The sequence below is a fragment of the Ursus americanus genome, chromosome 19 (assembly GCF_024610735.1).
Source record: "Ursus americanus isolate L20-20 chromosome 19, mUrsAme1.1.p, whole genome shotgun sequence".
Classification (NCBI taxonomy): Eukaryota; Metazoa; Chordata; class Mammalia; order Carnivora; family Ursidae; genus Ursus; species Ursus americanus.
Genome location: NC_142145.1, coordinates 52,595,640 through 52,667,728, shown reverse-complemented (window position 1 = coordinate 52,667,728; position 72,089 = coordinate 52,595,640). Strand labels below are relative to the sequence as shown.

Sequence of the window (72,089 nt, the reverse complement as noted above, 5' to 3'; positions counted from 1 at the left end):
TAAATAGCATATTTTTTGTTAAAAATAGCTCTATTTTCCCAAACTGAAATGTTTAATAACAACAGTGGCATTGTTTTACATTTTAAAAACTTACCTTAATGTCTAGATTAATGGAAAATAGGTGAATTTTTATATCTGCTTTTGTATTCAATCTGTTGCAATGTATTACTTCGGTTGAAGAACATGAAGAAAATCAAGTCTCATACAGATAGGTAGTTGGGAAGGGGAGAGTATTTTAGTGGTCCTTTTTACAAAAATTTGGACATTCTTAATGTGACACCCAAACTCCACAAGTGATTTATGTGGACTCTGAAGCCGTGTCATCATACTTACGTTCTTTTGCGTCATAGTGCATTGACTCGTAGCTTGCCTTATGACTTAATTTATGATCGTAGTATCATGCATTGGTCATTTGGAAAATATTGGTTCACTGGGTTATGCAGGTCTTTTAAGTGTTGACATATTTCATTATACAATACCAAAAACTCTCATTCATTAGTATAACCACTAATACTATAATACTCAAAATTTTTAAGAGTTACAGAGCTGAAAAGCTTACAGTGGCAAAGACAAGTTTTCTATTACTCTAATTTTAACTTGAAAGCTTGAATTTCCACCATTGGCAAAAATAATTTCAGTTAAAGTAGTTTTCTTTGAAGTGACCGGCGCTTTTCATTTATTTTTGAGAAAATGTCTGCCAAAACCCAAGTCTGAATAAGTGTGGTTTGTCTCTTGATCAGTCATATCCCAAAGCAAAAACCAGTTTGCTTTGTAATTCAAATGGCCACACAGGTGCTTTTCCTCAGGGCAACTGTCATACACTGGTAGGCAGCAAAAGTGCTTTTTACATACTTTCAATTTCACCATCAAAATACTAAAAGACATGGGGCACCTGGGTGGCTCAGTCTTAAGCGTCTGCCTTCAGCTCAGGTCATGATCTCAGGGTCCTGGGATCTGGCTCCCTGCTCAGTAGGAAGCCTGCTTCTCCCTCTCCCACTCCCCCTGCTTGTGTTCCCTCTCTCTCTCTGTCTGTCTCTGTCAAATAAATAAAATCTTTAAAAAAATACTAAAAGACATTAAGGTTGAGATCAAATAAAATTAGTAATTTTTACTGCTCTATCAAGTCGTTCTTTCTTTCCTCCTTCCTCCCTTCCTTTCTCCCCCTTCCCTCCCCTCCCCTCCCCTCCCCTCCCCTCCCCCACAAGTGCATTGCGTTGAAGAACACAGCTGCTAGGGCAGCTTTGTCCCACTACCTGAACTTCTTCTAAAAGGCCAGCAGTTTCGGATTGAGTACTTTCCACATGTTGTTAATTGAATATTATAATTACACTCCAGGAATTGGATTTTATTTATCCTTGTTTGGTAGATAAGAAAACTGAGACTCAGAAAATTTAGGTTAATCAGCATATAATCAGAAAGAACTACTGAGAAATAAATAATTAAAAGCAATAAGTTAAAAAAAATAAAAATAAAAAAATAAAAGGCCAGCAGTTTGAGCCACTATTGTTTTTGCACCTTCAGTGCAAAGGTCCACACTGTTAGGAGGGTAAATAACATCTCAGTATTATTAGGAAAATAGTTTGACTGAAAGCTCTTGGACACCTCCTGAAATCTGTGGGCCACACTATGAGAATCACTTCTGAAGAAATCACAGACTCATAGGTCACTAGATATGCAAAGGCTCTCCAAATAGAATCACAACTTTTGAAGAGGCATTGAGAGATCATGCTCTGAATTTTACGTTTGTCCCACATTTTCAAATAGTACAGAGTATGGAGTACAGTATTCTCCTTACTATAAAAATATAATACAGCTTCCATTTTATAATACTATAGATGAGTATTTTCAGTTAGCTATTTTTCATTCTTAATGCATAAACTTATATATAAATAAATATTAATATACACAACGTATATAAATAAAGTTCCTCATCCATAATTTTTTTAGAGGGATGGCGAGGGGAGAGGGAGAGAGAGAATCCCAAGCAAGCTCCATGCCCAAAGTGTAGCCCGACTTGGGGCTCGATCTCACAACCCTGAGATCATGACATGAGCCGAAATCAAGAGTTAGATGCTTAACTGACTGAGCTACCCAGGCACCCTCCTCATCTGTGAATTTAATCCTATCACCTCTTATTCTATTTTCAGTAGAGATGGAGGTTAGTTAGCCCACTTACTCTGCATAAGATTTCTATTTATTAAAGCATGTAAAGTCAATCCTCTCTGCTTTCTCCATGTATTTAATCATAATACAATCCTTATAGGTTTGCTTTTACAACCATTTGTGTCCTCTTTTTGACCCACCAGTCTTTCATATGACCCTTTTTCATGTATATCTATTCTTTACTACTCTGTCCCTTTCTCATTAACCTTGCTAACCTGAAATTCATCCTGCATCTTCCTCCGGCACCATACGTACAGGCTCGGCCTTAAGAGTAGCTAGCTTGCAAATGGCCTTCACCATGGAAAGCTTCTGAACAATGGCCAGCGCCATCGTCAGTGCACTGCTATGCACATAGAGGGTGTGTGGAGGCGTATAAGACCAGAATTATGACATGCAAGGCAAAGGAGATCGACTGCATACTGGACCAGCCTTGCCTGATGGAACTTTCTGCAGTGATGGAAATCTTTCACATCTGAGCTGTCGCATGGAGTAGCCACAAGCCACATGGGCCTTCAGATACTTGAAATGTGACTACGGTGACTGACTTAAATTGTATTTAGCTTTAATTAATTTGCATTTAAATAGCCCTATATGTGCCGTGGTTACCATATTACACAGCAAAGTAATAGACCCTGCCGTGGTAATGGGAATGTTCCAGACAGCGGGGTCCATGTGATTCTGAGCCCTGAACAACTGTGAAGCAGAGCCTCTCTCTCCATTACGACCCACATGGGACACATAACATGCGTAAGAAATAAACTTTGATATGTTAAGCCGTAAGAAATGTGGAATCCTCTCCCTGCTCCAGCCTTAGACCTTCCTGACTGAAATGAGTCCACATCACAATCTCCGGGGCAACCCTCCCGAGTTGGGACCTGGGCGCCTGCATTTTTGGTTCAAAACAGAAGACCTCTCCAGGTGTGTTGGATGCACGTTTGCCTGATGAAGAACAAGCATGAAAGCCCACACGGCTGTGACGGCAGATACTGCGGAAGAGACGCTTGGAAACACAAAGGGGGATTTTGCAAGGTCACTCGGCTACTAAGTGAGGGAAATGTGATCTGAACTTGCTCTTTCCCTACGCTCTGCTTCCTTTCCTCTTGTTGTAAGTGGGGAGAGCAGGAGAGAGCAGAGGCCTGGCTTCCAAGTTGATTTCGTTAATGCTTTTATCCTTATTCTCATACTTTTACAAGTAGCTTTTAATTCCACAGAAACCTCTTGAATCCAGAATATAGTTTTAAGAGTTGCATACACCATGGAACAGGCGAGGACTCTAACTTCTATTTATAAATATTGTCTAATCGGTCAACACAGGCCATGTCTGAGGAATAGATCTAAAATGGACTTTTTAAATTAAAAAAATCCATTTGTATTGAATAATTGGTTAGGGAAGTTAAAACAAGTGCTGCGTATTGCTTGATTACCAAAGAACGTGATTAGCAATAGCTACTCTAATCACCATATCGTATCATGTCCACCTTAAAGTGTCTTTATTCATATTTTGAAGTGATAAGCTTTGGATGTTGGTTCCTTCGTTTATTCAGCAAATACCTATGGTGTATCCACTCTGTACCAGGCACTGTGACACGCACTGTGGACAGTGGGTAAGAATATAAACAAGAGAGCTCACAGTGTAGCTTACACGGATCTTATAGTGTAATAATGAGAGATGGAAACACTAAGCAAATGCCCATTTAAATATATACAACTTGAATAATGAGAGGGGATTAGGGGCGCTGACCCCTGCACAGTCCAAGATCCATTTATAACTCTTGACTCCCTGAAAACTTAACTACTAATAGCCTACTATTGATCAGAAGCCTACTAATGATATAAACAATTAACATATATTTTGTATTTTATACGTACCATATACTATATTCTTACGATATAGTAAGCTAGAGAAAAGGATGTTATTAAGAAACTCACGAGAAGGAGAGCATGTAGTTACAGTACTGTATTTATAAAAAAAAAAAATCTGCGTGTAAGTGGATCCACCAGTACCCGCATTGTGCAAGGGTCCTAATTACAATTCGTGTCCATTTTCCCCAAATCAATACATAAATGTAATGCAATTCAATCTATAATGCCGACTATTCTTTTCATGAAGGAGAGAATCGCGTCCTATACTAATCATGTCTGCATGGAAGAAGCCAGCCAAGAGAAGGAGATGGGGTGCAGCTGGGCATAAGGAGAATCAGCCTTAGGTGTCAGTGTGAGTCTTTTGCAAAGCAGATGCTGAGCCAGTTAGGAGCACAAGAGGTTAATCTGGGGAAGGCGAGGACTGCCTGTAAAGGGGAGGAAGCTGTGTTGGGTGGGGAGGGAAGCCTGAGGCCTCAAATCAGATCTGACGCCATTGCCCTGCCGATGTGACAGAGGACCCACCGGCCCAGTGGAGAGGTCTAGAGCAAAAATGGTGCCATTGGTAGGGGCGCTCCCTGGGCAGAAAGGGCCAGGTCCCAGTGCTCCTGCTGCATCAGTCATGAGCTGCTGGACTCCAGCAGGGCCCTCCGTCCTCACTCAGCCCCTCGCAGCCGAATGGCAAGTTGTCCTGAGGGGTCCTGTGCAAGCACTAGCCCCACCACATGTAGTAAAGCCACTGCCACAAGAGCAAGAAAGATGATGTCTGGGCGCCTGGTGGCGCAGTCATGTAAGCGTCTGCTTTTGGCTCAGGTCATGATCCCAGGGTCCTGGGATCGAGTCCCGCATTGGGCTCCCTGCTCCACTGGGAGCCTGCTTCTTCCTCTCCCACTCCCCCTGTTTGTGTTCCCTCTCTCGCTGGCTGTCTCTCTCTCTGTCAAATAAATAAATAAAATCTTTAAAAAAGAGAGAGAGAGAGAGAAAGACGATATTAGTGCAAGCATGGAAAGGAGGTCAGTGAGATGGAACAAGGAGGAAAAATTGCTTCAGTAAATGAGAATTACTATGTGAAAGAAGTCTAATCCGGTGGGAGAAATAGGTTATTTAATAAACAGTACCGGCAGAAATGGCTGGAAAATAAAAGCGGCCTCCAACTAAGGCGCAGACAAAAATTTGTGCCAGATGCATGAAAGACATAACTGTAATTAATAAAATAATTAAAATATTACAAGAAAATCTATGAGACTCTATGCAATTCAACAAGGAAGAACTTCTTATTCAAGACTGGAAACCTAGAAGCTATTAAAAAAAAAAGACTGTGGAATATATAAAACCTTTGCTGAGAAAAGACCCCATAAACAAAGTCACGAGAGCAGTGATAGAACAGGAACATCATTTTCGACTCGAGAAGAGAACTGGCTTATTATATGCGGCAGCCGTAAGCAAAGAGGCTGATTTCTATAAGCCAAGAATGAAAATCAGTTATATATTTTGTGGCCAAATAATATACCAACTATTAACATTTTTAATGAGAGCTCAGTGAAGAAATACATACGTCGGGACAAATTCTTTGACCCGAAAGTCTTACGTGATGTCTAAGGGGAGCATGTTGACTTCTTCCAGTTCCTGATCCTTCTGAACCAATGAAAGTTGTGAGAAAATTGGACCCTCCTTGCAGGAGAAGGCACTCCCCACCATAGGCATACCTGGATGTGTGACTCTTTTACGTAAATGTAAATGTGGGATTTTTGTGTCATGTCCCTATAGACTATGACAGATACCCCTGCCTAGAAATGCTCCCTAGCCCTGTGGGGAAGTCCTAATCCACCCTAGAAGGTAAGGTCATTTCCTAGATCGGGGACACATGAAAGTGGTTGGTCTTCAGGAAACGAAGTCTAGAAAGGTAGGTCTCAAGGAAGTCAGAAAAAACCTCTTTTTCTTTTTTTGAGGTTCTCTACTCTTGGCTACAGAGTCCAGTGGTGTAGATACGCTTGAAGTGTCCTACTGGTAGATTGAGGTCCCTGGTAAAGAGGGACTCAGTTATCGGAACTGAGAGGGTCTCAAGTACCAAGCCAGCCACAGAAGATGCACGAAGCAGATTTACTGAGATTTACCAAGATAGTGAAGCACCAACGTTCTCTGCAGCTCCTTCCCGTTTGTTTCCCCAAGCGTTTGGGAAGCATCCCCGTCCTGTCCCTGCCGTGCAAAGCTCCTGGTGGGGCCACCGCATGAAAAGTCCCAGGAGAAGGTGACACCGCTGTAATCGCAGTGTTTACTTCCTTCGCCTCCTGGGACCAGGCGACCTGAAGTCTACTACCCCTAGGTAAGGCAGACGTACTGTTATTCGTCCTCAGTTTGTTTCTTCAAGCTTCAAAGGATATATCCTCTTATCCTAGGATGACAGTGTGTGTTGAATAATTCAAAGTTCTTCTCAATCTATATAAATTGTTTTTTTATGTACCAACTCCAAGACCATCAATATGCATTTGAACTAAATTTGTTTGGAAATATTCATGGGAATCAATCATCTTGGTATCACAACCACTGCACATCAATGTATAACAATAATTTCCATTAGATTTTTCTTCCTCTAAAATGTGAAAGAGAAATAAATCTTATCCATATCTGCGATGATTGCAATCACAATAGAAATGGTAATTTAATTACAATATTTACACAAACGCATGAATATTCCTGTATCATTCGCATGATTTATGAATAGTACATTCTGTTGAGACTAAAAGTATGTGAGGCCTAAAGGCACAATTACATTCTTAATTCTAATATCTTTCTAGGAGTTTTAATTTACATTACAGGGAACTGTCTGGTTTTAATTTGACATTGTATAAGTTGTCGTAAGGCAGTGTGGGAAGGTGGAAAGAAAACAAGATCCAGAATTTCTAAGCCCTGGGCAGTGTTGCAGAGTGCTGGGGCCCAAGGCTTTGAAGCCGGCTCTGATCTGAAGTCTGCCGTTAATGGACAATTCACTTTACTTGGGCCAATCACTTTACCTCTGTGCACCTTAAGCGTCCTTATTTGTAAAAGGAGCGCTGGGGTGAGGATTGAAGGAGTTCGTTGGGGCAAAGCACTTGCTCTGTGCATGGCCCACAGCAGGGTCTGTCCACAGCACTACTCGTCCTAGCTCAGCCCCTGGCTGCGTGATGTGGGGCTAGTCACCACCTATAAGGGCATCAGTTTCATTCTTCAGAGCTAACAGGTTAGAGAGAGAAACCTGTACCTTCCCTTTCAACACTGCGTTAGATACTCTTGTCTGTCTGTACTTTTTTCACCAGAGTCATCTTTTCTGCTAAGGCCTCCATGACCAACACCCACCGCCATCTGCACACGCCAAGAAGAGTACGTCCCTCCTCTCTGCGTCCCCAAGTATCTTGTACCCTGAAATTAAAATGTCTCAGAAGCAGAGATAGTTTCTTTCTCCTCTTTGCCTCCTTGGAAGTGCTGTATAGAGTGCCTAGTATACAGCAAGTGCTAAATAAATGTCGTTTGAATGAATAGGTTGATGAATGAATGGATGGGCGCAGGGCTAGATGGATAGATGGATAGTTTGTTTGTTTCCTAGCGCTGCCCTAACAAGAATCACAACCTGGGCTGCTTAAAACCCCAGAAACGTATTGTCTCACAGTCTGGAGTCCAGAAGTCTGACCTTAAGGTGTTGGCAGGACCATGGTCCTTCTGAAACTTAGAGCAGAGAATCTTTCATTGTCTCTTTAAGCTTCTGACGGTTTGCTGGCAATCCCTGGCATTCCTTGGCTAGTCTCTGCCTCATGGGGTGTTCTTCCCCTGCATGTCTGTGTGGGCACCTCTTTTCTTATAAGGACACCAGCCCACCTGAGTCTGGCATTACCCCATCTTAACGAATTACATCTGTATCAGCCCTATTTCCAAACAAGGTCCCATTCACGTGTCCTGGCACTTAGGATTTCAACATATCTTTTTTGAGGATATGATTTAATCCATAACAGATATTTATAGAGCAGAGAAGTGAATCCCCTTTAAAAAATACCTTTCTGCAGCCTAAGTAGAATCGAAGGTTCAAATGTATTTAAGGTCTTTCTTTTTAAGAATAAAAACTAAGTGAGAGAAAACAAAGTGGAATGAGGTAAGAAGCCACATTCCTCAATCTTAAAAGTAGAGTATAATTAGGGAAAAAGAAAGTAAAAAATCTAATTGTAAACTATCCCAGTGAAATGGATCTCTAGGAAAGTCTCCTGTGGAATGAGCTTCTAGCAAGAGTTGGAGGATCCAAATAAGCTTTCTCTCTGTCCCACCAATAGAACCCTCCAGTTACAGATCTTGGTTCTATTGCGTTTTGGAAAGTTCACCGCGCTCCCTCAGATGTCACTGAAGTTATTGGCAATGGGAATGGAGAGGAATGCATGGCCTCTAGCATTTCCTACTTCCTATGTAAGTACTATGCATACACATGAATATTATAAAATATAAAGTTGCCCTTGTTTTTAACTTGCTGCATCATTTTATACTCAATAGGAACTATGCTAGTAATTTTTTTCTTCTTGAATATCTTGCTCTTAAATTACACTCACACATACATAATTTTATTCACTTTATTCTTCTCTTGATCTTTATATCCATTCATAATCTCGGTCAACATACAATGGGAGAGTGTGTGATGCAAGAGAAAGACAAAGGCATAGACAGCTGGTGGTGGAAGTAAAACCCTCAAGGCACCTGCCCTACACTTACCTCTACCTTTTATAGAAATAGTTCAAAGAACCTCTAGGTTTTTTTTTTAAGATTTTATTTATTTATTTATTTATTTATTTATTTATTTATTTATTTATTTGACAGAGATAGAGACAGCCAGTGAGAGAGGGAACACAAGCAGGGGGAGTGGGAGAGGAAGAAGCAGGCTCATAGCGGAGGAGCCTGATGTGGGGCTCGATCCCGGAACGCCGGGATCACGCCCTGAGCCGAAGGCAGACGCTTTTAACCGCTGTGCCACCCAGGCGCCCCTAAAGAACCTCTAGTTTTAAATAAAACCTCTAGTGTGAAGTTTTACGTGATTTTTTCTGCGTTCACACTTTGGAAAGTATCAGAAAGGTGGACTGATAATTTACAGCACAATGAGAATTTGTTGCATGGTTCCATTCAGAAGGTTCTCCAATTTGGCCCTGATCTCCACACAGGTCAGATATGGATGACGGATTTAGGAGTGCAAGTGTGTCCCTCTAACTTCTCAATGCCCCCTAAAAACAGGCCCTTCTAGAAACAGCATACCCTTATCATTCTATGCCAATCTGACACCAGAAACTCTGGCACTAAGAAGTCTAATTAAAAATGAATTAGATAAGTGTAAAATATCCTCAGAAATATGGGAATCTTTTAATTTCTGCTAACTAAAATAAACTTTAAGTCGAATATATATTTTAAAAGATTATGGAGTGTTTCCTAATACGTGCTCTTGTTTAAACTTAGAGGCACATACCACTACAAGTTTTTGCCAAATAATTTTAAAAGATGGTTGGAAAATAATTTAATGCATCACCAAATCTTGTCCGTGTTGCCTCTACAATATCTCCTGAATCTGTGTGCTTCTTCCCATCCCACCTCCACCGTCCTCATCCAAGTTACCAGTACTGCTCACTGGGAAATCTGCAGTCACCCCCCAGCTGGTGTTTCTGTGCCCTCTTCGGGACCCACATGTCAGCATACAAGGTGATCTGTAGAAGGTTAAATCTGATCAAGATTCTTGCCTTATTCCCTTCATCCCCCCCCCCATTCTGCTGCTCCTTCCTTCTTCCTTCTCATAAGAATGTGTGTTTGGAATCTGTTCTTCTTCATCTCAAACACTGCTTAAACATAACATCATTCTATAAACAAATATTTGCCTTAATACTATATGAAAATTTAGACTAATGCCTGATAGGATTCTTTTCAGTTGAAGACTACCATGAAAACAAAAAGACCTATTAAAATAGGTCTTAGGGAAAAGTCTATGTTATATACTATTTTTTAAATTCTGAGAAACACATTTTTCCCATGCTTAAAATCTCTGTAATCACGATGTGTATTATAATTAACAGTGGGTCGCAGCTTAATCAGCAAAATGTTTCCTTTCTTAGACTTACCTCAAGTAATTATTCATCTTACAATCAATGGTGTAAGGTCCCAGTGGAGTTTTATTGTACCATCATAAACTTCTCACTCAATATCAGTTTTTTTGCATACATAATCAGATCAACAACTATTTATTATTATCTACCATGCATAAGATACTGTTACCAGTTAGGTACTGTTGGAGATAAAAGTCATCCGTTCATCTATTCAGCAAATGTATATAAATATTTACTATATGCTAGATTCTGTTGTATACAGAGTGGTTTATGGTGATTTAGGTAGATAAGATCTCTATCTTCATGGAGCTTGTATTCTGGTATGACGGAGAGTAAAAAGGTAAACAGCACATATAAAAATAGTAATGACAAATTGTAAATATTCCTATGAAGGAACTCTATATTACTTTTACAAAAGAAGTTTTATGGGTCAATTTGCTTTCTCTCTTTCCTGTCCCTGACTGCATTTCCTCAGTGGCCCAGAGGCATTTCTGGATAAATCTTTGAAGGCAACATTCCCAGAAATAGTTCAATACAATCTGAAGCTTAGAAATGTTTCTGAGAATTCTCTCTGGAAGCAAATCTACTTCTTCCTGTTGCTACATTGTCTTATTCTGAAAATATGCGTAATTCTGGATACTTTGCATTCATGCTTCTAATGCTTTCATAACATACCTATGAGAATCAAACAGTAAGTCGATAATTTTTAACTTCCTGTTTTTATTGCTCTAGGTTGTGATTTAGAAATCGACATATTTAGATTATATGCTACCTCTGTATCAAATGTGATCCGTGTCCTACTTACAGACAGTGTCTTGGGTTACTTCGTCAGAGCGGGAGCACAACCACCTCTGGTCTCTGAGTGACCATGTCCTAAACTGTACTTATAAGGTTATCTGCAATTTTTTGTATTGTGGTAAAATAAACATAACACAAGATACACTATTTTAACCATTTTTAAGTGTGCAATTCAGTGGCATTAAGTATAGTCACATTTAATGCCACCATCACCATCCTCTATCTCCGGAACTTTTACCTCATTCTAAACAGAAACACTGCCCGTTGAGAAATAGTTCCGCATTCCCTCCCCTGCCCTCCACCCCGTGGCAACCACCATTATCCTTTCTTCACTATAAATTTGACTACTTTAGGCAGCTCATGTAAGTGGAGTCAGACAAGACTTGTCCTTTTGTGACCGGCTTCTTACACTTGCATAATGTCCTTAAGGTTCATCCATGTTGTAGCCTGTGTTAAAATTTGCTTCCCTTTAATGGCTGAATAATACTCCACTGTACCATAGTTTTGTTTATCTGAGCATCTATTGATGTGGACTTGGGTTACTTTCAAATTTTGGCTCTTGCGAATAATGCTGTTACAAACGTGGTTCTACAGATATCTCTTTGAGAGCTGGCTTTCAGTTCTTTTGAGTATATGACCAAAAGTGTAACTGTTGGGTCATATGATAACTTTGTTTTTAATTTTTTGAGGAACCACCATACAGTTTGCCATAGGGGGTACACCATTTTCCCACCAATAGTGCACGAGGGTTCCAGTTTTTCCATGTCCTCAACCACACTTGGTATTTTCTGTTTGTTTGTTGCTGTCTTAAATAACGGTCATCCTAATGGGTGTAAAGTGGTATCTGATTGTAGTGTTGATTTGCATTTCCCTAAAGATTAGTGATGTTGAGCATCTTTTTACGTGCTTACTGGCCATTTGTATGCATTTGGAAAAATGTCTATTTGAGTCCTTTCCCCATTTTTCAATCTGGTTGTTTGGTTTTTTGTTGTTGTTGATTATATCCATTCTTCATATATTCTGGGTATTAACCCCTTATTAGAGATGTGATCTGTAAATATTTTCTCCCATTCCGTGTGTTGCCCATGCTTTTGATAGGATATCCAAGAATTCACTCTCAAATCCAATGACACGTGGCCTTCCCTTATGTCTTTTTTTCTAAGACATTTCAAAGGTTTTATGGTTATAGATCCCACATTTAGGTCTTTAATCCATTTTGAGTCAATTTTTGTACACGTTATGAAGTGAGAGACCAACTTTGATCTATTACATATGGATATCATTTTCCCAATATTTGTTAAAAGATAGTCTTTTCCACATTGAGTAGTCTTGGCAAACACGTTGAAAATCATTTGACCATACATGTGAGGATTTATTTCTGAGCTCTCCAATCTATTTCATTTGTTGTCACATCTGTCTTTATGCCAATACTACACTGTTTTGATTATTGTAGCTTTGTAGTAAGTTTTGAAATTAAGAAGGACGGGACATCCAATTTTGTTCTTTTTCAAGATTATTTGGTCTCTTCAGAGTCCTTTGAGATTTCATACAAATTTTAGAATGGATTTTTCTATTTCTGCAAAAAGTGTTACTAGGAATTTGATCGGGATTGCCTTGAATTTGTAGATCACTTTGGGGGGTATTAACATCTTAACAATATTAAATTTGCCAATTCATGAACTCAGGAGGTTCTTCCATTTCTTTTTGTTTTCTTTAACTTATTTCAGCAATGTTTCATATTTTTCAGGGCACAAGATTTCTGCCTTCTTGGTTAAGTTTATTCCTAAGTTGTTTTTTTTAAATGATTGTAAATGGAATTATTTTCTTACTTTTCTTTTTGGATTATTTATTGTCAGTATATAGAGATGCAAACTATTTGCCTGAAGTTTTTTAAGAAATTCTGTTCAATAGGTTAGTTCACCCTCTCACCCCCTCTCTTTGAGGGCTTCTGGTCTGCTATGCCATAGAGAGACCATAGAGTTGAAAACACCTTTACTATGGAAGTCTCTTCTAATGTAATCCTGTCATATTTTACAGACTGTTTTCTTTTATCAACCCCCACTTCATGTCATATTTTACTTTTTTGTTATTGGAAGAAATGAAGACAAGACATCAAAATGTACCTTTGGGCCTTTGTGACCTCATCATTGGACTACATACAAATGACAATGTAACAGTATTTCTTACATGAGTTTGGCCTCCACTAAATCATTTTCACTCCCTGTGCCACATTCTTTTTCTATCAATAGCATTCTTGTTCCTTTGATGAAGGGCAGCGGTCAAGGTGAGTGTAGTTTTTCACTTAACTAGAGACTTCAACGTGATGTGACATTCTTCATTTACACCTATCTTTGGAAACTATAAACCCAGCACTTGAATGCAGTGGTCGTGGTATCACCTGGGGCATCAAGCTAAAAGACATCATTGGGAATGCTAACCTGAATATCAGAAGCAGCTTGCCATTTTCAAGGGTCCGGAAAGACATTCAAACACTTTTGTTTTTGCTTTAATACGGTTTTCTTTTGAGCTTGACATATGTACTACAGATAAAATCTTGTATAACTTGATATTTTCCTTTGGACTATAACCTCTAGGTGACAGTCAATATTACTGAATAAATGATTCCATACAGGAATATTGCACAACTCATCTTGTGACATTTTGAGCATGAGTTGTCATTTTTCTGGGACGATTTCTTATTGAACAAATTAGATTTCCTGAGAACATGGCCATTCCTTTTTTTCTGAAGTAGTAAAATATTTGCTTAACTTGCTTTAGGTAGCTTTGTAAATCTCCGCTACATTTTCTTCATTTTCCTCTAATCTCACAAGTCGTTAGGTCTAAGAGCTTGAATGAGAATTGTCCAAAGTAAACTCAAAAGCTCCAGGGTCCTAAAGCAATATTTTTCTGAAAGATATTTAACCACATCTGCAGATGACCCAGGTCTTTGCAAGGTGTCGCCGTTCTTAAGACCTCCTGTACCCTGTGGCCATAGTAAAGGGCCTCTTAGGAGCTCCTGAGCAGTACATGGATTTAAGAAATCACATCATTTATGACAAGGTTCATTGCTACCTCTCAGGAAGGAGTATGACTAACAAAAGTCATTTGGGAGCTATTGAATAATTCAGTAAACTGCAACTTTGACTTTGAAGTATGACTTTGCCGGAATCAGATTGGGATGTACAAAGAAGGAAGGGAGTGACAAGGCCGACGTATAGACAGGTAAATAGCAGTTCACTCTGAGCCCTGAACCACACGATTTCGCATGGGGTGAAATTGGCCAGGTAAACCAGCAGATTGCCACCTTCTTCACATCAGCAGGGTGTGACGCCGCTTCCATGTCTCTTATCTTCAAACACGGTAGGAGAGAGAAGGTTGCTAGGTGTAATGGGGGTGGTGAAGCATAATGCTTTCTGGCTATTAGAGGAAAGGGGGTCTGGCCTTGCATGATTGTCCCCTGCCCCTCATTGGTGGCTGCTTGTGATTTTCCTACCACCTTCTTCTAGGGTCTCATCTGTTGTCAAGGAGGAGCGGCACAAGAATATGAAGTATGTGACCCATGTACCCAGTACATGGTTCTGGTTCATTAAAAAAGTGTAATTTTGAGAAACCCAAATCAAGGTGAAGATAATTTAAGTCATTTTATAAGGTAACTTACGGTCTTTGAAATAATTGATCTATAAAAATGATCAAATTAGACCCTGTCAGATTAGTCCTTAAAACACATTTAAAGATTAAGTACTGTATAAGTGAAGTGGAAATCCCTTTATAGCAAGAACAACTACTACAAGCCGGCCTGTTCGGAATGGTCTTCGGTGACTTCCAGCAGTCAATGGGAATTCAGCCATGCCCAACTTATCAAAAGGAGGATGCTTGCCTGGAGTTATTTTCTTCTTTGCTATCAGAATTCAAGAATTAAACTACAATAGCAAGCAATGGAGATACTTCTCGACCAGGTAAAACTGTGAATTACTTGAGGTTGTGCCAAGAAAAAAATTGGGCCAATTGTAAATTTGTCTAAAGCAGATAGGTACGGGATAAAAGCAGAGGTATAATCAGATGGAACAAAGAGTAAAATCGAAGTAAATTTGGAGTAATTCTTGTGTTTGAGTTTCTCCTAGACCGGTCTCTTGGTGCCGCAAGAGCTTTTGTTATTTCCAGCTTTTTTCATATTTCCCAGACTCAGTGATCTCATGTAGCCCCAGAGTCCACGGCAGGGAGACGAGTCAGGCACTAAGCAGTCTGGCATCCCCTTCACGCCCACCCTGTGGGCCTCCTTCTGGGTCTCTGCCACAGAATCCTCAGGAGGCTCTTTGGATCGAAAAGCCCTGGGGTAGGGCCAGTCTGCTTTGCAGTTAAGGCCATATTCCTCAGGGCAGTTTTGGTGGAGACTAGAGCTACCGAGTCCTTACAAGGGAGAAAGGTATTTGATATGCCAGGGGGACTGGAACAGAAGGCCCGCTGAGGAAGGGGTCTGTAGGAGTGCTGACAACACTGACTCCATCTTCAGCTTTCCATCCTGTTCATGCCCGCACAGTGACCTCCCATGGGGCTCCGTGTTCCAGGCCCCTTGGAGGTTCCTGGGAGCCCTGACGGAAATGCGGGAAGGCTTGTTCTGAGCTTCCACAGAAGGTGCCACTTTAGATAACGAGGAAAGATGGCCGGCGCACACATGGTGCCACTTTAGAGGCTACCTTTGACCTCACCACCCTGCCCTCGCTCTATGCCAGCTGTGGGTTAAGGTCCAGACTCGGTGGAGAATAGCTGCCTAGCGCTTGCATGGTCCCCGGGGGCCAGCCCGCCAGCCCAGCCTGCCTGATCCCTCTGTCAGTAAGTTACCCTGAGTAAAACTGTGTAGACAGTTTTGGAGGGTGTTTGGGACAGGGTGGAGGGTCTTGCTTTGTCTTTTGGTCTTAAAGTGCCTTCTTGGACCAGAGGATACTTGCTGTCCCTCCTCCAGCTTCTAACGGGGTCCTTGCTCATTGGAGCCTGGGGTCACCGGTGGACTGAATGTGTCTACAGAGGCACGTGTCCTTTCCCCTTTTGATGCTGGTAAAGCAGTAATGCTGGTATCAGAAATATCAGTAATGCTCCCCAAGTGGCTATAGCCATTTCAGATTCACTCCCCATGCCAGGCACTGTCGTAAATACTAGAAATACAAAGATGAATACCACGTTTTTTGAGCTCCAAGAAGTCGTCGTCTCCTGGAGAGCTAAGCACAAAATACAATAAAGGATGGATTGGATAAAGGGTGAAAAGAACAAAAATAGGAATAAAAAAGAATGAAGGACAGGAGTGATCGTGGGGTGGACGGGAAGGGGATGAGGGAAAGCATTATAATGGAAGACGTGCTTGAGGCAGCTCTGGAAAGGTAAGTAGAAACTTTTCCAAACACCTGGAGAAAGAAAAGCCACGACAGAGCCTGGCTAGTTTGAAAAGGCCTGAGGAGTCCTATGTTGCTAGAGCATAAGCTTGATTGGCCAGGAGGAGAGGGACGGGCAAGCCTTCTAGATTGTGCTAACAAGTTTGCCCTGACCTGGCATGCGCTGGAGTGTCATTAAAGGGTTTTAAGCAGAGGGAAATGATCACATTTGCGTTGTGGAAGTCAGTGGTGGTGTGGTGTGTGAATGGCAAATTGGAAACAAACAAGACTGGCATTAAGGAGGCCAGCTGGGAGACTAGGGACGGACCCATTTGAGCCACAGGGAGGCTTGTGGATATAGGGGTACAAGCGAGGGAAGAAACGAGGAAAGATGTCTAGGAAGCGTATCACCGCATCTCAGGATGTAAGAGGCCATTGCCACCAGTAATAGTCTCAGTGGAGTGTATGAGTGGGCGGGTGGGAGTGGGTGGGGGGTTGGAAGGCAGTGGGCAGAGGAAGAACTAGCAGGTTAACCCAGGAAATTTGACTTGGCTTTCACACCCCCACGTAGCCCCGCTGCTCCCCTGCTCCCTCTCCTCTCACGTTTCAGCCCACTGTTGCCCCGTTGGTCTCCGCCTCACCCTTCCTCCACACTGCTTCTGCCAAGGTCACCGAAGGCCTCCCTCCTGCTAAAGCAATCCTGCTCTCTGTCTGGCGTCTCCCTGCAGCACTTGACCCTGCTGAGATCTCCCCGCTTCAAACATTTTGTTCCCTTAGCTGCCACAACACCCACTCTTCTGGTTTCTCCTCCATCTCTCCGGGTGCTTTTCCTAATTCTTTGTAAGGCTCCTTTTTCTCTGCCTAGATCCTTAAGGTTTATCCTAGGCCTCTTTTCTTATTTTTTAAATTTACTTTTTCCAGATGTAGTGAGATAAAATTGACCTATAACATGTATACACGTGCTGATTCTGATTCATGTATGTATTGCGAAATGATTACACAAGGTTAGTTAACACCTCCATCATCCCACATAATTACCATTTTGAGTGTGTGCTGAGAACATTGAAGATCTACTCTCTCGGCAACTTCCTAGTATGTGCTCACTGTGCTGTACCTTACATCCCAGAACTGACTCATCTTGTAACTGGATGTTTGTATATTTTGACCAATACCTCCCCATTTCCCCCAGTCCCCAGCCACTGGCAACCACCAATCTACTCTCTGTTTCTATGAATTCTGCTTTTTTAGATTCCCCATATAGGTGAAATCATACAATATTTTGTCTTTTTCTGTTGGACTTATTTCACTTAGCATAATGCTTTCAAGTCCCATCCATGTCCTTACAAATAGCAGGATTTCCTTGGTTTTGTGTCTGAATAGTAGTATCCCATTGTATACATACGTAGCATATTTGCTTTATCCATTCATCTGTCAGTGGACATTTAGTTTATTTCCATGTGTTGGCTGTTGTAAATAATGCGGCGATGAACATGGGAGAGAAGGTATCTCTTTGATATCTTTTCATTTCCTTTCATTTCCTTCATTACCCAGAAGTGGGATTGTTGGATCTTCTGACAGTTCCATTCTGAAGTTTTTGAGGAAACGTCATAGACTTTTCTTTTTCCATAGTGGCTGCATCGATTTACATTCCCACAAGGGAAGGCATGAGGGTTCATTTTTCCCATAACCTCACCACCTCTTGCTATCTCTTCTCTTTCTTATAATATCCATTCTAACAGGTATAAGGGAATATCTCATTGTGGCTTTGATTTGTATTTCCCTGATGATGAGTGATATCAAGCCTCTATTCATGTACCTTCTGGTCATTTTGTTTTTGTTTTTTATAATTTTTTATTATATTATGTTAGTCACCATACAGTACATCCCTGGTTTCTGATGTAAAGTTCAATGATTCATTAGTCGCGTGTAACACCCAGTGCACCATGCAATACGTGCCCTCCTTACTACCCATCACCAGCCTATCCCATTCCCCCACCCCCCTCCCCTCTGAAGCCCTCAGTTTGTTTCTCAGAGTCCATAGTCTCTCATGCTTCATTCCCCCTTCTGATTACCCCCCCTTTCTTTATCCCTTTCTTCCCCTACCGAACTTCCTACTTCTTAGGTTCCATAGATAAGAGAAACCATATGATAATTGTCTTTCTCTGCTTGACTTATTTCGCTTATCTCCTCCAGTCCTGTCCATGTTGCGGCAAATGTTGAGAAATCATTTTTGATGTCTTCTTTGGAAAAATGTCTTTCAGTTCCTCTGCCCATTTTTTAATCAGATTGTTTGCTTTTTTTTTTTTTTTTGCTATTGCATAACTTCTCTTATATGTTGGATATTTAACCTCTCATGAGATACATGGCTTGCAAATATTTTCTCCATTCTGTGGGTTGGCTTTACATTTTGTAGAACCTGGGCAGAAGCTTTAATTTGAGGTAGTCCCACTTATTAATTTTTGCTTTTGTTGCCTTTGCTTTTAGTGTCACATCCGCAAAAATCATTGCCAACACCTTTGACAAGGAGATTTTCCTGTGTTTTCTTCTAGGAGTTTATATTTCCAAGTCTAATGTTTAAGTCTTGAGTCCATTTTGAGTCAGTATATGTGAGTGGTGTAAAATAGGGGTCCAGTTTTATTCTTCTGCACATAATTATCCAATTTTTCCAATACCATTCATTGAGGACACTGTCCTTTCCCCACTGAGCATCCTTGGGTCCCTTGTGAATATTATTTGACCATACGTACAAGGGTTTGTTTCTGGATTCTTAATTCTGTTTCCTTCGTCTGTATGTATTCTTATGCTGATACCATACTGTTTTGATTATTATAGTTTTGTAACATTTTGAAATCAGGCAGTGTGTTGCTTTCATTTTTGTTCTTGCTCAAGATTGCATTGGCTATTCAGGGTCTTTTGTGGTTCCATACAAATTTTAGGATTGTTTCTTCTATTTCTGTGAAAAATGCCTTTGGATTTCTGGTAGAAATCACATTGAATCTACCTACAGCTTTATGGGTGGTACAATAGTCCTCTCTTATCCATGATTTCTCTTTCTGCAGTTTCAGTTGGCCACAGTCAACCATGGTCTTGAAGCAAATAATCCTCCCGATGTCTTATTAGACGCCAATAGTAGCCAGCACTACCTCACAGCGCCTACCTCATTCCCCTCCTCTCATCTCCTCATGGGCATTTTATCCTCTCACATCATCACAGAAGAAGTGTGAGTAGAGTACACTCGGATATTTTACAAGAGAGAGAGACTACGTTCACATAGTTTTATTACAGTATATTGTTAAAATTGTTCTATTATTTGTTATTGTTTCTAATCTCTTACTGTGCCTAATCTATAAATTAAACTTTATCACAGGTTTGTATATGTGGGAAAAACATAGTATATATAGGTTTGGTATTATCCACAGTTTCAGGCATCAACTGGGGGTGTTGGAACATATAGACAACTGTATGGATATTGAAACAATATTAATTTTTCTGATCCATGAACATGAGATATCTTTCCCTTTATTTTGGATTTCTTTCATCAAAGTCATAAAGTTTCAGCATACAGAGTTTTTTCACTCTTTGGTTAGAATTATTCCTAAGTCTTTTATGTTTTATTTCTTTTTCACGTAATTTGTTGTTAATAAGTAGAAAAGCAACTCATTTTTGTATGTTGACTTTGTATCTTTCATCTTTACCTTATTAGTTTATTAATTCTAGTTTTTTTGGGGTTTTTTTGTTTTGTTTTGGTGGATTCCTTAGGATTTTCTATATATATGATCATACCATCTGCAAACAGAGACAACTTAACTTCTTCCTTTTTTTTTTTTTTTTTTTTTTTGCTTATCTTCGCAGGCTAGGACTTCTAGTACTATTTTGAGTAGGAGTGCTAAGAGTGAGCATCCTTGTCTTGTTTCTGATTTTAGAGGAAAACTTTTTAACCTTCCACCACTAAGTAAGATGTTTACTGTGGGCTTGTCTATGTGGCCTTTATTACGTTGAGGTATTTTCCTTCTATACCAATTTGTTGAGAATTTTTATCATGAAAGGATGTTGAATTTTTTTTTTAAGATTTTATTTATTTATTTATTTGACAGAGATAGAGACAGCCAGCGAGAGAGGGAACACAGGCAGGGGGAGCGGGAGAGGAAGAAGCAGGCTCATAGCGGAGGAGCCTGATGTGGGGCTCGAACCCATAATGCCGGGATCACGCCCTGAGCCAAAGGCAGACGCTTAACCGCTATGCCACCCAGGCGCCCCAGGATGTTGACTTTTATCAAATGCTTTTTCTATGTCGGTTGAGATGATTGTGACTTTTATCTTTCAGTGTATTAATACGGAATATCACATTGATTGATTTGTAGATAGATGTTGAATCATCCTTGCATCCCAGAGATAAATCCCAATTGACCCTGATGTATGATCCTTTTAATGTGCTGTTGAATTCTGTTTGTTATTATTTTGTTGAGAATTTTTGCATTGGTATTCACCAGAGATATTGGCCTGTAGTTTTCTTTTCTTGCAGTGGCTTTGTCTGGCTTTGGTGTCAGCGCAATACTGGCCTTGCAAAGTAAGTTTGGGAACGCTTCCTTCTCTTCTATTTTTGGGAAGAGTTTGGGAAGGATTAGTGTTAATTTTTAAATGTTTGGTGGAATTCACCAATGAAACCACCTGGTCCTGGGTTTTCTTTTTTTTTTTTTTTTTTGGATGGTTTTTTTTTTTTTTTTTAAGATTTTTTATTTATTTATTCGACAGAGATAGAGACAGCCAGCGAGAGAGGGAACACAAGCAGGGGGAGTGGGAGAGGAAGAGCAGGCTCATAGTGGAAGAGCCTGATGTGGGGCTCGATCCCATAACGCCAGGATCACGCCCTGAGCCGAAGGCAGACGTTTAACCGCTGTGCCACCCAGGCGCCCCATGGATGGTTTTTGATTATGAATTCAATCTCCTTGTTATTGGTCTGTTCAGATTTAGTGTTTCTTTATGATTCAGTCTTGGCGGGTTGTATATTTCTGGGAATTTATTCATTTCTTCAAGGTTATCCAATTTGTTGGTGTGCGATTTTTCATAGTAATCTCCTATGATCCTTTGTATTTCTGAGGTATCATTTTTTATGTTGCCTCTTTCATTTCTGATGTTACTTGAGTCCTCTCTCTTCTTAGTCTTTCAAGTTTTGCCAATTCTGTTTATATTTTTAAATGACCAGCTCTTACTTTCTTTTCCATCGTTTTCCTCAATGTAGGCATTTGTCACTTATATATAAATTTCCCTCTTGTAGTCGCCTTTGCTGCATCCCATAAGTTTTGGTGTGTTGTATTTCCATTTTCATTTCTTTGAAGATATTTTCAATTTCTCTTTTTATTACTTCTTTGATCAGGAGTTTGTTGTTTAATTTTCATATATTCGTGAATTTTCCAGTTTTCCTCCCATTATTGATTTCTAGTTTCATACCATTGTGGTAAGAAAAGATACTTAGTGTAATTTCGGTCTTCTTAAATCTGTTAAGATTTGTTTGGACATAACATATGGTCTATCCTCAAGAATGTTCTGTGTGCACTCAAGAAGAATGTGTGTTGTGCTGTTGGTGGAAGAATATTCTGTATGTCTGTTACGTCCATTGGCCTAAAGTCTAGTTCAAACCCACCATTTCTTTAATAGTTTTCTGTCTGGATGATCTTTCCATTGTGAAAGTAGGGTCTTGAAGTCCCCTACTAATAATGTTGTCTATTTCTTCTTTTATATGTATTTGCTTAATATATTTAGATGCTCCAATGTTAGTTACGTATGTATTTGCAGTTGTTATATCTTCCTGATGAATTGCCTTTTTATCATTATATAATGATATAGTATATATATATGTGATATAGTATATATATATGACTCTCTTTATATATATATATATAATTCATATATACTATATATATTTAGTAATCTCTGTGCCCAACATGGGGCTTGAGCTTGTGACCCCAAGATCAAAAGTCACATGCTCTACTGACTGAGCCAGCCAGGCACCACTTCCTTGTCTCTTATTACAGCTTTTGAGTTAAAAATCTATTTGCCCAGGGGCGCCTGGGTGGCACAGCGGTTAAGCGTCTGCCTTCAGCTCAGGGCGTGATCCCGGTGTTATGGGATCGAGCCCCACATCAGGCTCCTCCGCTATGAGCCTGCTTCTTCCTCTCCCACTCCCCCTGCTTGTGTTCCCTCTCTCTCTGGCTGTCTCTATCTCTGTCGAATAAATAAATAAAATATTTAAAAAAAATCTATTTGCCTGGAAAAACTATAGCTATCCCTGTTCTCTTCGGTTTCCACTTGCATAGAATATTTTTTTCTAAACCCTTACTGTTCGCCTATGTGTATCCTCAAAGCTGACATGAGTCTTTTGTAGGCATCATATAGTTGAGTCTTTGTTTTTTTAATTTATTCATTCACTTATGCTTTTTTGATGGGAGAATATAATATACTTATATTTAGAGTAATTATCGATAGGTAAGGACTTACTAATGCTTTCTTCTTAATTATTTTCTGGATGTTTCATAGTTCTTCCATTTGTTGTCTCACTATCTTCCTTTATAAAGGAATTGACGATTCTGTGAATTGATGATTTTCCATAGCGGTATACTTTGACTGCACTCTCTTTATCTTTTAAGTATCTACTATAGGTGTTTGCTTTGTCGTTACCATGAGGCTCATATAAAACATGTTATGACAGTCTATTTTATGCTGATAACTCAACTTTGATCACACACAAAAACTGTATTCTTTTACTCCACCCCCCATATTTTATGTTTTTGACATGACAATTGACTCCTTTTATATTGTGTATTCATTAACAAATTATCGTAGCTATAGTTATTTTTAATGCTTTTGTCTTTTAACTTTTCTCCTGGAGTTAAGTGGTTAACACACCATCATGTTACAGTATTAAATTACTCTGAATTTGACCTTATACTTACCTTTACCAGTGTGTGTGTGGTGTATTTTTATATGTTTTCATATTACTAATTTGCATCCTTTCACTTCTGCTTGAAGAATCCTTTCTTGTAGGGCAAGTCTAGTGGTAATGAACTCCCTCAGCTTGTTCTCTAGAAATGTCTTTTTCTCTCTTTCATTTCTGAAAGACAAATTTGCTGGATAAAGTATTCTTGGTTGGCAAGGTTTCTTTCTTTCAGCCCTATTATCTCACTTTCTTTTGGCCTCTAAGATTTCTGCTGAGAAATCCACTGATAACCTTGTGGGGAGGTTTTTTATAAGTGACAAGATTTTGTTTCTCTTACTGCTTTTAAGATGTTCTCTTTGTTTCGATTTTTGAAAGTTCTATTATAATGTGTCTCAGGATCTTTTTGAATTGAATTATTTGGAGACCCGTGAACATCTAGAACTGGGATAGCCAAGACTGCTCCTACATTTGGAATGTTTTCAGTCATAATTTCTTTAGATAAGCTTGCTGCTCTCTTCTCTGTCTCTCTTCTTCTTCTGAGTCTTCAGTAATTCACAGATTGTGTCCCTTCATGGTATCCCATAGTTTACATAGGCTTTCTTCATTCTTTTTCATTTTTTTTCCTCTGACTGGATAATTTCAAAGGTCCTGTCTTCAACTTCACTGACTCTTTCTTCCACTTGCTCCATTGGGATATTGATCCTCACTATTGCATTTTTCATTTCATTCATTGTATTCTTCAGCTCCAGAATTTGTTTGGTTGCTTTATAATTCCTATTTGTTTGTTAAACTTTTTATTTTGCATATTCTGGATTTCATTGAATTGTCTGTGTTTTCTTGCATGTCATTGAGTGTCTTTAAAATAGCTATTTTGAATTCTTCATTGGGTAAATCACAGATCTTATGTCTGGGTTGTCTACTGGAAAATTGTTACGGTCCTTTGGTGGTGTCACATTACCTAGATTTGTCACGTTCCTTGAAGTCTTGCATTGCTGTCCTTGCATTTGAAATAGTAGTCACTCCTTCCAGTCTCCACTGACAGCCCTCACTACTATAATATTTCTTATGAAACTAAGAGACCCCTTATTCATCATCAAAGAATCCCACACAACATTGCTTCTGGTCAGAAAAAGCAATTTGCAGCATGAGAAGGGCAATGATGGAATTCACTGGTCTTACAATGTACCCTATTACCGAGAAGCATCTAGTCTGACAGAGCCATTGGAGAGCTTCCTAAAGATTCACTATGATGCAGTGAAAAGACAACATTCTATGAGTTGGGACATTATCATACAGAACATGCTTTGAGGCAGCACTCAATATATGATGCATTTCTCTAATTGCCATAATATATGGGTCTGGAAATAAAGAGGTAGATGTAAGATTAGCTCCTCTTATTATTAAACTTAATAACCCACTCCCAGGATTTTTGCTTCTATTTCTTATACATTTGGCTCTGGTTTAAAGGTTTCACTTCCCAAGGAAGGGATGCTTCCACCAGGAGACATAATAAAGAATACATTGGATAAGAAGTAGAAACTACTGTCTGGCCATTTCAGGATCTTCATGTCCCTGAACCAACAGCAACTAGTTGGGGAAATTGATTCTGATAACCATGCATGTGAAAAGTTGGTTTCTATTATAAAATGGCATCAGAGAATAATATATGGGAGTGAGAAGAATTTTCTGGGGCATCTCTGACTATTTCCCTCTCCATAAATAAAAGTTAACACAAAACTGCAACCCAGCAAAGACAAAACCATTAAGAACTCAGGCCCTTCAGTAATGAAACATCAGATTACTCTGTCAAACAAAAATTCCCAACTAGGTGGCTGAGGGCCCAGAAACCGTGGGGTTGGAAGTAGAAAAATGAAGTTACACATTATCGACTACAGCTTTGCAACCAGTAATAGAAATGAGGATTATAGCATATTTTTTTCTTGCTTGTTATGTATGAATTTGCATATTTTAAATATTTTTTTCCATCATCCTTCTTTTCTGTATTACTTGGTATAAAGCATTTTCATGGTTGTTAACTTTACAATTTAGTCTTTTTGTGATAGAATATTCAGGTGGGGTTGTAAATGAGCTAGGAAAGCAATTAACAACACTTAGAGATGCACATGCAGCTGGTGGGATTTTATGTCTCTCTTTGGGATGTAAGTGGTGTCATAGTCTGCTCACACTGCTGTAACAAAATACCACAGACTGGGTGATTTAAACAGGAAATATTAATTTTCTCGCAGTTCTGAAGGCCAGAAGTCCATGATCAAGGTGTCAGGAAATTCCGTTTATGGTTAATGCTCTCTTTCTGGTTTGTAGATGGCTGCCTTTCACTATGTCCTCACATGGCCTTTCCTTGGTACATGTATGGGGAGAGAGAATCTCTTTATCTTCTTAAAAGGTCGCCAGTCCTATCAGATTAGGGCCCCACTCTTATGATTTTATTTAACCTTAATTACCTTCTAAAGATCCTATCACCAAATGTAGTTGCACTGGGAGCTAGCATTTTAATATACGAATTTAGAGGAGACACAGTTCAATTCATAGCAAGTAAACATTTTCATTTGTACAAAGAGCATCTTATTGGGAAGAAGCATGAAATTGTTATTATAGAGAAGTTTAAATAAACTTCTGAAGCATGTTGCATAGTCAATATTTCTTATAAACTTACATGTAAAATTCTAAACAAAAAAATTAGTAAATCAAATTCAAGTTAAATGAAAATGATAATTCATCACAAACAATTGGGTTTATTCCAAGGATACAAGTTGTTTCAACATTTGAGAAGTAATGATTTCAATTTATTTCATTATTACAGTAAAGAAAAATATGCATATGGTCTTGGGAAAAATACAGAATAATGTATTTGATGAAATTCAACATCTAAGGTCAATGCTTTTTACAAACCGGTAATAGATGGGAACTTCCTTAATCTAATGAAGAATACCAAAAACTCTGTGGTAAACACCATACTTTGAGGTAAAACAAGATTTTCCTGTGAGATTAGGAACTTTATCTGGTTCTCTTATTACTCTTACTACTTAAATTCAACATAGTACCGTTGCCTAGCCAGCAAAATAAGGCAATACATAGGCAAGCAAATAAATGAAATAAAGAAAAGTTATAATGATTACAATAAAAAATAGAAGTGTTACTTGCAGGTGACACAATTATGCAAGTTGAAAATCCAAAATAATACACAAACTATTAGCAACTTAAATTTAGCAAAATCATCAGGCACCCAAATGTATTCCTTCATACCTGCCACAATTAAAGATAAAGATATCATTTTAAATGATTTAATTCAAAATAGCATCAAATATATCAAACTTTTACTAATAAGTCAAAAATGTGCAAAACCATTTCATCAAATACTAAAGAAAAGTGAGTAAAACCCAGGAACCTATGTAAACGGGAGGGTGTAACATATTAAGGAGTTACAAACTTGAATTAATGGATTTAAGACTTACAGGTTTTTTTTAAATTTTATTTATTTATTTGACAGAGAGACAGGGAACACAGCAGGGGGGCTGGGGGGGACGGAGAAGCAGGCTTCCCGCTGAGCAGGGAGCCTGATGTGGGGCTGGATCCCAGGACCCTAGGATCAGGACTGGAGCCAAAGGCAGACACTTAACAACTGAGCCACCCAGGCACCCCAAAGCTTACAATTCTTATTAACAGATTAAAGTTAAGGAAGTCAAGTCTTCCCAAATTGATCTATAGATTCAATACAATCCCAATAAAAAATGTTACCAAGTTTCTTCTGTACAAGTTAATTCTAAATTTTATTTGGAAATGCAAAGGGCCAATAATATTGAAGAAGATGTTAAAAAGGAAAAAAGACACAGGAGGAATTATTCTAGTGAATAACAAGATTTTTTATGAAGCTACAGGAATTAAGACAGCATGGTTTTTCTGCAAGGGTAGCCAAATATACCAGAGAAATAGAGCAGAGAATCTATAATCCATTGTACACATATATGGATGACTAATTTATGAGAAGATCACAGAGCTCAGCACTGTGAGGACAATGACCTGTTCAGTGAAAGGTGGTGGGACAATTGGATATCCAAATATACAAAATGAATCTTGACCCCTATACATACCATACACATAAAAAATCAATTCCGGGTGAGTTGTAGATCTAAAAGTGAAAGGAAAATATAATATAAATTTATAATATGACATAGGGAAAGGCTTCTTCAACAAGACAATAAAACTCATACAGGAAAATTTGGGTAAATGGGGCTGCATTTAAATCAAGAACTTTTACTTATTGGAGTGTACTTCTGATGAGCACTGAGTGTTGTACGGAACTGTTGAATTGCTAAATTCTACACCTGAAATTAACATTACACTGTATATTAACTAACTGGAATTTGAAGAAAAACTTGAAAAAAAGAAATGTTATTCATCGAAATATACCACTGTGAATTTTAAAACAGCCAGAAGGTAGGAATATATGTGTGTAACAATGGGCTTGATTTTAGAATATATACATCTTTTTTAAACTCCCACAAGTCAAAAAAAAAAAAAAAAAAGACAACCCAAAAGGAAAATGAGGAAGGGCATTTGTATGGGAACTCTATGACTAACCAAATGGCCAATATATACATGAAAATGTTGAATACCATTATTAAGATGGAAAATGCAAATTAAAACTACAATGTCCTGGGGCGCCTGGGCGGCACAGCGGTTAAGCGTCTGCCTTCGGCTCAGGGTGTGATCCCCGTGTTATGGGATCGAGCCCCACATCAGGCTCTTCCGCTATGAGCCTGCTTCTTCCTCTCCCGCTCCCCCTGCTTGTGTTCCCTCTCTCTCTGGCTGTCTCTATCTCTGTCGAATAAATAAATAAAATCTTTAAAAAAAAAAAACCTACAATGTGCTATATGTTATACTGTACATCAGAAGGGCTGATTTTTAAAACTTAGGAGAAAAAAACCAAAGTGTTAGCAAGAAGGTGAATTAGTAGGAACTCTCATTAACTACTAGAAGTAGTGTAAAAATGGTATAACCCTGGAAATCTGTTAGCAGTTTTTATTAAATTTTGAAGTTCACATTCACTGTGCCCTGCTAATTTACCATCAGGTATATACATACAGAAACATATACATAGAAATGTAGAAATACATACAGAATATAAAAAAGAACATACATAGCAATATTATTTATAATAGTGTCAAATTGAAAACCTTATTGACATTAACAGAATGGATAAACTAATTTTGGTATATTCATATAATGATAAACTCAAACAGCAATAAAAATGAAAAAACTGTTATATTCAATAACATGGTTATCAGAAATGTTGCTTTGGGTAGAAAAAGCTATATACAAAAGAGTAGATGATATTTAACTATAGGGAACAAACGGAGGGTCCCTGGAAGGGGAGGTAGGTGGGGGATGGGGTGACTGGGTGATGGGCATTAAGGAGGGCCCGTGATGGAATGAGCAGTGGGTGTTTATGCAACTGATGAATCACTAAATTGCACCTCTGAAACTAATAATACACTATATGTTAGTTAAATTGAATTTAAATTTAAAAATTTAAAAAGAGTACATGATAGATAATAGATAGATTTAGATTGATTTAGATAGATTTCAAAAACATGCAAAAGTTATCTGTGATGTTAAAAGTCAGGATAGAGGTGATCTTTGGCTATACTCATGAGTTTACTCTGTCTCTATATCTCTGTGTCTCTCTCTCTTTATATATGTATATAAATTACATTGGCTTTTTGATATATATCTAAGGAAATACACACACACACATACACACACACACTACTGGGTCTGTTTCTGAACAGTTTTCAGAATTTGTTCTGGGCTTCTGAAATTGGTTCTCTTAATCTGATTGGATTTCAAGTCACTAATGACTATCTCTAGTAGTAAAGAGATCATTGATTGTCCAAGGCATGATGTTGCATTAGAGATATACAAGATATCCACATTGGATACTTCTGATCAAATACTTAAACAAGCGGTAAGGTTCTGGATGACCATGTATTTGATACCTTACAACATTTTTGTCAAACTAACAATTAATAATGAGATTGGCTGGTTGTTCCAACTGCACTGGTCAAAATGGGGAAAGGAACTGATGAGGTCAGGGATTTGAATTCCCAGCTCAAGGGCCACCTATATGACCAGAAAGTCTCTGCCCTGAAAGAGTCCCTTATCTCCTGTCACTGCAGAGCTCAGGTTGCTGAAAATCAAATCCAGCATCTCATCCTTTGAGTAGCTGAATTACAACACAAATTGAATTCCCAAAGTTGCACGGTGTCTACTGCTAAAGTGAGGACATTGATAGGGAAGAAATGAAATCCTGAAAATTGGAATGGGGACATATGGGGTGATCTTGATGACGTTTGGGATATCAAAACCCCTAAATTCTGATGAGCCTTCTTAGAAAGGACTCTAACTGTTTGGTTGGTTGGTTTACTGAAACATGAACTGAAATGTGGTCTACTCTAAATGAAGTGGAAATGCCAGAACAATCTTGGTATATGGTAGTGGGAGAAATCCAAAGGCTTAGAAAGATTGGAATGTTAAAATAGTTCTATCACTTAAAACGTACTCATACTGGGAGGGTCCAGAAGATATATCTCGCCCCCCAACTGTAAGAAATAAATTTGTGAAGGGAGTCCCAGCATCCCTGAAGAGCTCTGTGATCACTATTCTCTCTAGGTCAGAATTATAGTGGCTTCTAGGTATATATCTGAAGAAAATGAAATAATCTCAAAGAGATATTTGGGTCCCATGTTCATTGCAGTGTTACTTACAATAGCCAACCTAAGTGTGCTTTAATGGATGAATAGATAAAGAAAATGTGTGTGTGTGTGTGTGTGTGTGTGTGTATACACACATACATATACATATAAATGTATACACACATATATTACATATATATTATATATAATGGAATGTTTATATTATATGTGATGTTTATATATAATACATATACTACATATAATGGAATATTTTTCAGCCATCAAAGAGAAGAAAATTCTGCCATTTGTGACAACATGGATGGACCTTGAGGGCATTAGGCTAAGTCGAGTAAGTCAGACAGAGAGACAAATACTGTATGATCTCATTCATATGGGGAAGAAAACAGATTGGCCTCCAGGGACTGGCGGTGGCGGAGGAGGGTGGCAAGGGTAGATGAAAAGAGTGAAGGTGGTCAAAGGATACAAACTTCCAGTTATAAGGTGAAAAAATTCTGGGGATGTAATGTAATGTAACTATGGTTAACAATACTGTATTCTAAATGTTGAAAGATTTTAAATGTTGTCGCTGCCAAAACAAATTATTGTAACTGTGGGGTGATAGATGTGTTAACCAACCTTATTGTGGTGATCATTTCACATGTATACATACACATATATCAAATCATTACATTACATTGTATATCTCAGACTTACACAACGTTAGATGTCAGTTACGTCTCAAAAAAACCAGGGGGAGAAAGAAGTTACAATGGGAACTGCTGCTGTCGAATTATGAAACCTTCATGCAGTGGAGATAATTGGATCCCAGGGTGGCAGGAGCCAAGTGGTGCCTTCAGCTGCCACAGGCAAGATGGACACGGATACCATGATGCACATCAGAGTCCGAGCAGAACCAGAATAATCTTATTCATTCCCAGAGACCTATGGCATCAGCTGGCCGGTTGTCGTATTCCTAGAAGTGAAATAGATGGGGAGTCTACTAAATTCTGATTTGATCTGTATCAGTGGAAGAGTTGTAGGTCAAGTAAACAAAAGTCTAACCTGAATCATAAAAACAGTCATGGCTTCCCAATAAATTCCAGACTTGAGCCAGTTTACAGATCCAGAACCCCTTGAATGAAGGAGTGTTGGCATCCCTATGAGGAAGACTCCCCTACACTGTTAATTTTACACTGTTAATCTTTCTCCCAGCCTTCCTCCCAAGGACATATCCTTTCACCAGGATCACTGCGTTGGCGGGGGGGGGGGGGGACAACAAAAAAGAAAAAAAAAGTAAAAGCTAATTTCTGTCATTCCCCATTTCATCAATGCCCATTTCTTTCTTTCTTTCTTTCTTTCTTTCTTTCTTTCTTTCTTTCTTTCTTTCTTTTTTTTCTTTTTCTTTCTTTCTTTCTTTCTTTCTTTCTTTCTTTCTTTCTTTCTTTCTTTCTTATTTTTTTGGTTTTTATTTATTTATTTGAGAGAGAGAGCACGTGAAGGGGAGGAGGCAAAGGGAGAAGCAGACTCTCCACTGGGCAGGAAGCCCAGCCCAGGGGCTCCATCCCAGGACCCTGAGATCATGACCCCAACTAAATGCAGAGGCTTAATGGGCTGAGCCACCCGGGTGCCCCAATGCCCATTTCTATGATAAATATTTTTAACTGTTCTTTTTAGTTCATCTGATGATTTATCACTGTTATTTTTACTAGTATATTTATACTGCTATTTCTTGATTTACTGACTTTTAAACAGTGTCCTTTAGCTCCCATACTGAAAGGTAAAGGAATGACTTACTTTTCATTTGCTCTGAGTCTCTCCTTCTTCTACTAAATTTTAGTACTGCTATTACTTTGTTGTTGTTTTTCTTCTTGTGGTTAGTTTTGTAACTATATAGAACCTATACATATACATAGAGAGAGAGAGAGAGAGAGAGAGAGAACCTATTTTGATCCTCAGGGTTAAATAGTAATCCTGAACTTAATTGGGTTCATACCAGTGTTGCCTAGCCACTTGAAAAAGGACACCTCTAATTTGAGGAACATAAAACCAATATTCCTGGAAGCATTTCTTTGAAAAAATGTTTTGCAAAATGAGTACCATTTTGACAATGAAGTCTTAAGTGTATTTGCATGACTGTTTTATGCATAAAACTCATAGTCAAGAAGGAATGAAAAAATGGGTAATTCTAGTATCAAATAAATGATACAGCAGTTTACCTTTTTTACAGCTACTGGTTTCATACCCTGAGAAAATTTTAAGGCAACCTCAATAAATGAAGAAAACTCCTGAAGGTGAATTTGACACTGTTGCGTAAATATGAATTAGCATTTATTAGAGAAAGTGGTAATGACACCCAAATGACTGATGGAAAATCTTTGTGTGAAATACAGACTTGAAGCGGCCCATGCACCCCAATGTTTATAACAGCATTTTCAACAATAGCCAAACGATGGAGAGAGCATAAATGTCCATCAACTGATGAATGGATAAAGAGTAGGTATACACACAAACATACACATACACACACACACGTGTGTGTGTGTGTGTTTGTGTGAATATTACTCAGCCATAAAAAAGAATGAAATCTTGCCATTTGCAATGACATGGATGGAATTAGAGGGTATTATGCTAAGTGAAATAAGTCAGTCAAAGACAAATACCATATGATCTCACTCATATGTGGACGTTAAGAAAGAAAACAGGTGAACATATGGGAAGGGGAGAGAGGGAAACAAACCATAAGAGACTCTTAACAATAGAGAACAAACTGAGGGTTGATGGAGGGAGGTGGGTGGGGGGCGGGCTATGTGGATGGTGGGTATCAAGGGGGGCACTTGTGATAAGCACTGGGTGTTGTATGTAAGTGATGAATCACTGAAATTCTACTCCAAAAACCAATATGGCACTATATGTTCACTAACTAAAATTTAAATAAATAACATCCCATTCAATATAATGAAAATATGCCACATAAGTTCCTCCCCCCAAAAAAAGAAAGAAAATCTTTGTGTGAATGCTTCTGATCCTCAGACCTATGAACAGATTGCTGCAAAACGGGTGACTTCTCTCCGCCCAGGAAAAGAATGCCTCTGGCAGGTGCAGGTTGCCAGACAAAACTGACTTTTTCCCACTTTCTCCTTCTTCACAGATGTTAATACCCAAAACATGAAAGGAAAGGAAAGGAAAGGAAAGGAAAGGAAAGGAAAGGAAAGGAAAGGAAAGGAAAGGAGAAAGGGAAAGGGAAAGGAAGAAAAGGAAGAAAAGAAAGAAAGAAACTGAATCCTGCTGAGAAGTCTGCTTCCCAAGAGACTCCGTGCTAACCATTTTCAAACTTTACTCAAGCAATGGTTCTGAGGAACAAAAGCACTTAGAAAGAACCACACAATCTGTTTCTGTGGCTTCCTTTTTTTACATTTTTAATTTACATTCAAATTAGTTAACATATAGTGTGTTATTAGTTTCAGGGGTAGAATATAACACCCAGTGATCTTCCCACCAAGTGCCCTCCTTAATACCCATCACCCAGTTACTCCATCCCTCCACACACCTCCCGTCCTGCAACCCTCAGTTTGTTTCCTGTAGTTAAGAGTCTCTTATGGTTTGCCTCCCTGTTTCTGCGGCTTCCTAAAGGGGGAAAGGAGCTACAGCAGTGCTTCTCTGAATAAGATGCCAAGAGCAAGAGAAAATATTACCACCTGGCCTTCAGGTCTCCTCCAGTCTCTTTCTCACTCTATTTTATGAAATGCACCCATTCCTAGTATCTTAGTTTCCAATTTACTAGATTATTGGCCTTTTTTATTTTCCTTGTACATTCTAGTTCAAAAAATTCAGAAGTACAAATGCTTCCTAATAGTCAGTAGAACAGTGCAGAGATGAGAAAAGCCTGATAAGCTCCAGCTGACCATTTTCCCCACCTACCTCCCCTTGGGCACCCAATATTGATAGCCTGGGGTGTCTTCTTCCACACCTTTCTCTCTATAAGGGAAAGGCATTTTTAATAGAATGAGAATATTACTGGGCATCTTCTCTTTCTTATTTGAAAATCTGTGGTGGATATTAATCCAGGTCAACGAATATGGAGCTAAGTCATTTTAAAACTAACTGCATGTGTCAGTCACCAGCTGCTGCCTACTTGACACTATTCTCTCCTTCCCTGCAAACAGAACCTTGATTTTATTCAAGTATTAAGAGAGCAGCAATGTGCTTAGGTAAGGTCAGACTCCCAAGCCTCAAGGGACTGATTCAGAATTGGTCTGTAATGCAGGCTCTCTATCGGTCCTAGTAACTCATTCCCTTGTTTGCTTGTTGGTTTCTATACAGTTTTTATTGCGAGTATAATGTCAATACATAAAAGTATCCACACGTCAGTAATCACCTTTACCAAGCAACATACCCACATAAACGTTACCCAGATCAAGATACAGAACATTACCTGCAGCTCAGAAGCCTACTCATGGCCCATCTCATGCATTACCCTTCCCCAAAGCAATCAGCATTTGATGTTTATAACTATAGATTAGATTTGCCACTTTTTGAATGTTATACAAACTGAACAGAAAGTATATATTCTTCTGTGCCTTGGTTTTGTTGTTCAACATTCAATCTGAGATTCACCCATGTACTTATTATATACCATTGTGTTCTCTCTTTCTCATCATCCTCTGTCTTGAGATCTTGAAGCTGTTTAGGGAACAGTTTACTACTGACTTCCCATATCATCCTCCCACATTTGGGAGCAAAGCCATATCCAAATTTCTGAGGCCCCAGCTATGAAGCAGAAAGCTGACTCTATAGCCCCTCGCCCTTCCTGTATTGTTCACCGCCTCAGGCATAGGGCCATCTTCTCCCTTGGCCAAACCCCGATGCCCTGAGCCCTTGTTTATCTCTTCTGCCTTGTTTTACTTTCTCAATCCATATATTGAAATATCTTAGTGTGGTTATTTTTCTTTAGGTTTCTGAATGTCCTTCTATCTATTTTCCCCTGTCCTCCCCCTGCCAGGGAATACCTTTCAACTCCCTTCTACTCAAAGTCTACTCGAATACCTCTTTTTAGAAACAGACCTGTGACAGACACAGGTTAGTACATGTTACCCTAGAATCCATTCTTCTTCCTCTTTTTCCAGTATGGCATACATTTGCCCATCCCCACACTACGTTTCTTTGTATTCTGTGCTGCTTGGGGGCTATGTGACTTTATTTTCATCAATGAAGTGTGAATGAACTATGTACACAAATTACACATCATCTCCCTAAAAGGAAATGACCTTCCCTCTACTATTATTTTCTTTTCAGTTTTTTGTTCTGACTATGTATATGGTACTATGGGCCAACTTTTACCATATAGATGAAGATAATATAGTACATTCTAGAACAGTTCTGTCCAATAGAAATATGTGAGCCATAAGCATAATTTTTTTTAAAAATTTCAAGGATTTTTTTTTTTTTTTTAGAGAGAGAGAGAGAATGTGTGCACAAGCAGAGGGAGGGGGAGAGGAGAGGGAGAGAATCTCGAGCAGACTTGCTGTTGAGTGTGGAGCCCGACATGGGGCTGGACATAACAACCATGAGATCATGACCTGAGCCGAGACCAAGACTCAGATATTCAACTGACTGAGCCGCCCAGGCACCCCACAATTTAAAATTTTCTAAACAAAAAAGGAAAAAGGATGGATGAAATTACATTTAATAACATTTTCTTTAACTCAATACATCTGAAATGTTATTTCAACACCGTAGCAATGAAGTTATTAATGAGATACTTTGAGTTGTTGGGGTTTTTTTTCCATACAAAGTCTTTGAAAACAGGTATGGATTTTATACTTGCAGCATGTCTTAGTTTGGACTGGCCATGTTTCAAGGGCTCAATAGGAATGCCTGGGTAGTGGCTACCATATTGGACAGAGCAATTCTAGAGCATGGCAGAGCAACAAGGCAGAAGGAAGTTGGATCCCTGGTATAGACTCTCCCAGCCTCCATGGACTAACTGGCTATACCTATTATGTGAAAAGTAAATTTCTACCTTGTTGGAGCCAATATTTTTTTCTCGTTTCTTTATTAAAGAAGCTTAGCCTGTGTCTTTACTAAGCCACTCATGCTTAAACACATAGTAATTCTAATGCAGCACCTCTCTGAAAACTTATGTTCAAGGCTGCAGGCTTTACACAATATCTAAAATTGAAAGAGTCCAAACAGAAGCAGCTCTGGCAATATCACCCTGAGGAAGTATCTGGAGGGCCAGATATTCTGTCGTAAACTATGCACCACTCTCATCTAGTTTTCATTTTTCAACCATCTATTGACCCCACACCTCCATCAGCTTCTCTTGAACATTTTTCTTTGGAAAATGTTTTGTAAGAACTGCTTAAGAAAGAATTAAAAGTAATCCATGTAAGATGGGGTAAGCTCCAAAGAACAAAAAGAGAAGGACAAATAAAGTTGAGGGATGGAAGCAGTCAGGCATATCAAAATAGGGTAAAATTAACTGGGAAAAGAGAAAATCATTGAAGCAGTTCATTGAACTTTCCAGGATATTTTACTTTTTTGCTGTATTCCAGATACTGGACTAGACCAACCCTGACTGGGGCACCAGAAGGACTTCCAGTGGAAGGACACAGGAACTGAGTCATGAAGCATGTGTAGAAGTAAGTCAGCTGACAGGAAGTAGAACTCTAGCAGAAGGAGAAGCATGCGCAAAGGCCCTAGAGGAGTCCCAGAAGGACACATTTTGGAGACCACAGGCATTTGTTATGACAAAAATACAGATTGTAACCGAGTGGCTGGAGATGAGGTCAGCAGGTTAAGTGAGAAGGATGGCTTTAAAAAGACTTTGGGGTCCATAGTGAGGGCTGTTGAGGCTTTAGAACCTCTAAGGATTTTCAGGGTGGCGTCACAGACCTGGCTGGTGGTGATGACAAGATCAGATCTGCCTGATAATGAATGCGACATTACAGATGTGGAACTGATAAGATATTGTCCGAAATGGTGGATTTAAGGATAGGGCTCAGGTTTCCGATACTGGTGATAAAATGGCCGCTGGTCCCCCACGTTGAGAAGGATATAGAGGATTTCAAAAGCAGGATGACTGGTTCAGTTTTGGAAAAATGAAGCGTGTTAGAAAGTTGATAAGTGAATCCAACCGGGGAAGAGGAGCCTGAGACACTATCCTAGGGGATGTCAACATTTAAGGGATAGACTGAGAGGGAGATCAGAGAGACAGAGAGCTCATAAAAGCCAAGGGAAAGAACATTTCAGGGCATACGCTACTAGGCCTGAGGGCTGAAACATGTCCTCTGGCTCTAGCAGTAAGGCAGGTGATGATTTCAGGAGGGCGTCCGCTGGGGCGGCAGGGCTAGCAGCTGCCAGGGAGAAGCGAATGAAAGAGGGAATTGGAATAGGAAAGCGGATATGGTCATTACAGTCCACTCTTTCAAAGAGCCTCACTCTTAAGAAAGGAAATCACAATCGGGAGACAAGGAGGAGTTTTTTTTTTTTTTTTTAATAGATTATATAAATGTTTAATGCTGAGGAAATTCTCTAGTCAAATGGAAGAACATTATATCCTAGAGAAATGATGATCAACGGAGTGTCATCTAAAGCGAGAGGCTTCTCCTGAGACGGGAAAAGGAAAACAGTGCTATGGCCCCGGGTCTGTGGCCCAGGCAGAAAGCAGAGATGGGAGCGAGTTTTCTGTTTTCTTGACATTCAGGGAGGACCTCTGCCGAGTGAGTGCGGGTGGATGATGCTGGCTCTGCAAGGGGGTGTGGGGAGCTCTAATCTTTTCAGTTGTGCCATTTGCTCCTGGGTTTTTCAGCTGCCCGGGCTTCGTGAGGCAGAGATCAGGATAGGTGGGTAGGAGGAAAGTTAGGGCTTTGCCAGGTAGAAAAGGAGGAAAAGGTGAGCAACAGAAGTGAGGGTTTGGGGGGAAAACTAATTGAATGAAGTTTCTTTGGAGTTTACCGGAGGGGGATCTTACAAGCTTAGTTTTATTCACCTTCCTGCCTTCTACAAAGGGAGGGACTGAAGAACTAACCCAAAGTCACAACTCGCTGCTGGCGGAGTGGTGGCTAAAATTCAAAACGTCTGATCCTGTGTCTTTTGAGGGGTTTCGGTCCCAGCGGTGTTTTGCTCCATACTTGCCCTTGGGCACGAACTTTCTTGGTGGGTTATTAGGAAGCAGTCATCAAGCATGTGAGAGAAGGCAAGTTTGCTTTGCCTCTGATGTTGCTTTTGAGCATTGCTGAGTAACTAGTTGCTCCCTGCAGTCCTGGGCTGCTTGAATTTACCCATTAGCATTTGAAAACCTTTTCTATTTCTGCAGTTTTCCAGCAGACAGGAGGGAAGCACAGGGTAAGTACAATAGGAAAGGAAATTTTATAAGAGACAAAGCCAGCGATTGTAGTGTGTTCCATGATGGAGAACTTTTAAAATCTTTTCCTATTTTTCTCCAGTCTCCATGCGGTCTTTCCTAATGTCCGTTCCTTTCATCCCACTTTGAATATTTCCCCTTTGATTTTACTGTCTTCTTTGTTACAAGAAAAAAACTGTCATCATTGGGATTGCGATCTTTGTGAAATAGCAAGGGACTGACTCCTTGTGATATGTCACAGATCTTTCAATCGCCACCTTCTGGATAGATGACACACTGAAAATGTATTATCATACCTCTGATCCAATCATTTTCTGAATTGAATGTAGTCTCAGTCTCTGTCTCCCAGGGGTTATCAGGCTACTTCTAAAAACGAAAAGGGCCTGCTACCCATTAGAATTAATCTGAAATGTGGAGGATATATATTTCAAGGACTTTATTTAAGCTTAAACACAATTATATAAATGATCTCAGATCAGTATTAAAATCATTTCCGTTCCCACAAATGAAGGATATCATTGAACTTTACAGATCCCCAGATAATATGAATTAGGAATACTATAAAATACAGACTTTTAGAAGAAGACCATGAGTATAAGACTTGGCCTGTCAGCAGTGTTTAAGTGCTTACATTGGATTAACATTTTATTTTGTTGGACATCACCACCTAACTCAGGATGGGCATTAACCAAGTTCAGCAAATAAAAATACAGAATGCTCAGTTCAATTTGAATTTCAGATGAACAACAGATAATTTTTAGTATAATTATGCACACTTGCATACAAATGTATGCCTTGTTATCTGAAATTCAAATTTCATAGGCCTGTATTTTATCTGGCAACCCTACTCAGGATCCGCATAACGCTAGCATGGTGTGAAAACTACCTTCATCGCCAGCTGGGTGGGTCCTCCGTGTACACGTCTCCCCGTTCCCTGCCCTTGTATCCTTGGGCTTACACGCAATTATGGTTGGGCCCGTGTCTGTCTGCTACCCAGGCTGAAGACGGGGGAGGAGGTCCGCGGTGTCCACAGAATAAGTGCCTGGGGAGTGTGGCCGGGCGGCTGGGGGGCAGGAGGCAGAGACCTAAGAGCCAATTCATCTTCTACAGAACGTCCTCTACAAAACCGTTAAGATTTCACACCTGCATCCTTTTAGTTTTTAATTTTTTTGGAAGGCATAATCTTAGAATTGTTTTAATTCAAGTATAGTTGACGTATAATAGTAGTCTCAGGTGTACCTAGGGATTCAACAATTCCGTGCATTTTGAAGTGCTCACCAAGATAAGTGTATGTAAATGCGTCCTTTTAACACTGCCCAGATGGGACTCTCTCCTTTCAAGTCAGCGAATGAGGCTTTAATCCAAATGTATTCCCAACTAATATTAATGCCTGTGTATTAATGAAAGTTCCTCAGCCTGCTGCCAAGCCCTCCCATATCTTTATTTTACATTCCTGGACTGGAAGCCAACAACTTTAATTGTGAGGTTTTTCTTTGTTGTTCTTGTGAGTGGTAGTTGGTGGGAAGGGTTGGTCAGGATATTGGAAACAAGTTATCCAGTGGTTGAACGGAGGACCTAAGGTTTTCCTTAAACTTTAATGTTTTGGGTAGTACTGTGGGGGGCCTGGAGTGGGGAGTGGGGTGGTAGCTGTCTACTTGAGCCCTCCTTTACCCTCTGCCCCATCTTAAATAACACCCAAGGACCATTTGATTATTCATAGACCAGTGACCATTATGGAGCAATCCACCTAGAATTGCAGACCCTGCAAGTCTAGGAAAACATTTTATGAACCTCCCACCCCTCCCCCAGCCTTCTACCCCTTTTGTGATATGCACTGCCTGCGATAAGGTTATGATTGTACCAAGTCTCTACCAGGAAGATACTGATTCCCAAAATATTCGTAGAAGTGTGTGTATATGTATATTCATTCACACACCCATACATACATATCATACCTTGTTCAGAATAAATATAAGGTATATTCAATGCAGAGAAGTTAGCAAATACCAAAAAGGTATTCAAAAGGAAACAAATCACCCACAATCCAGAGATAACAACGACTAGTATTTTGAAATGTGTTCTTTCAGTTTTTCTCACGCACATTTTTTTTTACATAGTTGAGATCATATTTTCTTATTTACTACTGAGTTCTTATTTCCCAGCATCAGACCTTGTTTTGGAGGAGGATGGGTATGCCTTATGACTCTGTGTGACATATTGAGAAAACAGGTATTGACATTTTGTCATCTCTCAGACTTTCCCAAATGATCTTTACACGAAAGAAAACTGCTCTCAGTAGTGATGACCTGTGCCTCAGACTTGTAGCCTCAAACTCTTGTTAAGGAAGTCATTGTCATTTTTGGTTTGGTTTGGTTTGGTTTTATAAAGATTTTATTTATTCAGTTGAGAGAGAGCACAAGCGGGGGGAGGAGCAGAAGGAGAGGGAGAAACAGACTCTCCGCTGAGCAGGGAGCCTGATGTGGGGCTCCATCCCTGGCCTCAGGGATCATGACCTGAGCCGAAGGCAGACGCTTAACTGACTGAGCCACCCAGGCGCTCCCAGTCATTGTTATTTTTGGAAGAACATTTTTTATGGGAGTTCATAAAGCCCTGTTTGGTATTTTTTTAGGTTTTGTAACTTGTACTTGTAAATACTGCATAAAAGCAGCATTCTCGTAGAAGCGTCTCTACCAGTCTCCAGTCACTCGTGTATTTAACTCACCATGTGAATGTCTGAGGGGAAATTAAAGCCCAGTTGAAGGAGCCAAATGCTGATTTCATCATGACACTCTGCTCAAGAGGCAGTGAGTGCTGGCTGATGTATTTGCCCTAGAACCAGCCCAGTCCCACCTCTGCTTCGAACAAGGTGGGTAATCTTAGGCACATCTTTGCCTCTATGACCTCAGTGTCCTTATCTATAAAATAGAGGCATAGACTAGATGAGCTAAGCCTTCTTTCACCTTTGACATTCATGATTAAAATCAGAGTCCAAAACAAGAGCAAGATTCTTATGCCATTTTCCCAAGGGTGCCCAGGAGTCTGGGGCCAGCTGCCCAGCAGGCAGAAGTAACACTGTTGCCACTGATGTGAATGAAGGGGCCCTTTCCCCCTTCCTAACACCTGCCATCATGAAATAGCTCCACTGTAACAGGCGTTCCCAGTTTCCGGTCTATTTTGAATTACGTGGATTCCAGGTCTACCTGAAGCCTATCTTTCTCCACATCAACTGGAGACAGATTACAATTCAAGAATGCCTGTTGTAACTTTTGGTTGCTTCTCTACCTAGAAACTAACCAGGCTCCAGGAAGCCAGACACACAATGAGGATTCAGTAAGTGTTTATTTAATAAATGAAGGAATGGTAACTAACTAGGTATATGTAGGGTCAAGCATCCTTTCAGAGTGAACCTGTGGTACTGGATTGAAATAATCTCTGTATTTTTCATAATTTTCTAAATGTAAGGTTTAAACTATTTGCATGTATAGAGTACTAAGTACTTTACTTCAGTGGGAGATTCCATATGCTTCAATCCAAATTCGTCTTTCTGATGCAGATGTTGGGCCAGATGAATATTGTAGTTAGAGGATGTAAATTTATCTCAGCCTCATTTCCCCCTTTTTATTCCCCTGACCATCATCGTAGTGCACTATAAATACAAGATGAGTAAGTAACCTTAATGCACACAGAGGATGGAATACGATCGTGTTGAAGGAAAGTTATTCACATGTGTAGATTACCTTCTCTTGCCAGGTACTGTGCATATTCTGATGTGATTATCATTAAAAACCTCGAAGCAATTCCATGAGGAGGTGAATTTTAATTCCTCTGTTTTGGAGAGATTTTTCATGGCTTAGGTCACACAAATGGTAACAGAATTGAGCTTCAAACACAGGGTGGATACAATTTTAAAGCTCATACTATTTTCATTGTCTGAAATAAAATCGATGTTAGATAAAAGGGCATCTTTATCAAATGGAATTGGTTAAAGGAGTGGAAGAAACCCAAGGGACCAGAGACATCAAATAAAAGATGAAAGTTCATGGCTTTTTAACAGAACCAAACAAAAGGTTACATGTGCTTGTCCATCCCAGCACTGAGATCCTTTTGTGAATTGTCAACTACCTTCTAGCCTTATTGTTTCATTTGGTTTCTTCAGGGGAGTATGGAGTGGGTAGGAGTGATAGGGGAGTCAGAAGATTCTAGCATCAGCAGGGCCACCTGTTACACGTTGCATCCTAGATGAGTCATTTAGCTTCCAAGTCTTGGTTTCTCCATTTCTAAAATATGAACTCCCCCAACCTGACAGTGTTTTATACATGGAGGGGACCCACGTGAAATATCCCTAAGAATGTAAATTTCACACCACTGTACAAAAAATCATAATGACTACCTCAACTAAAGTCTCCTGGGACTAATATTTGTTTTTCTAACACTAGCAAGTATGAGAGAAGGAAGGAATTGGGATGCATAAAGGATTCTAGAGATAATTTGGATTCTAGTTCAATCTGGCAGCTATGGTGACTATAACGATTTTGGATATACTTGATTATTGTCCTTTCTACTCTGTGGGGAAATAAATCATTTTATGAGTCTAGATTGCATTTAACACCTCGACAATAAAAATGAGGAATTTCACATGAAGCATTGATTTACTTGTGACTAGAGCCATAGCAATTCTGACTAAGTTACCGAATTTGACAGCAGAAGAAATATACGTGTCCGACAGTGGGTTGCTCCAAGTGAAAACAACCATGCTGCTTCCAGAAACATTTGGCAAGCAATTTGTGTGGGGAGAAAAGAATAGCAAAGGCAAAAATGAACAAATGACGACCCAGCCATCAATGGATGCCCTGTGGAGTCACCAGAGCTAAAACAGAGATTTCCTGTTGTGATTTCAGAGTCATAACTCCTTCTTGCGACTGCATGCAAATTAAGGAAGTGTTGGCTTGATGTGACCACATCAAGGAATTTATGAGTCAGCATAAATAAATAAAAATGCTGAGTAGAAGACTAAATAATTGCTTCCCTTTACGGTCTAACTGCCTACTCTTAAAGTTGTATCAAAATCATAAATAATGAAATCCGCACAGCATGAATGCATGCCGATTAGCTGCATTGGAAGTTTGAAATAGAATCCGAATTCTGCATGAAGACTTTCTGAAGTTGTTTTCAATATATTCTGTTCCACAGACCTTATGCTATATCGAAGATATCATAATCTCCCTCTTGTCAGCAAACAAAAACTGAAGAATTATTTCTGGTTTAAATCTCAGGTACTGAAATATTTTCAGCTTCCAGAGATGACCAGGATATCGTAAGGTACATTTGGAAATTTTTGTCTTGGGAGTAAGGGGCTTGTTTGGGGTCAGAAGAGAATGTATCTAGTCATTAATTTCAGATGTTTTGCGATTTGCTTCCTCTCATATATAGATAAAGTGCTTTCTCTTTGAAAAATATGAAACAAATTTTGACAGATTTTTTTAAAAAGAATGTTAAAAATCACCCTGCTATTGTACACGAAGTGAATCTGACAAAGAATCGTGTCTTGTATTAGCTGCTATTACTGTACTTATTACAGTCAAAATCATGATGACTATCCCTTCTAAACCTCATACTTAATGGTGTATTTATTACTATATTCGGGACAACTTTATTCACAGAGGTAATCTGCTACATGGTTTGTTTGTTTGTTTGTTTCCAACAAGTGATCCCTTTGCCTCTGCTATTATCAGGAAATTTTACCCCTACCATCCTGAATTCCCCACCTCCCACCATGGCTAAATTATCTCCCGGAGAGCAGATTCTGTCTGTCTTGTCCATGGCTATAGCCATGCAGAGCGTAGCAGGTGCTCAGTATGTATTCGAGAGGGTGTGGCATGACTGGATTGTTCAGTGTGCTCTGAAGGCAAAAGTGGAAGGGACCAGCAGAAGGAGAAATTCAGCAACGTAACAACTGTCACAAGAAAGCCTTGTCATCTCAGCCCAGCTTGGGAGACTCTCCTGCACACTGATCACATCTGTAACCTGAGACTCTGTCTCCTAACCTCCTAAGGAGCTTGCGGATGTAATCTGAACCCGCCCTTTTAAGTAGAGGCCAAGGAGAGACTGCAAGAGGCAGGTCACTCCAGGTGGGTAGGTGGAAGTTTTAATAAGCAAAGGAAACGTGTGGGGGGAGGGGGCTTGTCTTGGGCATGAATGGGTCCCTGTACCCATCTGCCACATGTTTAAAGTTTATAAAGAGGCCTTAACTGGGTTTGGTCACATTGTGCAGGTGTTTTCAACACCACACCCCTAGCTCGAGGCTGTGTCCTTGGAGCGGACTCTGGGAGCAGGAAAGGCAAGTGGAACCCACATTCTAAGGACAGGGTACGGGGCCGGGAGCTTTGGAGCACTGGCGTCCAGCTCATGGTTCAACAGGCAGTCACGTCTTTCAAGGTCCTCTCCCCGCATCCTACGAATGCTTGAGACAATCACGGCAGTTCAAAGTTCCCCGTTCCTGCAAGAGCAAAGGAAACGAAAAGGCGAGGAAATCAACATTTGAGTTAGGGCAGTTGGTGCAGCAGTTGAGAAATGCTGGAGCTGGGTGATCTGAGTTCAAATCCTTGGCCTGCCATTTGCTAGGTGTGTGATGTTGGGCAAACGGTTTAATTTTGATGTGTTCTCGTTTCATTGCTTATAAATGGGGCTTCCTACCTCACAGCATGTGGTGAGGGTAAATGAGTTAATACTTGGGAAGTGACGTAATCACTTCCATAGTTGGAAGCAGTCAGCAAGCAGGCCTGGAGGGTTAGGTGAGCAGAGACTGCCCAACTACTAACTGGCTATGGGTGCTGGTTGTAACATCTCGAGGTTTCTGTTGTCTCACCTGTAGAACGAGGGTGGAGGCTACGAGGAAGGGCTTCGGGATTTCAAATGCTGTAACGATGTATCCAGCCCTCCGTCTCTTCCCTTCTGAAATAGAAGGGTACAGGACATTTCAATGATCAAATTGAATAATGATTGCATGAGAAACATACAAATACAAAGCAAATGGAATGTCAGTTTTTAGTGTCAATATAGGCTCTACTCAGTACTGTATTCATTCACTCTGAAAACATTTTACTATTAATTTCCAAATTCGGTAAGTCCCAGTTGCTCTGAAGTTTAAGACTGAATGGTCATAAAAGAAAATAAGGCAACTACAAAATCATTTTAATGAAATGGTTTGTTCGCTGACCAGCAATTTCCTCTCCATCTTCTCTCTTTTCTTTGCCCATTTCTCCTCTCCAACTTTTCCTCCTGTTCTCATTCAAGGAATCCTGGATTCCTCAAACTAGAAGCATCTTTCTCATTCTTGATGTGTCCATAATTGGATACTTGGATACATTCCTACCTTTTTTTTAATTGGATTTTTAATTCTTTTCCTTTTATTCTAAAATATGCTTGGCCTGCTGATATATCTGCCTCACATGAGTCACTTTAGCCAAGGATGGGGATATTTAGTATATTGGTAAAATCAGGCATAAATCTAGATGTGAGTTCCATACAGAGCGCGTGGCCTGTGGGAGAAGTGTAACATTAATCGGCTCCAGCCGAGAGATCGATCATGTGGGCTTCCCTGCTACTTATCACTTCAGTGAAATTATAGACCAAAAATGACAAGACTGGTATCTGTTTTAAAAATATATATACATATTTGCTTAAAAATAGTGGCCTCTGGGGCGCCTGGGTGGCACAGCGGTTAAAGCGTCTGCCTTCGGCTCAGGGCGTGATCCCGGCGTTCCGGGTTCGAGCCCCACGTCAGGCTCCTCCTCTATGCGCCTGCTTCTTCCTCTCCCACTCCCCCTGCTTGTGTTCCCTCTCTCGCTGGCTGTCTCTATCTCTGTCAAATAAATAAATAAAAAATCTTAAAAAAAAAAAAATAGTGGCCTCTATAAAATATATGACCATAGCATTTTAGGACTGGAAAGGATCTTAGAGTGTATTTAGTCCAAATTTAGTAGTTTTAAAATAGTTGGATGATATGATGGCAAGGTCACTTCACCTCGGTGGTATTCGTTCCAAAATCCCACAACCACAGTGAAATCATGAGAAAAACACCAGAAAACCTAAATTGGGGGAACATTCTACAGGTTGCCTACTGGTGCTCCTTGCCAAACTTATGAGAAAGAAGGAAAGACTGAGACGCTGTCACAGACCAGAGGAGACCGGGAGGCACGTCGACTAGATACTTCATGGGCCTCTGGACTGGATCTTGGAGCAGAAGGAGGAGTTTAATGGAAAAAATGGTGAAATTCAAATAAACCTGAACTTTAATTAATAGTAATTCACCAATGCCAGTTTTTTTAGTTTGGAAAACTGTACTATGGTACAATAAAATGTTAACAATGGAGAAACTAGGTGGAGGGGTATACCAGAGTGGTCTGTACTGTTTTTGCAACTTTTCCGTAAGTCTAAAATTATTTCAAAATAAAAATGTATTAAAATACAGGTAGAAACTTCTAAAGTAGTTATGCTTTTTTGGTGGAACACTACTCTAGTGCTGGCTTACCATATATGGACTGGTTCAGAGGTTAGACAAACATATTGGTAAATCTATAACTCCTTTGAATGGGAAGTATGAGCATACCTAACTGCTCTATTTTTTTTAAAGAATTTATTACTTGCACATTTCCCTATGAATATTTGTTTAAATTATTCTAAGTAATATGTTGCAAATAGTGGTAGAATGAAATTATGTAAATAACTTTTTCAAATGAAATATAGACTGTTCCAAAAAGATCTGCTTAGAAAGATAAGCTGTTTCACTCTGAAACTGAAGACAGAATGAGAAGCCGATGAGGTAATTTGTCTGATCATTTCCTTTTCCAGTTACTCAAATGGTTTAAATATTAGCTCTGAAAAGATCTATGGGTCTTTATGAATTTCTTAGGACTTTGGTCGAATTGTTTCTTTTTTAACTGAAGATTGAGATCATAACTTTTATTAATATCAGATAAGAGCAGCATGCAAAAATATATTAGCTTGTTCGCTAACCATAAAGATAGTCATGCAATATTTAGGGTCATTTTTTATTTTTATTATTCCTCAGTTCGAATATATATAGTAGCAGCTAATAAATTAACTGACTTAAATTCACACTTGGCCTATTCATCCCAAAGAAAAAACTGGAATTTAGATCTAATAGGGTAGCTAGTTTTGCAGACAAATCTGCTTGATTTCCAAACAAATTATGAGGAGAAGAGGAACATTCCACTTATTCAGTTCGACCTCGTCTGTAGTCTCATTTGTAAAGCAGGGATGGTAGGATGGTAAGGAATGACCATCCTCTACACAGAGCTTTGGGCTGACCATGGAAAGATGGGGGAGTGTTATAAAGACACCATCTTGGATGGACTGAAGAATCTCCTGAGAGGTAATGTTTTTCTCCATTTAATGTCAATCCTATCCTGCAGAATATACGTCCATCACCTTATTTCTGCCAGAATTTAAGCACTGGAGTCTGGAGAAGGAAGTCCATAGCTGACATGTACCAGGAACTGTGTTAATATCTTAAAAGAACCATCTTATGTAAATCCCTCATCACCCCGAATGTCCCTGAATGGTCCCCTCATCCTTTTTTGGTGTAAAGAAGTGTTTTTTTATTTTTTTTTAAAGATTTTAAATTTATTTGCGAGAGAGAGAGAGAGAGAGAGAGGGAGTCAAGCACGAGCTGGGGGGAGGAGCAGAGAGAGAGGGAGAAGCATACTCTCTGCTCAGCAGGGAGCCTGACACGGGGCTCTATCCCAAGACCCTGGGATCATGACCTGAGCCGAAGGCAGGTGACTAAAGGACTGAGCCACCCAGGCGCCCCTAAAGAAGTGGTGTTTAACCGTGGCTGAACCTTATCATCCCCTGGGGAGCCGTTGTAACTCCGGATCACTCAGGCCACACCCAAAGCAATTAATCAGAAACTCTGAGGGCGGGTCTCCACGCCCAGTATCTTTAAAGCCCCCCGGGTGATTACCATAAGCAGCCAAGGTTGACAAGGACTGTCCTCAGGGGTCTACTGGAATCCTTGCGGCAACCAGAGGCCATTGTGCGCATTAATTCTCTCAAGTGAGACTCCTCCTGTTTATACACGTGCCTGGAGTAGAGCAGGTGTCCTCCTTCCCTTTCCAAACCTTTCCCCCTTTCTTCTCTGTAAAAGCCTGTAGCTATGATTGTCAGGTCATCTGACCATCCAACCTACCCCCCCCCCCTTGCTGCTGTCCCCTTCCACCTACCACCCCCTCCACATCACTGCCACTACCCCTTATTCTCTGAAGATTTTAGTTCTGGAGACTCTAAAGCCATGCTAGAATTTGTCTAGAAATATACCAAGTCGTTGTTAAATGAGAGTGTGTTGGGCATTTCATGTTCAACAAACATAACTCTAGCGTCTCAGCAGAAAACTGAAATAAAAGCTGTCGCGTTGTCATCTGTCCCTCCCAGACTGATGCAGAGTGGGGGCTGGGACATGTTTCTTCTCACGCCCCTTTCTCTGTTTCCGTCTCTGCTGTTTCTTCAACACAAAGGGCATACTTCCACCTCAGCTCCGTTGTGCTCCCTGGTCTTTTCTCCCTGGAAGGCTCTTTGCTCTGATCTTCACCTGCCCGGCCTCCCCACCTCCTTCAGGCCTTTGCGTTGATGCTGTATTCTCAGTGAGGTTTTCTTGATGACTTCATCAAAAATTGCTCACCCATATCTCCAGCCTTCCTCTGTCCCAACCCCTGCTGTACTCTTCTTTACAGCACTTATCCTTAGATGACATATTATACATTTCAATTATTTATTTGTTTCTTGTCTGCCTCCTGGGCAGGAATATTTGTGTTTTGTTTATGCTGTATCCACAGCGCCTACAATGCCTGGCACAAAGTGGGTACTCATAACTACTGAATTAATCCATTAACCCTAGGAGGTAGGTTCTATTTTTGTTCTGATCGCACAGATAAGGAAACTGACCCTGGAACCACAAAGTAACCTGCCTAGAAACATTGGCTGGTCCGTGGTAGCCGCAGGATCCAAGTTCAGTAGCAGAGACTGAGCAATCTCCCACCAATTACACTGCTTTTCTTTCATGTGTTAAGTGCAAGATTCGCCTGTTAACTTTGTAAATGAAGGCTGAGTTTCGAAGTAGGTAAGAAAATAAAGACTATTATATTGTAACGGTTGGTCAAACAGCTTGGTCTGTTTCGATGACCATTTGACCAACTATTACAATTTGATTTAGACGATGAGAATCTGAAAGAGATTTGAACAATTCAGCCTGAAGACTTCAGAGGTACACAAGGTACTGAAAGGGGAACATGCCAGATGTGCTTAAGGAACAGCAAAAACATAGTAGGGTAGGGCAGAAACGATACAGAGAAGCGATATATCTTCTGCACAAATCCAAGAGAACAGAGGACGGCTAGAGAAATTTTTATTTCAATTTTTACTGAGTTATTTATCATACTGAGAGTGAAGTCTTTATGATTCAGAAATAATATTGCTTTCTGATTGTACAAAAGAGGAAACTATAATTTTAGCTCACTAAAACTAAGAATAAATGCTTTGTAGGGTTTTTCTTTCTTTCTTTTTTTTTTTTTGAAAGAGCTTTAATAACATTTGGCATCATGATGGTAATTTTGGTAAATTAAAATATTAAATTCTAACCCAAACTGATGAGTTGATTCTATGTGTGATATATACACTAAACAGTTTACAAAACATCAGAAATAATGTAACAGAGAGTTTACAGACTTTACATAAAATAATGTCAATATGATAAATCACCAGTTTCCATATAGTAGCAGGAAAATGATCCTAAGTAGTTTGGGTCAGAGAAACAGGAATTGCACATGAGTAGAATTTGGTAGATATTTGTATTTAGTACTAATTATAGGAGATTTAACTCGAAATCCATTTGCAAATTAGAAAACTGTCATCCTTTTGAAGTGGAATGGTACAGGCTGGTGTGTCTTGTGTCCAGACACTGTCATGGAGTAGGAGAGGGATAATTGACAAGCATCAGCCCGTATGATAGAGGCAGATCTGTTCCATACATTGAAAGTGTTCACATTTTTATAAAAGCCCAGAGGAAGCCACTTTTGGCTTCAGTAACATGGTAGCTCAAAGAGAATGGAATATTTTGAATATTAATATAAGAATATGTGTTTCACTCTCGAGGATGAAATAGTCTTTAAGGACAAAAGTCAAATCTTCAAGTGCATCCTCCAGAAATAAAGAAAACTCTGGAGGGTAGATCAATGCTCTGGGGTAAATCAAGTTGCTGAGCTGTGAAACTGATACAAGATAGAAGAAGCAAGAAAGGAAACTAAAATTATTCTGAGGTTTTAGGAATGTAGGATTATAAGAAGATAGCAATATTCTTTGGTAATCGGGGAAAGCTACGGAAAGGAAGAGGAGTCTTGCTGGTGGTTTACTAAACCGAAAAGGATACAATACAAGCTCACAGAGATGTTGTAGCCAAACAAAAAATCACAGAATTTGAAAAAGGGCCAGTATTGGTGTCGAAGCATATAAAAAAGACTCAGGAAATAAATGACAAAAAGCAGCTCCTTGATAGCCAGATGTGACAGGACCGTCCTGGGTTGAATCCTGAACCAGTTTAAAAAAAAAAAAAAAAAGCTATGCAATATAATGGGCATTATTGGGACAATTGGTGAAATTTGAATATGGACTGTAGATTATAGTATTGTAACAATTTATCATTGTACTGTGGTTATATAAGAGATCGTCCTTATTTTTAGGAACACACAGTGAAATATTTAGGGAAAGGGGGCATGATATTCATAACTTACCCTTTAAAAATGGTTCAGGAAAAAAATGTGTGTTGTGTGTGTTGTGTACGTGTGTAGATAATGAAGAAGAGAGAGAAAGACAGCAAATGACTAAGCCAATAGGGCAAAATGTTAATAAATAGTAAATCTGGATAAAGGTAAAGTGCATATAGGAATTCTTTATTACTGTATTCTCTCAAAATAAGAAGTTACCAAAAAAAGAAAACTCAAAAAAAAATCTCATATCAAAAATAAAATAATATGGTTACATCACACTTGGATTATTAAACAACACTAGTTAAAAAAGGAAATAGTAAAGAAATCTAAGAAATATGTAGAACTGAACATAAGTAAAATTACATGGAAAACCACATTGAAAAGGAAAACCAGTCCTTGGGAGGAAACATAGCTATTTAAGGTAAGTGTATTGGAAACAAGCAAGCTTCTCACCAAACCAGCAGTGAGTTTACCATTTTTTTCCTTCTGGTCCTCTTACCACTTGGTTCTAGATGCAGATTCATTCATGCATGTGCCCCAAATTTCTGACCAAAGAATAGGAAAAGGGGACTCCAGGAAGGCAGAAAGTACCAAAAAGAACATAAAGAGGAAGGAGTCCAGAAAGCAACCCCATAAAATTGTTTACAAATCATAGGCTCACCTTGGAGCTGCACATGGCATGGATCTGATCCTAATCAGCAGATAAAAAACTTTGAGAACTGAACTATCTGATCATAGCCCACATCCTAGACTGGCCAATGCCTGGAAAACACTTGAGACAGGTCCAGATGGCACTCCAAATATACCCAACCACAGCCTGCAGAAAATGTGTTATAACTGGTGACCAGAACCTAACCTGATTGATTGTTTGTTAAATCAGCAGATAAAAAACTTTGAGAACTGAACTATCTGATCATAGCCCACATCCTAGACTGGCCAATGCCTGGAAAACACTTGAGACAGGTCCAGATGGCACTCCAAATATACCCAACCACAGCCTGCAGAAAATGTGTTATAACTGGTGACCAGAACCTAACCTGATTGATTGTTTGTTAAAATTATCAACATTTTCCATAGGATTTAACAAAGTCCAGAGTCTTATAACATTTCAAATGCCCAATACACAATCCATAATTATCCAGTATACAAAGACCCTGGAAATCTCAACTCATTTGTGAAAAGACAATCAAAAGAAGACAACATTGTGTTCACAATTAATGTTGGGATTAAGCAACCAAAACTTAGAGACAGATTTTATTAAAATTCTCCGACAAGTAACTATAAATACTCTTAAAACAAATTAAAAAAATAGAAAGTCTCAGCAAAAAAAGTAAGAGATATAAAGAAAAACAAAATGGAAAATTTAGAACTGAAAAAATACGCCTCACATGAAAACACTTACCAGATGGACTAAGTAGCAGAATGGAGATGACAAAAGAACAAGTCAGTGAACTTGAAAATAAATCAATAGAAATTATTCAATCTGAATAACAGAGGAAAAAGATTTTTAAAAACAAAGTCTCATGATCCTATGAGAACTGAAAAAGAACACCAACATTCATGTCACTGGAATCTCAGAAGAGGAGAAAGAATGTGAAGCTGGAAAAAATGTGAAGATTAATGGCTGAAAACTACCTCCCAATTTTTTAGGTTTCTTTTTAATTCCGGTTAGTTAACATAGTGTTATATTAGTTGCAGGTGTACAATATAGTGTTTCAACACTTTCATACATCACCCAGTGCTCACCACAACAAGTGCACTCCTTAGTCCCCATCACCCATCCCCCCACCTCCCATCTGGTAACCATCAGTTTGTTCTCTATAATTAAAAGTCTGTTTGCCTCTCTCTCTTTTTTTTCACTCTGCTTATTTGTTTTGTTTCTTAATTTTGTTTCTTAAATTCCACATATGAGTAGAATCATGTGGTATTTGTCTTTCTCTGACTAACTTCTTTCACTTAGCATAATACCCTCTAGTTCCAGCCATGTTGTTGCAAATGGCAAGATTTTATTCTTTTTCTATGACTGAATGATATTCCATTATGTATGTACACCGCATCTTCTTTATCCATTCATCAGTTGATGGACAATTGGGCTGTTTCCATATGTTGGCTATTGTAAATAATACTGCTATGAACATAGGGGTGCATGTATCCCTTTCAATTAGTGTTTTTGTATTCTTTCGGTATATATGCAGTAGTGTGATTCTTGGATTGTAGGGTAGTTCTATTTTTAACTTTTGGAGGAACCTCCATTCTATTTTCCAGAACGGCTGCACCAGTTTGCATTCCCACCAAGAGGGCAAAAGTGTTCCTTTTCCTCCACATCCTTGACAACACTTGTTGTGTCTTGTGTTTTTGATTTTAGCCATTCTGACGGGTATGAGGCGATATCTCACTGTAGTTTTAATTTGCATTTCTCTGATAATAAGTGGTAATGAACATGTTTTCATGTGTCTGTTGACCATCTGGATGTCTTCTTTGGAGAAATGTCTGTTTATGTCTTCAGCCCATTTTTTAACTGGATTATCCATTTTTTGGATTTTGAGTTTTTAAGTTCTTTATACATTTTGGATACCAACCGTTTATCAGATATGTCATATGCAAATGTCTTCTCCCATTCTGTAGCTTGCCTTTTAGTTTTGCTGATTGTTTCCTTTGCTGTGCAGAAGCTTTTTGTTTTGATGTAGTCCCGGTAGTTTATTTTTACTTTAGTTTCCCTCGCCCCAGGAGACATATCTAGAAAAAAGTTGCTACGGCCGATGTCAAAGAGGTTACTGCCCCTTTGTGTTCTCTTCTAGGATTTTTATGGTTTCCGGTTTCACATTTAGATCTTTTATCCATTTTGAATTTATTTTTGTGTATGATGTAAGAAAGTGGTCTAGTTTCTTTCTTTTGCATGTTGCTGTACAGTTTTCCGAACACAATTTGTTGAAGAGACTTCTCTATTCCCATTGGATATTCTTTCCTGCTTTATAGAAGATTAATTGACTAAATAGTTGTGGGTTTACTTCTGGGTTTTCTATTCAGTTCCACTGATCTGTGGATCTATTTTTGTATCAGTACCACATTGTTCTGATAACTACAGCTTTGTAATATAACTTGAAGTCTGGAACTGTGATGCCTCTAGCTTTGCTTTTCTTTTTCAAGATTGCCTTGACTATTCAGGGTCTTTGTGTTTCTGTACAAATTTTAGGATTGTTTGTTCTAGCTCTGTGAAAAATGTTGGTATTTTGATATGGATTGCATTAAATGTGTAGATTGCTTTGGGTCATTTAGACGTTTTAACAATATTTGTTCTTCTAATTCATGGGCATGGCATGTCTTTCCATTTCTTCGTGTCACCTTCAATTTCTTTCATCAGTGTTTCATGGTGTTCAGAGTACAGATCTTTCACCTCTTTATGTTTTTTCTTTGGTATCTTATTATTTTTAGTGCAACTGTAAATGGGATTGTTTTCTTAATTCTCTTTCTCCTGCTTCATTCATTTGGTGTATAGAAATCAACAGATTTTTTATATTAATTTTGTATCCTGCAACTTCGCTGAATTCATTTATCAGTTCTAGCAGAAAACTACCCAAATTTGGAGAAAGATGAACCCACAGATCCAAGAAGCTCAACGAATGCCAAGTAGGATAAACTTAGTGAACTCCATACCCAGATATATCATAATCAAAACACTAAGAACTAAAACAAAGAAAAAAATCTTGAAAGGAGCCAGAGAAAACTAATTACCTATGCAGAGAAACTGTTTTGAAATAATATTTATAGAGAGTTGCCAAGATAGTACAGAGTGTTCCCATAAAGAGTTCACCCAGCTCCTTCTGATGTTAACCCAAGAAGATCATGAAGGAATCCTCTGGATGACCAGATTCCAGAGAAAGGAGGAGCAACAGGCCATCTTGGCATGGGGATCCAGGGTCTGGTGCTCAGGGCAGACCAGACACCCCATGAGGTTCAATCCCACACAGGAAGGATCCCTGCATTTAGCCAACTCCATCCTTATGCAGGAATTCCTCCACAAGTATAAGACACACTTGTCCTGATGCTCCTTGCCCTGGTAGATGTTCAGGGCTTTCTCTTGATTTCGCTCCCCCATCTCAAAGAGTTGCTGCTGAACCAGACTCTTCCTTCAGAGGTCAGATGTGACAGAAAAGTCTAGGGGGCAGTTTCTGAGAAGAGAATACCCTGTTCTTTACTTCTTCTAGAAAGAGAGAACAAACCTCTCCCGACATTCACTCCACCAAGGGACTTCCCTGGTCTAGTACATTGAAAATTGGCAATAAGAAATGTCTACAGCAAGTGCTAGATTCAATCTTCTGTCCACAAAACCAGAAAATGGAAGTGAATCACATTCTAAGCCAACCCCACCTTTCAAAAAGCAGACTTCTGAAGATATAGAACTAAAACAAGGTGCTTTCCCCACTTTCTACTAAAGTACCTTTGGTTTTTTTGCCTCCTGTTTTTTTGTTTTTTTTTGCTATTAATTAAGAGACTAGTCAATGGCTTAAATGGAAGTTTGATATGATTATACTTCTTAGAATAATGTTCTATAATCATAGATTATTTGAATGTGATTCTTATAAATTAATTGCTTCCATTTTATTCTATTTGTAGGTAATGTAATTACAGTATTTTTATTCTTAGCAAGACCACTAAAATAATCCGGAAACACAGCAATAATATTTTTTTCCTTTCTTCTAAAATAAGTGAGCTTTTCCTTTTTTGTTCTACTGCTATTATTCAAGTGACTAGAGAATAGTTCCAATGAAACTTCATGGGAATATAATTCTTAGGATGTTTTACAAATGTGTATTCTATAAATGTGAATCTTATTAGCAATTTGTTCTCTTTTTATTTGGTTTTCAGATAGTGCATAGTATTTTCATTGTTAATTAGAAATTTTTTCCTACTGACCCAGAAACAGTACTCATACAGCAGCTCAAATGGAAGTTTGACTAGAATTATACTACTCATGATAGTGTTTAATAAATGTATTTTATTTAAAGTAAATTTCATGAGTAAATTGTTAACTTTTCTTCTATTTCTATATAGTAAGGACAGTATTTCACCTGATGGTGTCTAAAACATTCCCCCAACCTGAACTGTGACAAGAGTTTTACTTGAGTGGTCTCACCATTGGAGGTATTTGAAATTCAAAGTCCCTATCTGCGTTCCAACAGCTGAATTTATTCTCATTGTGAGACTAATAGAATTACCTACATAAATGTTAGTTTAAAAGAAAAACCCTCTGATGGCTGTCACTGTGCTTAGCATCAGAGCCAAAGCCCTCACCGCAGCTCCAAGGCCCTGAAGGTGCTGGGCCCTGCTGTTCCTGCCTCCCCTCGCCCTGCTCACGGGGCTCCAGTCACTCTGTCCTGCTGCAGAGCCTCAAGCCCACCAAGTTCCTTCCACCTTTTCGTTCATACTGTTCTCCCTGTGCCTGAAATGCTATCTCGCCTCTTTTCCTATCTCTCCCTCATCCTTCATATCTTAAATGTATGTCTTTGGAGACACTTGCATCGATTTCTCAATCAAAATTAGTTCCTCTTTTCCATCACATCTTATATTTCTTAACTTTGTATTAAAATGTATTACAATGTGCACTAGTATAATGATTTCTGTGATTATTTGTTGCCTGTGTGTGTTCACACCTCTGTGTTTTTAGGGATTGGATGTATTTCTTGTTCATTTAACGTATCCAATGTTTTCAGAGCAGTGAGGGGAGGTGGCTTATTGGCCTTTGGTGGGACATTTTTCCTTATGCGGCCTATCAGGTCTTGCTGTGATAACAAACCACAAAACACAACTTCCCGGGGATTTATAAAAGCAAGCATTTATTTCTCACTTGCAGACCTGTGGATGAGCTGTTGCTCATCTAAGCTAGCCTGGGCTCAGGTTTTGGGTCAGCTTCATTCTCTCAGACCTGCTTGTCATCGAAGAGTCAGCAGCAATGTGGGTATGGTCCTCTCAGTGTGGACCACACAAGCACGGGAGGGAGAGCAGCACACAGGCTGCTTCTCCAAGACTCTACTCCAAGCCTCTACTCCAAACTTGCCCATCCTCTTGTCTGCCCACATTCCATGGGTCAAAACCAGTCAGAGAGCCTAGTCAGTGTGATAAAGAAATCAACCCCACCCATCTATGAGAACCCCAAGTGACTTATTTCCAAATGTGGCTGGGAGCTGCTCCATAACCACCCTGAGCCCTGGTGCTCCAGATTCCATACCACAGACCCCATACATCAGGCCTCACAGTCCTCGGAAGCAGGTTCTACTCAGGAGGCATCTGTAGACATCCCAGGTGAGAAATTAGGTGCTCCCAGCAGAGTAACTGGACAGAGAAATCCAGAGTGACAGCATTCCTAGTAGGAAAGAGAGAAGATTTCCTTCAAGAGCCTCAGGTCTGTGCATACCAGGAAGGCTCTGACCCCCAGCCCCCCAGTTAATCCCACAATGTGGCCATATAACTCTCCTTGGTATCAAGTTCTAGGTTGTCACTTATCTGTCATCAGTATTTACCGAGGACCTAATGGGTACTGCCCAGTGCTGAGTTAAGGCTGGTGACCAGGCAAAGTCTGGGTCAGGCCCTTCCTGTATGGTTTCCCATCTCCTCCCTCCTCCTTCCCACGGAGAGCTGCCCCTTTAATTTAGACTCATCCCCATGATCCTTAAAAAACACATGAGGAAAGAAGGTTAGTTGACGCAAAAGCCAAGATGTCAGGAATGGGTCATTTGGGAAATGCAATCTAGTGTTTGAGAACTCTTCTGAACTATTTTAACTTCATCAGATTAGTCAAATCTTGGCAAGAGTTTACCCAGCCATATGTAAAAAGACTCTCTTCACATAGCAGGTAGATAATAAATATAGGTAGAATGAGTGTATAAACCTATGCAATTATGCGGTATGGAAGAAGGGGGAACAGCACCAGACAATGAACCATAAACTAAGTGCTAGCCCTGTCCACACACAGATAAATGCAGTGACAGCTTTACTGCTTGATAGCATAACCCTCTGATATAGTACTATTATTATCCCCTTTAAATACAAAACAGGATTGAAATGTAATCTTAAAAGCTGTGTAAACAAGAATCAACAAGCCCAGCCACGGCCTTAGAGGGAATGAGGCTACATAGTTATCAAGTATGAGCATGAACTTTGGCCATTCCAGTCCTGCCCCTGCCACTTAAACCCACCATCTATGGAGAGTGGGCAGGTCATTTAACATCACAGAGCTAATATTTGAGCTAAGCACTTACCCTAGCATTATTTCATTTAATCTGCACAACTGCTCTATTAGGTACTTCCAGTTTCTCCATTTTAGAGTATAAGAAGCTGAGGTTTAGAGAAGCAAAACAATGTATCTATTATTTCAACTGACGTCTGACCCTAGAACTGGTCTATTCTGTTTCATTCAGTAGACCTACTAAACGGCATGCTTTTGTGAACATCAAAAAGGATGTGTATACAAGTACCATTCAAAACACTGAAACTAATATCAAAATTAATATTATACAATCAACCATACAGAATTTTTTTAGAATACAGCCCATCATAATATCATTTCTTAAATCTTTACTATGTACTCATCACACAAGCCCAAGAGAAAAGTCCTACTCTAATTTTTACATTAAATTACGCGTGTTTTCGTGAAACGCTGTTAAAGCAGCATAAGGAACTTTAAGGAGATGCAGTAGTGCCCTCCATCCATGTTTAGTTGGTCCCCCTGCCTGCCACAAGCCCAGCCACGCCATCACAGGGAACGCGACATGCTTTGAACACCCACGGAACCATTACTTTTGCTGAACAGGAATGTAGGAACAGTGCTGTTATCAGAGTTCTTCGAGGGAGAGCTACAAATGAAATCATGTCCAATCTCACTACTGCCACAGATGAGCTAGGGTAGGGCCTCCAGTCTCCGTGACTTTCCCTTGAGAGTGTCCAAGTAAATGCACGGGCGCAGGTTTGGCTAGATCCAGAGCTTTAGGGGGTGTTCCCTTTCTTCTGGGTGAGTGGGGTCACCCCACATTCCAAATGAAACAAGTCACTTTTTTCATTTGCTCTGCAAACGTTTATTGATGGCCTACCATTCTCCCAATATACATAATACAGCAGCACCACCAGCCAAGACCCAACGCCCGCTACGTGTGTCCCAGGGGCTGCCCGTGTGCGCGAAGGGCGAGGGTGCCTGGAACCCCCTCCCCGTAGCCGTGGGCGAGCCCCGCTGCCGCAGCGCCCGGCTTGCGCGCGCCCGAGGGCGGCACTGCCCCACGAACATGCACACGCACGAGAGCGCCGCGCTCCCGCGCACCGGCGCTGCGCCGGCGGCGGGCGCGGGCGGGAGCCCAGGAGTCTGAGCGGAAGGCGGGAGCACCAGACAGGGCGGGTGCCCGCGAGCGGCGCTCGTGCTTACGCTCCTCTACTCACGAAGCCCCGCCCCCGCCCCGCCCACCTCTTCTCCCGCGCGCGGGCTCCGCGCGCCCCAAGCCGCGCGCGTGCGCGCGCGTGCGCAGGCCAGAGCCCTCCGGGGGCGGCCCCGTAGACTCCATAGAAAGCGTCGCAAGGTCCCGGATTAACCCTTTCCTCGCTCGCCCATTTAGAGGCCCGGTCAGGTTCCGTGCCTGCGCAAGCCGGCGGCGCGCCTTCCCCCCAGCCCGCACCGCGCATGCACGGGAAGGGGGGGTGCCGGTGGGGGTGTTCACGGCCGGCTAGACATTCTGTGCTCGTGCAGGAGGAGGGCTGCTACCATCAGGGACGTGCACGATTCCCTCCCACCCCGCCCCCTCCCCAAACTCCAAAAAAAAAAAAAAATTCCAAAATACACTGCCACCCACCGTGCCCCCGCGCCCCGCGTCCAACCCGTCCCCGGCCTGCTTGCAGTGAGCGCGGGGAGCCCACGGCGAGTGTCTGTGGCTGTGCCAGGCTGCAGGTAAGCGCGGGCCGGGGGTGCGGAAGGGGCCCGGGCCATCCGCGAGGCGGGCGCGGGGGCGCGGGGGCGGCCGGCCGCCGGCGCGGCGGGGCGGCCCGGAAGAAGCGCGTTCTCGCCGAGCTCTGGGGCACCAGCCAGTTCCAGGATGGGCGGGCAACCGGCCGCGGTGCGGTGCGAACGGGGCCGGGCATGGGCCGGGGCCGGGCGTGGGGACGGGGTGCCCTGGGGGCCGCGCAGGCCGGCGAGCGGGCTCCGGCAGCGGCCGGGCAGCGGCGGCGGCCCCGCGCGCGCGCTCACCGAGCCTCGGCGGCGGAGTTCATGGCCGCCCCCGCTCGCACCGCCGCAGTGCACCGCGGTGGGGGTGGGGGTGGGGACGGCTCCGAGCCCGGCGCGGAGCGCGGCCCGCCGGGCGCCGCCCCTCCGAGCCGCGGGCCCCACCGCGCCGCCCCCAGCTGCCTGCTCGAGGAGGGGGCCGGGACCCCCGCGCTCGCACTCCCGGGTGCGCCCGCGGAGCTCGGAAGCCGGCCGCGCGCCGCCCCCGCCCCCGGCCGCGGGAGGGCGGGGGAGGGCCCGGCGCGAGCCGGCCGGGGAGTGCGCGGGGCGCGAGCTCCGGGCTCGCGGGGCGCGGCGCGGGGCTGCGGAGCCCGGTCGCATGCCCGCTCCCGCTCGCCGCCGTCGCCGCCGCGGGCCATCCCGCTTGGGTTCGGAGCCGCGGCCCCCAGCCTGCGCTGGACTCCGTTTATGAAAGGGAAGGTGGCCCTTTCACCTCCCGGCTCCGAGGCTGGGAGCTTTTGTTTAGGAAGGGATGCAAACGGCCTCATCCGTCCCCCCACCTCCCGGGCCGAAAGAAATGAGAGCGAGGCGTGAGAGGCTTTCAAGTTCTCTTGGGTCTTGCGCTTCGTTCCCTGCTTCCTCCCCATCCCGAAGTTGCGAGCTTTCAACCGGGAAGTCGTGCCGCCGCCATTGTCGCGGCTGCTCCGGGGTAGGGGAGGCGGCTGCCGCTGCTTATGTAAGTTTGACTTTGCCGGAGCCCCCGCTCCCTGCTCTGTAACGGCGGCCCAGCGCGCCCGCGGTTTGGAGAACCACAATAAAGGGGCAGCTTTGTCATGGAGGTGTAGTTGGGGCTACATCTTTTCCTCCGCCTACACAGATACTGGCAAGGGCTATAGCTTCCAGTTTAACTCACCTGAACTTAATAACTGGAACATCTCAGTAGAAAGAAATGGTCCTCGGCGATCTTGAGAGTGGGGGCCAAGTATCACACTGGTCCAAAAAATAAAACAACACAGCCAAAAACCACAGAGTGGTATGTTGTCATGGGTACTGCAGAGCCACTCCTCTCCCTAGTCCCATGCACTTTTATCCCACAAGCCCTAGGGAGAGTTACAATAGGGGGCAGTGATTAGGTAGGAAGGTTTTGCGTGGCTCCCGTCCCTTGGAGATGACTGCAGGCCGAGGCGCATCTAGGGGACAGGTAGAGAGTCCTTAGAAGTAGTGTTGTCCAGCTCTCCCACTGTGCAGATGAGAAACCCCTGCTACCGTAGGCGTCTTATTGGTGTGTGTCTTTCCGTAGAGGGAACTTCTGAGAATTTTCACACTGTTGGTCTCGGAGTTCAGGTCTTGCACCACAGTTTTTGTGTAAGAATATTGCAGCTCAGTCTCCTGGTCCCACCACACCAAAGTTTGTGTGGTCACTGTTCAGTGGAGGAAACATGTTTTTTCAGGATATTGGTCTGCAGGATGGAGTCCCTCTGGTGAGAGTTGAAAGTCCCCACAAAGCGAGAATTTTTTGAGCCTCCCTGTGGGGATGGAGGTGAAAACACCTGGATTTCTCAGATAAAACCATAAAGACTAGTGTAGCCTATGTGATATGTGCTATGCACACAGAAGCACAAAAAGAAGAAGGTGGCTACTGTTCCTTCTCCAGTGTTAACTGTTGGGGATGTACACTTGTATAACTTGATTTAAAAATGTACACGCTATATGTTTATATGAGCCTAGAGAGAAATGTGGAGGGCTGCATACCCAGCGGGAGATGGTGGGGGTAGGGGAGACTTACTGGCTTTTCCTGTATCTCTGTAGCTATCAATATTTGTGCAAATATGGGCATGGCCTTTGTCAGTGAGAACGTCCTTAGTGGTTCTCCAACCCGTCCCTCCAGTCCTGGTGTACAGCCCCTGCGTGCCCTAGGTGCCACAGCCTTTATCTGTTCTCATTCATATCTGTTCAGAGCTGGACCTGATGCTGCCAGTCACCCTCCTCTCTGTTCCCAACCTGAAAATGGGTACATGTGCCAGTGGCAGGACAAGAAAGGAAAGTTTTATTTTTTAAAATCAATTCTTGAAAACATTCTTGTTTAGACTTTGGGACAGAGGAAGATTCTACCTTATTCTTGTTTGTCCTTTTCTCTTGTAGGACTGGCGTGCCCCTGATCAGAGTTATTCTGATCTGAAGAATTTGGTGTTTAAAGCATTAAGATAATAGCCTGAGTTGTTCATGGTAACTATAACTTTGGGTATTAAATCTTGTAAATATATATATATATGCCTTAGCACTTCTGTTTCTCTGGTGGCAATGCTTTGTAAAATAAAAGGAAAACAATGTTTCAAAAAGAAAATACACAGAATAAATTATTTTGAGAAGGTAATTCTTAAACACAGTCTTTTGTGCCAGAAGTCTTTCGTGCCAGTTCAGAATTTCTTTTGCTTATAAAATACTCACAGCACTTGTCAAGTACATCCGGTCTTGATGACACTTTCATCTGGATGGCAGATAGATTAGCATCCAGATGGAATGAAGACACTTATCGCTGTCTTCCTAAATGCCATCCTAGGGTCATAATAAACTTTAACCTGCATTCAGAAGTGGCCCAAAGCTGGTGAGGAAAAAAGCAGAAGACAACTCTAAGTGGAATATTTTGGCAGTGATCTCCCTTTTTGGTTCTGCAACAGTGATTTGTCTCTTCTGTCAAGGAAGTAGAACACTGAGCACTATTATTAGTTATTTCACTGAAACTCCTCTTCTGTACGTGGAATTAAAGTAGACACGACAGGAGCAGCGCCTCCTTGCCTTGGACCTCTTTCTTAAGCCTTGAAGTTATTTGTTGTTATTACCTCTAGTTGTCAGGAAACACAGGTTTTAGAGGTAGGTTGCCTGGATTTGAGTCCCGGCTCTCCAGTAAATGACTAGACTGTTGGGCAGGTTCCTAAACTCGTCTAAAAAGGGGGGCTAGGAATGCCTATTTTAAGGTTGTTTGATCAGGACATTTGTGAAGACACGCAGAGTACATGGAACAGTGCCTGGCATGTATTATGTGCCCAGTAAAAGTCGCTGTTATTGCGATAAGCCAGTACTTTTAAAACTGGAGATAAGTAGATACAACAACATGGAAGTCCCTAAGCTGGGATCAGTGTTCTATACTCCTCTTCTAAAACCACCTGTAACATAGATTTTCTGAAATTGTTAGGTACTAAAAATTGATCAGGAAATGAAAGTCCGGCTGTGTTTTGTGTATTGGAAAAGTACTGTTCATAATTATCAAACTCTCTTTTTGAAAATTTTCTTGTAGGAGTTTTTCATCAGTATGTCTGAAACCATTAAATATAATGACGATGATCATAAAACTCTGTTTCTGAAAACACTAAATGAACAACGCCTGGAAGGAGAATTCTGTGATATTGCCATTGTGGTTGAAGATGTGAAATTCAGAGCACACAGGTGTGTTCTTGCCGCCTGCAGCACTTACTTTAAAAAGCTTTTCAAGAAGCTTGAGGTTGATAGCTCTTCAGTAATAGAAATAGATTTTCTTCGTTCTGATATATTTGAAGAGGTCCTGAACTACATGTACACAGCAAAGATTTCTGTGAAAAAAGAAGATGTTAACTTAATGATGTCATCAGGTCAGATTCTCGGTATCCGATTTTTAGATAAACTCTGTTCTCAGAAGCGTGATGTATCTAGTCCCGACGAAAATAACGGCCAATCGAAAAGTAAGTATTGCCTCAAGATAAATCGCCCCATTGGAGATGCTGCTGACACTCAGGATGATGATGTGGAAGAAATTGGAGACCAGGATGACAGTCCCTCTGATGACACAGTAGAAGGTACCCCCCCGAGTCAGGAGGACGGCAAGTCGCCCACGACGACGCTCAGGGTTCAGGAAGCAATCCTGAAGGAGCTGGGGAGCGAGGAAGTTCGGAAAGTAAATTGTTACGGCCAGGAAGTAGAATCCATGGAGACCCCAGAATCGAAAGATTTGGGGTCCCAGACCCCTCAAGCCTTAACATTCAATGATGGAATGAGCGAAGTGAAGGACGAACAGACACCAGGCTGGACAACAGCGGCCAGCGACATGAAGTTCGAGTACTTGCTTTATGGCCACCATCGGGAGCAGATTGCCTGCCAGGCGTGCGGGAAGACATTCTCCGACGAAGGCAGGTTGAGGAAGCACGAAAAACTCCACACGGCAGACAGGCCGTTTGTTTGTGAAATGTGTACGAAAGGTTTTACCACACAGGCCCACCTGAAAGAACACCTAAAAATCCACACAGGGTATAAGCCGTACAGTTGTGAGGTGTGTGGGAAATCCTTTATCCGCGCCCCGGACTTGAAGAAGCACGAGCGAGTGCACAGTAATGAGAGACCGTTTGCGTGCCACATGTGTGACAAAGCCTTCAAACACAAGTCCCACCTCAAAGATCATGAACGAAGACACAGAGGGGAAAAGCCTTTTGTCTGTGGCTCTTGCACCAAGGCGTTTGCCAAGGCGTCTGACCTGAAAAGGCACGAGAACAATATGCACAGTGAGAGGAAGCAGGTTACCCCCAGTGCCATCCAGAGCGAGACAGAACAGTTGCAGGCCGCAGCCATGGCCGCCGAAGCCGAGCAGCAGTTGGAAACGATCGCCTGCAGCTAGAGGTGCTGGGCCAGGACCACTTTGCCTGAGCCCCAGAGACTGAGACTGCATTGTTCGAACACATGGACACCAGTCACTGTATTTTTGTGGAAACTTACGGAGCATTGTACTCACTGGACTTAAGGCAGTGCTTGGTTAGGTATTTTGAAAACTTTGCAAGGAAGTAGTGTTCCTTGGTTCTGACCAAACGGTCTCACTGTCCTGTCTGGTGTCTAGTAGTAATGTTGCCAGTAAGCCCTCACCCCCCCCCTCTTTTTTATGATTTTAATTTGAGAACTCCTGTGTCCAGTCAGAAGTGAGAGACTTCTATTCCATTTTTTTAATTCCTCTCTACACTTGCTGACTGGCAAGTGTACTGCACAGAGTGATAATTGAGTAATTTGATTTCCTAATCATCACGATTATATGGGACTTATGGTCAAAACAGCATTTTTAATAACTTAATAAAAGTACTTCATGTAGATGCAGAAAATACTGGTGGGTGGTTGACCAAGAGCACTGCGCACATGTGAAAACAAGTTCCAGCATTGCAGAACGGTATTAGATTTATATTTGCTTTGTTAATTTTCTATCACTGTTTTTCACTGTTTTTGTGGACAAATAATGGTTGCTTTGCTAAAGTGTTTCTTCATTTTGATTGCCCACACCTACCCCAAAAGATGTAGTCACAAGTCCTGAACAAAGGCTGAGCAAACCCACAGGGATGCCGGTGGTCTGGGGGCTGAGTTCTTTTTGTTCCTCTTTTTTTGGGGCATTGCCACTCTGCAGCAGATGGGGTTTGTGGGGTAGACCAGTTGTTAGAGGGACAGCAGAGGGGAGATAGGATCCTGGCTCTCAGGGACGAGGTTTTCACGTTTGCAACGATTCCAAGATTTTCTAGATCAAAATAATTCTTAATTGATTTTGAAGTTGGATTTTTATTTAGGATCAAACTTAGGACAAGAACAGGTGTGCTTCTTCAGATACATTCGTGTCACTTAAGAGAGTGTCATCAAGCTTTTGAGCTCTCCGCAGCACGTGATTTATCCATAGAGGAGATGTAATATCGTTACTTAAATTAATAAATTGAAAATCTTTTTAAGTGTGTAAATAGTGTAGAAGTGTGGGTCTTATGTATCTCAAGTAAAAGTAGACAGCTGCACTTTTTTTTTTTTTGCACATTGGATTAAAATAACTTCCATGAGCAGCAAACATCAGTCTGTTTTTAACCAATATTAAAGATGGTAAGACCAAATGTTTATTTTTTTGAAGTATATTTCATCATTGGTGGTTACAGTTTTAAGTAGAATTCGATTGCCATTTCATAGCCATAAACAGAATTATAAACACTGTTCCAATTTTGGCGTATGACAACTTTTTTTAACCATTTCTTTAGGAATATATTGAAATATCAAAATAGTTTGAATTACTTTCTGTAACAAAGTATTAGTCGATTATTTTAGAATGTACAATTTTAGAAAAATGTCATTTTTTAAAAAATTTTATTTTTGATTTCTAGAATTTTTTTTCAAGTTACATTAAAATAATTTCATTTCATAGCTCGTTGCATTAACACCTGTAATTACTATTGTGGGAGAAATTTTATTTTTTAAACTGATGTATATGTTATGCCCAAGATTGTAGGATGAAGATGCTACCTTTTAAAGAGTCTTATTTATTGGTAAAATGTTTAGTTTAAAATTAATTTAATTTCCTTTCTTAAAAGTTGTTTATTCTGTCCTAAAAGTAGTCCTGTCACTGTGTTTATATGCTATTAGTGGAAGGGGAACTGATTGGCGTTCCTTGGCTGTTTCAACCAAAGCAAAGGAAAAATGATTTCACATCTTGTTGATAGCTACTTCAACAAACCATTTTTTGGGACTTCAGTTTTGTATATAAAAGAAAATATACTTCTATCATTCCTGTTTTCATTTTTTCATAGTAACCTCTCACATACCCAGGTTTCTACCAAAGCACATTTTCTATGCTCTCTCCATCATGGTTCTACGGTGTTGCAAGTTAGACCTGTGGTATGGACCCTCATGGAAACCACATAGTCACGGTGGCACCCCCAAAAAAGAAAGCTTCATTGTCAGCACTTGATTTGTATTGTGTAAATATCAATCATCTGTCCTGTTTTGCATGAGAAACGTATTTGTGGTTTACCGTGTCTAACACCAGGACTGGGTTTGTGTGTGTGTTAGTGTGCATGTTTTCTTTGGTTTTTTGGTGGCAGCAAAGTCATGACGTGGTAGTTTTCCTGGCTTCTGGTCTTTCAGACAGCGTCTCTCCACCCAGCTAGCGCGAATGGTCCCCTGGATGGTGAAGCCACCATGTGAGACCTCCAGTCATAGGAAGTTAATTCTGAAATATGCTTACACCGAATCTGTAGTGTAATAGGAGAGGAAATTAGAAATCTCAGCATTACTACCTTTTCATTATTTAAAAATCACCTACTTTTTTCCTCTTTGTACAAAGAGAACGTCTACAGACTTGATTTTAACTTTTTTCTAACTTGCAGTGTATTGGCAATGATTGAAGAAGAGAATTTTAGGAAGCCTTAATTTTCGGTAATTGCCTGTTCATTAACTTGATCATGAATTTGGAACTGTTGGCAGTCTCAGAAGTCACCATCAGGTGATCTGGATGCTAACAAATTCCTACTCTTTTGTTGAAAAAAAAAATTGAGGTGAAGGAGAATGGTGCAAATGTATGCCGTCTCCAATTTACTGGATTGTGTTGTGGAAGGTTATAACTCAGTCACTGGGAACCTGGAATTCATTTTCCTGAGTAATGCTGTTAGTGGTGATTAGTTCCCAGAGCAGATGAAAGCCTTCCCTGTAAGTGTGATAGAATGGTATACTAACAGTTCTAGTCTCACGGTCTAAGTCCTGGGAATGAAGGAGTTGAGGCTTCCAGGGCAACGATTGGAGAATTCTCGCTTTCCTTTCTGTCATTTACCTTTAACATCTGCTTCGTTTTCTGCACTGCCCCAAACCCTCTACCTCCTCCCCATCCCCAGGAATGGGAGACAAGACATTAGGCTGGAGACGAGGTGACCACTGACAACCGTCAACAGAGGTGAGGGACTAAATTCATTCTGCTTCTTTCTTGTACTTAAATCAAGGAGCACCTTAGTGATAGGCAGCTCCCTACCTGCCTGATGATACACTGCCATTTATTTTGAGACAACCCTAACTGCTCATTATTTCTAGAATTTTGTCTCCGTTTTAGCATACCCCCTTGTAACTGAGAACTTCCTCTTGGAACTATTCAAAATAAGTTTAACTTAATCTATTAGACAACACTTGAAATGTGTTAAGGTAGTGTATCATTTGTTGAACATATGTTGAACATTGTGTGTGAGGTCTGGGCTGGATCCTGGAGATACAAAGGTAGAAGAGATTTGGCTGCACCCAGCAAGAGTGTGCTTCCTTTCCGGGTCTTATGTGTTCTTTTTCAAAATGAGGACGCCATTTGCCTGTCACCTCTTATCCATGATTCCTTAAGGGTCACCATACTAATTTTTTCTCAAGGATGGTAGACATAATTTATCTGGGCTGACAGCTTTCAGCAGTTGTGTGTTTTCATAAACTCTTCAAGAGATATTCACCATTACCAATATTTATGCAAAAATTTTCAGCGTAATAAGGAAATGTGGTTTAGCGGAAAGACTTCTGGAAGCAAACTTGAATTGGATGGATTCTGGCTCTGCTTAGCAATTACCATGTACATTTAGGGACGTTCTTAATTGCCCTGAGCCTTAGTTTAGTTTTGCCATTTCTAAAATCATGATGGGGATTTCTACTTCATGGGCTGCTGTGAAGATCAAATGCGATAACCAGTATGGAATATTTAGCCCAGAACCTACCACTTTTTAGGTACACCATAAATGTTCCCTTCTTCCCAAAACACATTCTCACTAAAGAAGTAGAAGCGAAAGTTCTCTTTTGACATCTGTCAGGTCTGTACTCCTTAGCCCCAAGCTGTAGACCTGAACCTCATGGAGTCTTCTTGATTGGAAGTGTCTACAGAAGCTACGTGTATTTTAGCATTTCTGTAATCTTCAACACATTCATGGTTTGGTTCTCACAAACTCATACATTCATCTCAGAGTTGTCTTGGGTTTTGTAATCTCCCATCTTTTGCACGGATCCTTGGCATGTAGTCAAGTGTAAACACTGCCCTCTAGATGGCTCCCTCCTTTCTGGGGGGATTATCTGATGGCAGGGTCTCAGTTGCAATTTTGAGAGCTGGCTCTTGAGTTTCATAATGAAATCTCTTAATTTTTTAAAATTTACTTACTTACTTACTTACTTATTTATTTATTTAAGAGCAAGGGGGGAGGGGCTGAGGGGGGAATCCCAAGCAGACTCTAGCGCTGAGCACAGAACCTGACACAAGGCTCCCTCTCGCCATCCTGAGATCACAGCTTGAGCTGAAACCAAGAGTCAGATGCTTACCCAATTGAGTGAACCAGGCACCCCTTTTTAATTTTATTTTTAAGTAAACTCACCAACCAAGTAGGGCTTGAACTCATGACTGCGATCAAGAGTCATATGCTCTATTGACTGAACCAGCCAGGCACTTGGAAATCACTTAATTTTTTGGATACATTTATATTTGCTTTTCTAAATTTGGGTGTATTTCAGACCGAACTCAACCTTTCCCTTCCTAGTTTTATATGAATTCTAAAATGATCTATAGCTTTCTCCCCGAAGAGGTAACACTATTCCCCAAGAATTTCGGTTTTCCTTTTAGTTCCAGAATACCAGTTTACTAAATCACTTTGCTCTTCTTTTGAGGATATTTCCATTAATCTTACATAAAATTCTTCCTCCAGAGTAAGATTAAAGTGTATCAGTCAACAAATGTTTATCGAATGCCCTGTGTGTGCCAGGCATCGGACCAGGTGTTGGGCATGCAACAAGACTGAAGCCAGTCCCACCTCATGGAACTTACTATTCAGAGTGGAGTTAAATGATTGCCTTTCTAAGTGTTACAAAATTTTACAAAGATTTACAAATAATTATCAAAAATAAGCAAAATGCTTTTTAAAAAAATCTGCTGTGATATGTCTTTTAATCCAGTTCACAGAACATACTTCAGAAAGTAAGGGGTTTAGATAAATGGTCATGAAATGTGTGATACCAAAATGAACATTCTCAAATGACTTTTTTGAATATATGCTGGAAACGTATTTGCTAAATATTACCATTTCCATGGAATGATTCTCATTGTCTCTCATGGGTAATTTTGGAAAAAAGAATGGTAATATGAGATTAAGGTATATTTCTTAAAAATAATAGATCCTGGCATCACAAAAGGTTACTGATGCAAAGAAAATTATACGTGTGAAAGAACAATAACCTGGGCTTCCAGCAATTTTTAACAAGTATATTAATAACTCAGAAGGTTCTAACGGAGGGTGCTTGGTGAGCAGTCCAGCTCAGCACCAGCTCTGAAAAGACAGCCGAGAGTCCGCAGGTATTCTCTTAGAGCCCACCGACAAGAAGGATGACAATGTGCAGAGGGTAGGAGAGCAAATAAGCTAACGGAAACCTGAATAGAAAAGGTATTTCTTCTGTTGGTTTCAGGTCGCCGTGAGACAGCCCATCATTCTGATGGGAGATTTGCGAAAGCATCTTAGGCTATTAAAATTATTTGGAATGTAATCATTTTCTGTTTTCAATCAGAGAGCAGAAGCCTTAAAAAGATGATTTCTGTAGGTGATTCTGATGGGTCTGCTTGTTTGTTTTCACATCTCACGTTGAACCTCCGTCATTGGATAGTCAAGAGGATCAGGAATTTAATAAAATCTAGCATATGTTGAGTATCTACCAGATCTCAGGCACTATATATACAATCTCTTTGTATGCTTAATGACCTCTCTAAGGAATGCATTATTAACCGACAAAGACACCAAGATTCGAAGAAGTTAAAAATCCTGCCAATGTCAAGTTGTCAGAGTCAGAACAGATCAGGTCCATCTGCCTCCAGATCCTGGGCCCTCAGCCACTTTGTCAATATGCCCTTAAACCAGGAAAGGAGCAACAGTGGCCACGCACGCACCCTTACAAACTTTGGCTAGTGTTAGGGAGGCGGCTGGAAGGGAGAGAGGGACATTTTTGCAAACAGCTGCCCCTAGGTTTCTATAATAAATGAGTCCCAGTATTTTGACCTCTCCAAGACATTTCCCATGCAAAGAACCAAATACACCAACATTGTTTTATCTTGCTGCAGATGTAGAGGCTGCCCCTGAGTAATCTAGAACCCTGCAGATAGAAGGTCGCAGATGCTTGCAGCACAGCATGAAGCTACCCATCAGCCTTCTTCACATGTTCCATTATCTGGTGAGCTGGAAAAACCCCATCAGGCCAAAGGCCATCCAGTTTGGTGCCAAAATTAACTGTAAAATGTTTATGTTAGGAGCTCTCCCCTGCCCCTCCTCCCACCCCTTCTCCAAGAAGTTCTAGAAAACTTGAATTCACATTCTAAATCTGTCTTTCAAGCTATGTCACCATCTTGGGCTAGTTGCATAATCTTTCTTAATTTCTTCAGCTAAAGTACAAATGGTGAGCTCCTGCAGTTTACAGCACTCTTGCTTATTTCAAAAGATAAATTTGTTCTGTTCTTTTCCATAAGTAATAGATAAGAAATTGAGCTTAAAGATGAGTTTGAAGATCAGATATAATTGATTTAAAATATTACTGACCTCAAGCAGGGTGACAAAGATGGTTAGAAGGTTAATCGTTGGGAACCTTAATTACACTTCATTCTTATGCTGTTTCCATAATTCAATGTAAATCATGGGTATGTGTGTGAGTGCCATTTCTCCTACAATTTTGAAGGCGTCAGCTGTTCTGTTTCTGAAATCTTCCCACACTCTTTAGCCAATAAGAAACAGGAAATATTAGCCAGACTGGAAGGTTACTGGACCAGTTGACCTGATTAGTGCCAACAAGATCATATTTAACAGTCTGGATACCCTGGAATGAAATGTGGGCTTGAGAAAAGAAGAATGAAAAATGGCAGGGATGAGTTAATTTTAGGTGCTATATAATTAATCATTATTTTCGCAAAGTCACTTGTGTGAATTATGAGATCATAAGAGTTTTCTTATTTTTTTTAAGTGATATGTTAATGCAGAGAACACAGTTTAACTTTGGTGATAGGGTGGAACTAGACTATGCTAATTA

At 40.6% G+C, this 72,089-nt stretch overlaps 2 protein-coding genes across 8 annotated transcripts; one reads left to right on the top strand and one right to left on the bottom strand.

Annotated features, from left to right (window-relative positions):
- Window positions 1-41,611: 41,611 nt before the first annotated feature.
- On the bottom strand, window positions 41,612-61,388 carry LOC123782049 (uncharacterized). Of its 5 annotated transcripts, none has more exons than XR_015727767.1 (4): window positions 59,902-60,657; window positions 57,297-57,431; window positions 45,157-45,242; window positions 41,612-44,787 (listed from the first exon to the last, which is right to left on the bottom strand). XR_015727767.1 is itself a non-coding variant. In XM_087869954.1 (3 exons), the coding sequence occupies exons 1-2, from the start codon at window positions 60,648-60,650 to the stop codon at window positions 45,200-45,202; spliced, it is 792 nt and encodes a 263-aa protein (XP_087726080.1). In that variant the 5' UTR covers window positions 60,651-60,657; the 3' UTR covers window positions 41,612-44,787; window positions 45,157-45,199. The 5 variants fall into 5 exon arrangements, 2 of the variants coding, with proteins under 2 accessions (XP_087726080.1, XP_087726079.1); XR_015727768.1 differs by having other exon boundaries at window positions 57,323-57,431; XR_006776889.2 differs by lacking the exons at window positions 57,297-57,431; window positions 59,902-60,657 and adding an exon at window positions 61,183-61,388.
- On the top strand, window positions 59,860-66,809 carry ZBTB14 (zinc finger and BTB domain containing 14). 3 transcript variants are annotated; one of them, XM_087869952.1, is made up of 3 exons: window positions 59,860-59,996; window positions 62,227-62,495; window positions 63,565-66,809. In XM_087869952.1, the coding sequence occupies exons 2-3, from the start codon at window positions 62,493-62,495 to the stop codon at window positions 64,909-64,911; spliced, it is 1,350 nt and encodes a 449-aa protein (XP_087726078.1). In that variant the 5' UTR covers window positions 59,860-59,996; window positions 62,227-62,492; the 3' UTR covers window positions 64,912-66,809. The 3 variants fall into 3 exon arrangements, with proteins under 3 accessions (XP_087726078.1, XP_045637850.1, XP_045637851.1); XM_045781894.2 differs by having other exon boundaries at window positions 59,864-59,996; window positions 62,412-62,495; XM_045781895.2 differs by lacking the exon at window positions 59,860-59,996 and adding an exon at window positions 60,899-61,005.
- The last annotated feature ends 5,280 nt before the right edge of the window (window positions 66,810-72,089 follow it).

Bases quoted from the DNA above. Each gene is read 5' to 3' on its own strand.
- LOC123782049 (XM_087869953.1), bottom strand. From the start codon at position 60,650: ATGCGACCGGGCTCCGCAGCCCCGCGCCGCGCCCCGCGAGCCCGGAGC. The intron at 57,432-59,901 runs GTGGGTGGCAGT...CTTTCCTACTAG, and splicing joins ACGCGGGGCGCGGGGGCACG to GAATGCTGTCACTCTGGATT.